The sequence below is a fragment of the Dermochelys coriacea genome, chromosome 22, assembly GCF_009764565.3.
Source record: "Dermochelys coriacea isolate rDerCor1 chromosome 22, rDerCor1.pri.v4, whole genome shotgun sequence".
NCBI classification, from domain to species: domain Eukaryota; kingdom Metazoa; phylum Chordata; order Testudines; family Dermochelyidae; genus Dermochelys; species Dermochelys coriacea.
The window spans coordinates 12,169,471-12,241,559 of NC_050089.1; the positions used below are offsets into that span (position 1 = coordinate 12,169,471).

The window sequence follows — 72,089 nt, forward strand, 5'->3', positions numbered from 1 at the left end:
TGGTAGGATAACAAGGGGCACAGCCAGTACGCTTGGGGACAATGGAACTCGAGTTCCATTCAAATTGGGAGCCAAAAATTCATATAAAAGCCACTTCCAAACTTGCTAAACCTCTTGGATTGGCAAACACAGGATGGAAATCACAGGAGATGAGGCTTTCTCCTAAGATCTTCAATCAGATCTACAGTACTAGAAGAGCAGCCTTCCTTGGGATACTTTTCTGCTTTACGTACCAGCTGGGGCCCAGAAGAGCAGAGGCTGCCATGAAGAATACTTGTGGGCATAGGAAGTACATGCACATTTTAGAATCTACCTTAAAAGTTTGGAGCAAAGGTTCTGGTCAGCTCTTGATTTATCCAGACTGATTCACCTGTCCCTTAATTAATAAATTTTAGAATCTACCTTAAAAGTTTGGAGCAAAGGATCTGGTCAGCTCTTGATTTATCCAGACTGATTCTCCTGTCCCTTAATTAATACCTTTGAAGACAAAACATGGAAGTGTTTCGATATTACAGAGACAAGCAATAATATAATAACCTAGATTAGATGGATGATAATCACAGGTATGATCCTGAGATGTACTGGGACCTCTGCAACCTCTATGGAAATCAATGGGAGCTGTGGGTGCTCTGCACCTTTGAGAATCAGGCCACTTACTGCAGTGCTTCAATAGGAATGTAGGCATCTAACTTTAGGTGCCTAAGTTTGAACCTGTTGGACTATGTGATGTGCCCACGGTCACATGGGAAGTCAGTAGCAGAGGAGGAAGAGAAACCAGGGGTCCTGACTCCCACTTTCAGGCTCTTTCCACGGAATCATGTTGTATAAAACTCTAAAAGGAATCAAACAACTCAGGGCTTGACAGGTGAGGGAGTGAGGAGCTGATTTCCCCACATTTGCTTTTTATTCACAGTACACCCACATTATGTTGCCTTAGAACCTCATTCTGAGAGCTACTGAGCAATCGCAACATCCACTGACTTCAAGTGAGAGCTGGGGAAATTGGGTACCCCTTCCGGAGATGCCCCTCTAATAGTTTAGGATCTGTTAAGTTCACGTTCACAGTACAAACTCCGAAGGAGGGTTTCCTCTCTGAAGCCAGCAGGGCACAGGAGGAGGCATGTAAACAGATTCCTCAGCAGCTTTGAACCCCTTTTAGTCTGGGGGGATTTTATTCATTTAAAAGCTCTATTCCCCCGAGTTATTAACTTAGAGAAGGTACCACTGGAGACACACACAGGGACCCATAGAGATTGCCACATGGCCAATTCATTCCAATACCAGCTGTATTCTGACCTTCAAGGGCTAAGTGACTTCAATAGATTGATAGGTTAAAAAAGAAATGATGGGGGTGGGGGAGAAATCAAACCTAAGGGCACAATGAATTCATAACATCAACAATATATAATTTTTATTTCTTCAGTCTCTCATCTCAGACAGCACTGCACCGCCGTAGGAATCTAAGGTTAGGTCTCTGCAAGTGTGTGTGTCTCTCTTTTTTTTCACCTAATCACTGCTGAGAAAACTGCAGGGCTTTTCAGATTTTTGTATAAAACAACTAAACCCGTTGGCCACTCTGCTGTGTGAGAAAGGGAGAGCCTGCGCTTCTAAGCTCAGGTAAAACCAGGGCTAAGCTGCCTGTGAACACCCATTGCTCCCTCCAGGGGGATGGGGATGAATTTACTTCCGCTTGCAACCCTTCATGAGCTTAGGAGGCGGCAGGTTTCAGTCCGGTGGTGAGTTCAGACAGAGGTTTAGGGCTCGCTCTCAAGGGTGAAGGTTTGGGTTTGATGGTGCTGGAGTCTCAACCAGCGTTGGAATGGTGATGGTGATGGTGTCTCATCCAGTGTTGGAATCACAATACTTAGCTCTGACAGCACTAAGGGAAATCCTTACCATGTTCCAAGTAGCTCCAGGCACAAAGCAGGACCTCATTATGGGACCCACCGAGGGATTACCCCAAACTGGGTAGGGAATGGCCTAAAAGGGTGGCTCTTTGGTGGGCAGCGTTGCCTAGGAGATAGGGCATTGGGTTGGGAGTCAGAAGTAGGGCCTCTTCCCGGCTCTGCCACGGACCTGCTGGGTAACCTTGGGCAAGTCACTTCTCCTCCTTGTGCCTCTGTTTCACTTCTCAGCCCTTGTCAATCAGTTTAGATTGTAAACTCTCTGGGCTGTCTCTTGCTAAGTGCATGAATAGCACCTCACAAATGGGGCCCTCCTCTTAACTGGGAGCTCTCAGTGTGGCTGTAATACAAATAATATATAACGCTATAGGTCAACTTCATGCTCCGTGCAACCCCACTGACCTTGGGTCTAAATACCATTCTTGTACATCTTGGAGCAAGTTATTTGCCCTCTCCCGTGCCTCACCTGTGAAACAGGGATTATAATGTCCACATGAATTGCACTGTTTCCCCCCTGAGATCTAGTCCCCTTGTCTACTTCACAGGGGCATTGTGAGGCTTAAATCATGCTTTTTTTTTTTTGAGGGCTTCTCAGAGGGACAACTGGAGAACTTCAGAGCAACATCCAGGTCTGGTGGTCCGGGCAGGCAGCCACCACTTCCATGTTCAAATGGAGTGTGTGGTCCTTTTATGGGCACCCAAGCTGGGCCATGCTTTCCTAACACTGGTCCAGCCAGGGTGCATGAAAAAGGAGAAACAGAATTTTTAAATTCTGTCCAGGTCTATTTTGCAGTTTACCTCTCAGGACAGGACATAATCTCTACTTCCCAGGATGTCTCAGTGGTTTTCTATAGCCTGATGCCTGAGGAATTTTGCACTGAGGCTTTCAGGCAGGAGGCATGAGCTGAATAAGCTACAAAATCAGAGGCTGATACCCATTTCAATTTTCCAGTAACATACAAGTGAATCTGCTTCATTTAACCATCCCCAGATTCTCCAAGGACTCTGCCTCTCAGCTCTACTTCTTCTGGAGAGGGTCCCTGTACATGCCAACAGACTTTAAATAGGAAAAAGCATGCACAGACATACACACACCCTCGGTTACTTTGCTCCTGCTTCAGTGCAGGGGGTTGGATTTGATGACTTCTTGAGGTCCATTCTAGCCTACTTTTCTAGGATACACCCAAGCAGCCCCTGTCCCTTCCAACACTGCAATCAGCGGGCGCATTTGCAGCCCATGTAGACATATCTGAGCAAGCTTTGCACAGGCAGTCAGCTGCGTGGACTAGCCCTGCCCACCCAGGAACCTGGGCACATAATCGAGCAGTCACCCAGACTCATGCTGCCACAGCTTCACGGCTATCGTTACTCAAGGTAGCTAGATGAAAGCTAGCTCCAGTAGGTCTATGGGTGCTACAATCCCACTTCTAATTGCAGTGTAGATATAGCCGGGCGCTGCACTCTCACACATACCTATTCTGTTAAAGGTAAGCTATACACACACACACACACCCCATTCATGCCAACAGCAATCATGCTGATCACATGCCGATCAAATGCAGCCTGGGAAGTGAGGTGTGATTGTGGTGGAGGCAAAGAAAGCCTCCCTCTGCTGCACTCTCCTAAGCTCCTGACTGGAGGGAAGGTGTCTCTGGAGAGAGCATCCCCATTGCTCTCAACTGTGGCAGGTAGTAAGAAGGTAGCTCATAGCAAGCGGAACGGGGTTCTCTTTAGCAGGCAGGCCCCAAGTCATTTACAGTGTCATGTTCCAGTGCCTTCTGCTCCACTGGTCTGAAAGCAAGTGCACTGAATTGGCTTTTGGGCAGGAACTGAAAGGAAGGGTGGAGGGAGGTGTGGCAGACGCGGTCAGAAGGAGAGTTCCAGGCACCAAGGAGTGCCCAGGCAGACGTGGGAGATGGATACAAAGGAAGCCTCCAGATGAGCAGTGTGGGCTGAGTGAAGTGGTCTTGGTGGGGAAGTAAAGGAGACTAGGAGGGAGCTAAGCTATGGAGAACATGGAAGGGGAAATGAGGAACCTGAGTCTGATAGGGGCTAGATGGCCTCCTCCTAGCATGGACAAAGATGCGGTCTCCATGCCAACCCTTTGAAACCTATCAGCAGCCTTTGATGCGATTGACCTCAAGGATGCTTGACTCATCTGCAGTTCATTGCCCAGGTGCACAGAACGATGACTTTTTAGTGATGCCATTCTCCTCCCCAGAGGACAGTGTCCGGCAATTCAGTCTGCAGAGCTCCCCAGAGCAGGTCTCTTGCCTCCTGTCTCTCTTATGGGACACCGATGGCTGGGAGGCAGCAAGACAATCTGAGCCATGATGTCCCTTGCACCCATCATCTGATCCCCTATTGCCACATGGGGAGAAAAGAAGTCACCCTCATGGCCCCCTGCAGCATTCAGTCCAGCGAAGGAGCATGTGAATGGGGAAGGTCTGATGAAGTGATGGCGGCCGTATTATGCCGGTCACCGCTGCCAAGAAAAATAAACATGGATTCTTTCCCTCCTAGCTTTTTAAGTGTCAAGTCTGTCGGCTTGAGGGAAAAGGTTGTGAAGCAAAGGCTGTTTTTTTCCTTCCCGCTTCATCCATTTGAAATGTCAAGCAAATTGAGGCTAGCTCCGAGGAGCTAAGGAACCAGGACTCTCGCAGCTCTGACTTGCATCATTTCAGGGATCTGAGCTCCTTGTTTTGTAAATAAATCGAGGGCAGTTGGAATAATATACCTGTCAAATAACAGTGAGCTTCCAATTTCCCTTGTCAGCATCAGCTCACGTGCACAGCTTGCCTTCTGTGAGACGCTACCGCAAGAAATCAATTCTTCAAACATGTGCCCAAGTACAAAAACACGCTCAGTAGATTTGGTGAGTTTTACCCATTGACCACAGATGCCGGAGGGACATCACCTCGCGTCTTTGCTTTGCATGTCGTTTTCAGGCCAAGTCCTCCTGATCCAGCCTTCATTTGCTTTCCAGGATTTATTAAAGGTGGCGCAAGGTAGCGTTTTTCTGGGTCTTCATCATGAGATGCAAGGGGTCTGCTTGGCAGAAGTGCTAGCATTCACAATGCTACTGAGGCCAATGGGAGTTTTGCTGTGACTGTATGAAGTGCTATAAAATGTGAAGTACTCTGGAGGGGGAAAAAAAAAAAAAGGCCCACGCTACTCAATTTGGGTACCCAAAACCATGTCACACTTTTGACAGTGTTGATCCTTGTGTGTCAGTTCCCCAGCTGTAAAATGGTAAAGAGAGCAGTGCCTAACCTCCCAGGAGTGTTATAAAGATAAATCCTTCAATGGTTGTAAAGCACGATGGCCCAAAGGTATTTAGGCACCTCACTCCCACTGAAATCAGTAGGCGTTAGCCATCTAAACATCTTTGAGGAGCTGGACCTAAGATACTATAAGCACCATAGAAAAGCCGAGGAGATAAATTAATTAATTCTGTATTTGGTGCCGGGCTTGGATGTTGTGCAGTACATAATGTATGGGGACACACACTAAATGATGAGGATAAAACAAATATTGACTAGCTATCCATTTAGTTACCAACACCCATCCCGTGCACTGAATGAGGAAGAAATTGTATGTGATCACAATGACTACCACAATGCACACATAGAAGGGGGAAGTGAATTAAAACTGCACAGGCAACCTTAATCCTGGCATTTCCTAAGTGCTTGACTCTGTACCCTTAACATTCTTTAAATGTCATTTTTTGGATGTAATGTTTTATATAGCTTACATTTCCATCTTTGGATCTCCAATCACACTGCAAACCATCATGAATTCTACCCTGCAGAGGCTCTGGGACGTACAGAAGTATTGTTATGTCCCTTTTACAGATGTGAAAAGTGAGGCATAGAAAAGTGAAGTGGTTTCCCTTGGATGTCTGCGATATAGCTGGGAATAGAACACAGGCCTTTTAATTCGCAGTCGTTCGGTTAGTGAGTTAGACCAGTCTTAGTTGTACCAGCTGAGGAAGTGCCTCCTTGATGTTAGCCACAAGACAAAACTCTCCCTTCTGTAAACCAGCCTTCTCTCATTGCACACCCACATGCCAAAAAAATCATAAAAAATTAAAAATAATGACATAATAGCAGTCTAGTGTTTGACACTAATGCACCACGGTACAAAGGCGGAATAGCTGCTGTGTTCCAGGTTACTGAAAGATGCTATTTGATACGCAAAGGGCCTCAATCTGATCTCACATAAACTGATGGAAATCGATCAACTGAGATAAATGGCATAAAGCTACACAAAATCAGATGCTGAGGGCATGTCTACACGGGGGGGGGCGGGAATTAGGGTTAGCTATTTTAGAGCAAGCTAAAAATAGAGAGAGTGGCTGCAGTGGAGCAAGTGGCAGAAGGGCTAGCCACCCTGAGTACGAACCCATCTGAGACACTAGGCATGAATTATCCTGTCCCTGGTGCTGTGGCAGCTGTGCTCTATTTTTAGCATGCTAGGCCAGTCAGAGCCAACATGGGTATGTCTCCTCAAGCGGCGCATCAGCCCCCCTGCTCAAAGTGTACAGAATGAGCAGCTTTAATGCATGCAACATTCCTGGTTATCTACTCAACAGAGTTACATCAAGCAGGAATTTGGTCTGGTTCTGCCACTGATTTACTGGGCCAGACCCTCAGCTGGGGCAAGTCAGCATAGCTCCATTGAAGTCACGATGGCTTATGCTATCCAAGGAACTGGACCACTGTGTGTCAACTTGTGCAAGTTGTTTTACCTGTATGCAACTCAATTTACCTTCTCCACAACTTGTGTTTATTACCTTATTTACAGGGCATTATGAGTCTTACCAAGCCATCACTGAGTGCTTTTGAAACATCCTCACTACTACACATCTTCAGCTGGGTTTAATCCCATGAACTTCAGCACTAAAGCACAGACAGATACCATTTCGACTAATGGACTAACTCCATTAAATTTCAGCAGTAGTAGGCTGTAGTCCTTTATGTAGTTGAGCCAGTGGAGCGGAATGTGAAGTGTGGTTTACAAACAAAACGTATCAAGACCTTGGTGTGAAAGTGGCTAGAGGCGCTTAAAGCATTACTGCAAAGAGAATGGCATCCCAGACTGCTGTGTCTAATGAGAACATTTGCAGCCTGACCAAATGTTTCCGTTTTGTGTCAGGAAACAAAAATAAGTGCTGACAAATAAAAACACAAAGCGGGGAGGGCAACCAACTCTTCAATATTTCTCTGAGCATGGTGTTTGCTTTCTAATATTGACACATGCAAATCCCTGCTGTGCCCCGAGCTGGGAACGCATCCCAGAATGTGTGGAATGAGCCAATACTTCCAAAGCCATGTATTTGCCTGTCACTGTTCACTGGAAAGAACAACATGCAGTAGCAGTTGGAATGCTCAACAGAATCTCCCTGCCTGGGCCAATTTGCATTGTGCCTTCTCCTCAGCCCAACTGGCTAATAGCTACTGGTCTAGGAATAAGCCCTGGATAGTCTTTGGGTTCCCTCCAAACTCTGTGGGCTCGATTGTGTCCTATATTTCAGAGCCACTCGGTGCACAAGGGGTGACATAAGGGAGTCAGCCATGGCTCCCTGCATCTTTGATCTGCCCCGTGCTGGTCCCAACTTCAATCACGGTGCGAGTTCGGGCAGTGTTGGCACTGCCCTATCTTACACCAGCAGTGGGTGCTCCCTAAGTGACCAGACGCCAGAGAATCAGAAAGCAGAGCTCTCTGACCTGCCTCTGCCAGGCCCCCTCCTGCCTCCAACTAGCCATCTACACTGGGGGGAGCAGGCCCTCGCTCCTCTGGCTTTATACCAACTGGGAGATTTTTCCACTGGCCAGTTAAGCCAGAATCTGGCTCCTTTGCACTCAGCTGGTTCGTACATGAGAATCTGGCCCTGCATCAGAAAGCTTCGGCTCTCCTGGTCTATCCGTTCCAGGAAATGGATTCCCTTTTGACCTGTGCTTTGCGTGCTGACAACAGGCCGCACCACACAGCAGGGTGGCTAAGGCAGCCTCACATCATGTGAATATAACTCCCCACCTTGGGCACTGGTACATGGTGTGCAATGTCAGTTACTCACAATGAGAGAGTTCCTCTCCCATCAAATCTCTTCTCAGGCTGGGTGGCAGGGGTTGGAACCACTGGCAGAGACCAGAAGGGCCAGGTGTGGCAAGGTGGGATGCGGAAGCAGAATGCCTGCATGTCTGGAGAGAGTAAATCTTTCTCACCATCTCTAAGTGGAGCTGCTCTCCACAGGCTTGGAAATTTTTTCTGCCATACATGCAAATGTGAGACTATATAGGCCCAAGAAAAGACCTGAATTAGTGTCTAGTTAGGGACTAGTAATCAGATTCTCTTTGGTATCCCAGTGCTGTAACAGGTTTCTGAAACAGTTCTGAGATGCCCTCTCATTCCATTTCAGAGTACAGAGCAGCCCAGATGCTCTTTAACAAGCAGCTTTTTGAACTCTCTCACCCAGGAGTGATTCTGCAAAAGGTCTGGCTCTTGAATGAGACCAGGGCTGGGTCACAAGAGAGCCTGGAGGAATAGACTCCATGGAGTTTGGGTGGAAACCATGCAAAACCCACCCCACAGCTATCAGCTTTGCAGTAGTGTGTAGAAAAATTATTGGATTTGTGAGGCTTGTAAAATATTTGAAGATTTCATCTGGTGGACCTTTTTTCAAATTTCAACAAAACCAATGGCAAAACTTTAAAAAATGGATAGATTTCCCCCCCCATATTTTGACTAGTTCTTCCTATGATGCAAAATACTACTTTATACTAATTCTTATTGTTCATAATACCCCACATTCTATTTATTTATACCTCCAGGTTCTTACATGGGCCCATCACCACAGAATCTGAGCACCTCCCAAGAATTGGATCTTGTCTCCATGGGGAAATTGGCCACAATAGCTATAAACTATTCCAGATTAGTTCCCCAAATGGGCATTGTTCTGGAATAAAAGACTGGAATATTTAGTGCACTTGCAAAGTGGAGTAATCATTCTGGAATGAAATCATTTTTATTCCAGAAGAGAGTATCCATATGAGGAGCTCTTCTGGAATAGTTAATCACTATTCTGGTTAATTTCCCCATGTGTACTATATCTTCTTACTTTTAAAACAAACGTTTTATTTGTGGATAATCTAAGCACTATACATCTGTACAGACACACTTTTTTTAACCTGTGCATTATATAATTTTTTAACATTAGCTTGAATAAAAATTTTAAGTCCTAAGAATGACAACGATTTCTGTTCCTTCCCTGCAGAGAGGAAGCAGATTTAGGTATCTGGACAGAATACACGTGCCACAGTTCCATTGCAGAAATGTAAATATTTTTAAAACAATAAAACAGACTTATGAAACAGTTAGTATTTGCACATCAGTAAATATATAGCTACAGGCCAGTTCTGCTCCTTCTTACATGGGTATAAATCTAGATCAACACACTGATGCCAATGGAATTATTCCTGATTTACACAAAGGTATCAAATGGCAGAATCTGTCTTTGAGCAATATATTTGCACACAGCTCAGAGTGGTGTCTGAACTGTGAGCATGGCACCAGGGATAGCTGAGTCCAGAAATGGGCCTGAATGATTTTTATCATGAGCTGCATGTACCTGGAATGTATTGATCTATCTTTGCAGCTCCTTAACCTATTTGCTCTGCTTATTTGCATACATAGATATAAACTGAACTCACCAAAAACTGCTCAAGCCGAGGCAGAAGAAAATTAAAAACTCGAGCAAAGGAGAGAGAAAGAGAAAATTGCAGCTATTCAGTGTTTCAAGCCCAATGGTAGCTGACACATCTCAAAGCAAGGAGGCTTGCAAACATCGAGTACAAGGGGTGAAAAGTGAAAACATGACAGGAAAGTCATGCTACTGTATGAGATACAGATGCATGAGTGGCTAATATTTTTTTTAAACACATTCCACTCAGCTAATATAGAATCCCACAGAAGCAGCAGCCAGGGAACATAGTGCTCAGATATTACAGTAATAGGGGAGCTATTTAAGTAAATAGATAGATTAGATTAGATAGATAGTGTGTTTTAAGGGCCTGATCCAAAAACTTCCTTAAAATCTCTGGAAAGATGTAAGTGGCCTTTGGATCTGGCCCTGAGTGACAAGGGAGAATTAGCCACCCTAATGCTGCTATTGCCTGCATTAATGTACAGGGAGATATACTGACTACACAGAATAAGCAGCCTCACTCCCTCCCGTTTCTGCTTCAGTTGAAAAGCATTTTGTGCTTGTTCCAATTTAAACAGGAGACACGTTTCGTCTCAAAAGCTAGAGATGGAAAAGGCCAGTGAGATCAGCTGGTCCATTGCCCTGTTAATGCAAGCAATAAAGGATGGGTGTCTATGTGGGTCGCGAGATTAAGAATGGGCTAAATAAGTCTCTCTCATCTCTAGGTTGTAAATTCTAATCTTGCTGTGATCAGTGCTTTACCATGTTAACCGGAGACCTATTTGAAATGAGTTGGCTGATCCAGTCCTAGGGGATAAAGGTCCACATGTGGATTGGTATTAACTATGCCCCGAGCAGCCGAAGCAGAAAGGGCAAGAACTGAATGAGCCATAAGGAATAAGCAATGCTCTCTAACCCTAAGGGTGAATGCTCCAAGCCAGGTTTGAGCACACGATGGCAGGAAAGCTTGCCATACAATATTCATTCTCTGGATACAGACAGCCCCTCAGTGTCCAGCGTTGCTGAGGGGCTGCCATAGCCTCTGTTTAAAATAACTGTGCTGGCAAAATACCAAGAGCAATAATAAGACAGGAGTGAGTCCGTCTTTACCTTGGAGCTGTAAGAGTCCCATGAAACTGGAGTGTTACAGGTACAGGGCACGAGCTGTGAGCTTCCCCATGTTACGAGTGAAGAGGGGAAAGAGGACAGGGATCTGGGACTTCCCATGGAAGGAGCAGTCTGCTCTGGCGTGAAAATGAAAATGCTATTCAAAGCCCTGCATGTTGTTGATGTCTTCCCCCTGGAGATGGGTGAGGCTTGGAGCAGTACGTTAAAGCTCTATTACTTATTGAGATCTCTTGGACCTGTAAAGCTGGGCTTTAAACCTGGTTTCTGGTGTGTCTTGCTTTCCATCCAAACCTTCCCTGGCCTGTAGGAAATGTGCAGCAGGGAGCAATCCCGCACTGGCCCTTGGGAGACAGGCTGGATGGTCCAGCTCTTACTTCTAGAATTCTGCAAAGCCAGGCCAAGCATAACCCATGGGCGGCATTCCCCATGGCACCCTGGCCTTCCCACTCACCTGTGGAACCCAGAGTGCAGAGAGCATCGTCGGCTTGGGAAAAAATAATACATGGTCTGAATGTTTCTGAACCCAGGAAAAGTTTCTCAGGGTTCAGGTGAGAGTCGAGTCTTACTGGACCCTGACAGGTTCCTTTGCCCCTCCCATGCCCTCCCCGTCGGGGTGGAAGTTACAAAGCCCCTCACAGCTGCCATCGATCCCTCTCCATCTGCAGATGAAGGCAGAGAAGAGGAGCAGAGGTCAGATATGCCTCAAAACCCGCTCAGCCCAGAGATTCCGCTGGGCTTTTAGGCTACAAGTGTTCAGAAGGATTTTCTCAGCAAGAGCTCTCTCTTTTTGAGAAGTGAGGAGTCAGCAGCTCTTTCGAAGCAGCATTTTCGTCCAGCTGAGCCCGCGAATGAGCCACCATTGGGACTCCAAATCCGTTCCTCGCCTTCGTCCCCCAAGAAAGGCATGCTCTGAAGCCCCCTGAATGCTGCTGCTGCAAAGGACAGAGTGCCAGGGAGTTAGAGCTGCAGAAATGTTATCTCCAAGAGAAATTAGCAGGCAGGGAAGGTGGGGAGCCAAAGGGGGGGAAAAGAACACCTGCTTTCTAGCAAGATGCCTGCTCCTAAACTCCCTGCATTCCCCCGAGTGACAAGTTTATCATGCTGGGCCTGGAAAGGCACTGGAGTGTAGATATGGAGACTGTGTGTGCTGTCTCTGGGGAGGGTCAAAGGAGGCTGTATGGGCCAGGCCTTTTGACAGTCAATCTGACAATGCTGCTCTGTGTTCCCCTCTCAGTCCCTCAGCACTGCCTGCATTGCCAGGCTCACTGGGGTCTGTGAATTCGCTGCAGGCAGCTGAGACACATGGAAGTTGGGCGGGGAAAGGGGGATAAAGAGAGAGACCCACCATCATGCCATCCTGTTGGTCGATCACAAAAACAGGGCCCAAACCAGAACCTTTTCTCCACCCTCTTCCCCCCTTCCCTGATCTTCAAGTTCAGTGCCGATGAAATGGAACCTGGATCACAAACACTGCAGGGGTGTTCTTTGCAAGACTGCCTTGGCCCACCCTGTATATGGGACAGAGCCATTTTATCCAAACCCTACCCCCCACCCCCAGATGTTGGAGGCCCAGATAAATCAACTTGGAGCCAAACCACCCCAGGGTGTCAGCCCAAAACCCAGCTTTCCACCTCTAGTAAAGGAGGGCTCTTTCCTTCAGCAACTTTAGGGGCACCTTCAAAGTCAATGCAAGTTCTGCCAGTGACCTCACTTAGAATAAGACTGGCACTTTAGACTCCAGCAGTGAGAGAAGCCGGGGACACCAATGCTGCCCAATGTGACCCCATTCTACTACTCACCTTGTCATTATGCCCTGATCTGTCATCCCCAGGGGCACTTGGGGCTCCCTGCAGTGTCATTGCTATTGCTAAGGGAGTCTGTCCTGCCCCTCCAGTCCCAGCTGTGTCAGGCAAGTGCTTAATGCGGGTTATAAATCGAGATGCACCTAAGCTGCCAAATGTTGCCTCATGATTTGGATCCAGATCCCAGATCCCACTGATGTCTGGGGTCAGGGTCCTCGCATTGCCAGTCTCTAGTTCTAAGAAGACGTGAGCCTGATCTGAAACTCCAGATCCAAACAGCCCTGAACTGTGGGAAAGTTTGGACCCAGCTGAAAGAAATAATAGGGAGAATGATACTTAGTACTTACATTTATTTTACAGCCAGATCCCCAGCTGGTGGGAATCAGAACCAGCTTCAACAGAGCCAATCCTCAGCTGGGATCTCTCCCTATATTTTCAACGCTCTAGGTTAACCCACGATTTCTCACCACTCCCCATGGAGGCTGGCATTGTTCTTTTCATTTGGGGAAACTGAGGCATAGAAAAGTCAGTCTAGGGAAACTCAGCATGATTCAGTGGCAGAGATGGGAATAGAATTCAGAACTTAATTGCTTAATTTTGTTTGCCTTTGATCTGCTGAATGCTCTGTTGTCACCCAAAGTACTTTCCTGGCACATTTTTGCTGGAAAGAGGACAGCTGTAGAAAGACCCCACTCCTCCCTCACCAGCAGGGTGTTCCTGGAGCCGGAGTGCTCAGCAAGCACAAAAGATATGCATGGAGGATTGTCAAACACAGAGATGAGCAGCAGAATGAGCAATCTGCTTTGTACTGGACATGTAACATTACAGAACCTGTCAGCTCTCATTTCACTTGATGACTTAGGTAAATATCTCTGTTTCTCTGTCTTTTTTCTATTTTTCTTTCTTCTGTTGTTTTTCCCAGAAATGGTTGACATGAAAAATGAGAAACAAGAACTAGGCATTGTGATTTAGAGACACACATATGCAATTAGCTATATCAGGCTGGCAGTCTATTACAGTCTATTCCTGTATATTGATTCTGCTTTTAAACAGAAGGGGAATACCTGGACTGGTTTCCAGGGGCTGATAAAGGGATAAAGAACCTTTGCAGTTAAATTCGGAGATGCTAGTTAAAGTTGCTACCATTGGATCTGACTGGAACATTGCAACAAAGTTTTTCCACTAGGAAACAAATGGCCTTTGTTCTAAAACAATTTTTGGGGGGTGGGAGGATGGGAGGGGGTAAGGAAGTTGGACTTTTTCCAAATTTCTCATTTATCCCTACATTTATGATCAAAAACAGGCCCAAAATAATGAACAAGATTGCTAACAAACATTTTTTTCCATTTGCCCAAACCAGGATGTGTTGGCAAATGATAACTTCTTGATTACTGTGGGGAGGAGAAGCCCACCATTTTCAGTTAAAAAAACCCCAATTCCTATAATCGGTTTCAATGAAATTTTGATTAAAAATGTCATGAAAAATGTTTTAATAAATGGAAAATGGGCCTGTTTGGAAGCCTGTGAAGTAGAAACAGCTTCCCAATTTTGAAAATGTTCATGGGTTTTCCCCCGTTTTTAGGGGCCTGTGCATGAAGGCAAGCACAGATCCCCAAGCACTTTGCCTGTTAGCGACACCCAGTCTATATCTATCATGAGAGGACTTGTGGCACCTTAGAGACTAACACCTTTATTTGAGCATAAGCTTTCGTGTGCTACAGCTCACTTCATCAGATGCATTGCTCTGGACACACTGAGCTCCAGTTGCTATTCCTGGAGGTGGAGGGTGTTAAGCATCTCTCAGGAGCTCAGCACTAACCAAGACCTGGCCTATACAACCTTGTAGCTTGGTGAAGGACATCTGAATAAAGTGAGCTGCTGCTCATAAAATCTTATGCTTAAATAAATGTGTTAGTCTCTAAGGTGCCACAAGTCCTCCTGTTCTTTTTGTGGATACAAACTAACACGGCTGCTACTCTGAAACCTATCATGAGAGTACAATCCTGATCTCAGTGAAGTCAATGGGAGTTTAGCAATTGACTTTGATGGAGCCAGGATTTCATCCTGGTGTTTCTTGTGCCAACATCTGATCCTTGGTGCCTTACGCAGGAGTACTGCCCAGGGCATGTTGTGTAATGCTTGGGGTATGGGACTGCAAACCAGGAAGGCTGGGGTCTAGGCTCCTCTCAGTCACTGACCTGCAATACAATTTGAATCAAGCCAGCTCTCCTCTCTGAGGCTCAGTTTCTCACTTTGTAAAATGGGGATAATGAATGCTACAGACAGCTGGAATTTTTGCAGTGAACCTGCCATTCAATCAAAATGAAACATTTTCATTTCAGTTAAAATTTTCCATTCTTTTTCAAAAACAAAAAACTCAGAAACCCCAAACCAAAACTCCTTTTTAGTCAAAGTGTCAGTCAAACTGAAAACCAAATTTTTAAATAGGAAACCAAAAATGTTTGATTTTGATGCAATTTTTTCATCAGAAACAAAAGTCTCATGGAAAATTTTCAAACTCCACCCCCCAATTTTATGAAAAAAGTTCCCACAATAAAAATAATCGTCATTTTCCAAACACCTGGATTAAGTCTCACTTGTAATGGTGCTCAGGGTGGATTGTGAGGCTGTAAGCGTTTTACAGTCAGATCCTCAGCTGGTATAAACCAGCATAGCCCACTGAAACCATGGAGTGTGCTTAACATGACTGCAAAGGAATGGCATTGCTTTACACCAGTGGAGGAGTTGGCCTTTAACCTGTCAGAGACACTAAAAAGCAATAAAAGATGACATGTTCCCAACTAAATAATAATTGCAAAGTCATATCTGGGTAAACCTGTCCTGCTCACACCCCTAAGTGGATTCATTACCATCACCACTATTATTGTGCATTGCAAATGATTCAGAACAGGTAACAAAGCGTTCTTGTAACTTCCCCTGTTATATGATGTAGGTTGTTTGCACTGTGTGGAGAGGCGGCAGGGTGATTGACTATATACAGTAGCACAAACTAAAGGACAGGTGCTGAAAGAAAAGACTTTTAAATGAAAAAAGAAGCACCAAGTGAATTTCCATTGCATGGATGCAGCTGGCAGACTTTTTTCACCCTCTTTACCTCTCCCCCACCTATCAGTGCCAGTAAAAAGAACACTTGAAAGCTTCTTTAGCAAAGATTGGGAACAATGAGCCTTGAATCCTGGCAACAAGCAATGGTGGGGAAGGAGAGGTAACTCAGAAAAAGCACACTGTGTCAAAATATGCTTTCAGCCTGCCACTTTTCATCATTGCTGCCCGCATAAAAGTGATGTGTACTGAAGCTGTTTAAAATAAAAAAAAACCTGCTTGTAAATATCTTTTTAACAGTCTTGCTTCAATCAATAAAATCCAGACTTGTTCAGGGAGGTTTGAGCAATGAGGCACCACTGAATTTTTCTCCATAGTGGTTGCTTCACCTAGCATTGAAGTGCAGCCACCTCTGGTTGGAACATGGAAGCTGCTGAACAGCACATGGAAACATGACACAACAGTTTAGAATGAGGTGTGAAGAATTCAGTACCCACTAGGAAGGGCAGAGATTTTCAGCTAGACAAAAGGCAATTAACCAGCCTAGCATTTGGCCAGGAAAACAGGGTTATTGTGTCTACTCCTACAAAAAACACAGTGGGATCTTTAATGAGTGCAAATGGTTCCATGTGGGAAATGCAGAACACCCCATAACCATAACATCCGGCTGGGAGGGTTGCTCGGCGATGACTCCAAGTGAACAGTGCCACCTATTGAATAACCAACACCACTGGCACCAGGCTGCTGCTTCAGATTGGTGCCAAAGAGAGAGAGAGAGCCCAGAGGCACCAGGAGTGGGAAGCCAGGGAGGAGGTGCTGAGGGGGAGCTCAGGTACTGGCAAAGGCCACAGAACAGTGAGAGCAGGGAGAGTGGGCATGATTGTAGGTGGATTGGGGAAGCTGGTTGTGCCACTGTGTTTGGCAGGGTCATTCTTAAGTACATTTGGTGCCCTAAATTGCTGGATTTGAAACCTGATCCTTTTTGTCCCATGAAACGCACTCATTAATAGAGTGGGAAACAGATTTCCCATCCTGGGAAAAATGTTGCAATTTCAAAAAAATTCCCTTCCCAAATCTGGATGAAAAGTCAAAATCTTGGGGGAAAAAATGGTTCCGTTCAATCAAAATGTTTTGTTTCAACATTTTCTTCACACTGTTTTGATTTTCATTTTTGCTATAATTAGCTTACATTTCAGTTCACTTTGAACTGAAAAAAAAAACAGAATTTTTCATTTAGACAATGTTGATACATCCTGTTTTGACAATTTTTAAATGAGAAATTCATTGAAATACATTCTTTCCTGCAAACAATTTTGGTTTCATCAAATCACCATCTTCTCTCCCCCCCGCCCCCGCAAAAAATGTTTTGTCAGAAAATTCCTGACCAGCTCTACCTTTTAACCCTCATGACCCATCTTCTGAGATATTCCTTCCTCTAGAGCAGTGTTTCTCAAACTAGGGCCGCCGCTTGTTCAGGGAAAGCCCCTGGCGCGCTGGACCAGTTTGTTTACCTGCCACGTCCGCATGTTCGGCCGATCGCAGCTCCCACTGGCCGCGGTTTGCTGCTCCAGGCCAATGGGGGCTGCAGGAAGGGCGGCCAGCACATCCCTTGGCCCGCGCCACTTCCAGCAGCCCCCATTGGCCTGGAGTTGCGAACCACAGCCAGTGGGAGCCGTGATTGGCCGAACCTGTAGACGTGGCAGGTAAACAAATCGGTCTGGCCCGCCAGGGGCTTTCCCTGAACAAGCAGCGCACCGGCTTTGAGAACCACTGCTCTAGAACATGCTGGTAGTTTCTACTCAGTCATTTGCAGTGGGAATCCTTAGCACCCAAAATTGGCTCCTGCAAAGGATTCTGGGGCACATCAAATTTCCACCAGGTCCCACTGCACTTGACTGAACAAAACACAAGTTAGACGTCTTCATATCGGTAGTACCTGATGAAATACATCCTAATATACTTAAGGAACTGGCTGAAGAGATCTCTGAGCCATTCATGATTATTTCTGAGAACTCATGGAGGACGGGAGAGATCCCAGAGGACTGGACAAGGGCAAATATAGTATCTATCTGTAAAAAAGGGGAATAAGGACAGACCAGGGAATTATAGACCAGTTAATTTAACTTCGATACCATAAAGATAATGGAGCAAATAATGAAACAATCAATTTGTAAACACCCAGAAGATAATAAGGTGACAAGTAACAAACAACATGAATTTGTCAAGAACAAAACAGGTCAAACCAACCTAATGTCCTTCTCTGACAGGGTAACAAGCTTGTGGATAGAGGGAAAACAGTAGATGTGACATACCTCATACATAGTAAGGCTTTCGATCTGTCTCACATGACCTTCTCATAAACAAACTAGGAAAATAACCCTGATATTCTATGATTCTAAGATTTAGTTGGGAAAGCTGGCATAAAAGGAGTGTAAATACAAGTTGAGTTATATTGAGGGTAATGAGGACTATGAAACTTTAGGGGGGGAGGGATAGCTCAGTGGTTTGAGCATTGGCCTGTTAAACACAGGGTTGGGAGTTCAATCCTTGACATGGCCATTTAGGGATCTGCGGCAAAAATAAGGGACAGTACTTGATCCTGCTGTGAAGGTGGCCCCTCAGGTCTCTCTTTGGGGGGAGGGATGGCTCAGTGGTTTGAGCATTGGCCTGCTAAACCCAGGATTATGAGTTCAATCCTTGAGGGGGCCATTTGGGATCTGGGGCAAAAATTGGGGATTGGTCCTGGTTTGAGCAGGAGGTTGGACTAGATGACCTCCTGAGGTCCCTTCCAACCCCAGTATTCTATTCTATAAAATATAACTTAGATGAACCTGCTATATGATGGGTGCACACTGGAAAACCGTATTCAGAGAGCAACTATCAGTCAAGCTGGAAAGGCATATGGAGTGGTGTCCTGCAGGAATCTGTCCTGCGTGTGGTTCTATTCAATATCTTCATAAATTATTTGAATAACGGCATAGAGAGTATACTTACAAAGTTTGTGGATGATTCCAAGGTGGAAGGGTAGCAGTGCTTTTGAGGGCAGGATCAGAATTCAAAATGGTCTTGACAAACTGGAGAAATGCTCTGAAATAATAGAACAAAATTCAATAAAGGACAAATGCAAAGTACTCCACTTAGGAAGGACTAATCAGTTACACAAATAAAAAATGGAAAATGACTGCCTAGGAAGGAGAACTACAGAAAAAGATCTGGGGGTTATAGTGGACTACAAACTATATATGAACCAACAATGTAAACCTGTTTCAATAAAAGTGAACATCATTCTGGGATATATTAGCAGGAGCATTGTAAGAAAATATGAGAAGTAAGTCTTCTGCTCTACTCTGCAGTGATGAGGCCTCAACGAGAGTATTGCATCCAGTTCTGGGTGCCACATTTCAGGAAAGATGTGGACAAACTGAAGAAAGTCCAGAAGAGAGCAACAAAAGAATTCAAGTTCTAGAACAGATTACCTCCAAGGAAAGATTGAAAAAAAAAAAAGGGTTTGTTTGGAGAAGAGAAGACTGAGGGGGGGGAAGTGAAAATAGTATTCAAATACATAAAAGGTTGTCATAAAGAGGAGGGTTATAAATTGTTCTCCTTATCCACTGAGGTCAGAACAAGTAATGGGCTTAAATTGCAGCAAGGGAGATTTAGGTTAAATATTAGGAAGAACTTCCTAACTGTCAGGGTAATTAAGCACTGGAACAAATGACCCAAGGAAGTTGTGGCATTTCCTTCACTGAAGGTTTTTAAGAACAGGTCAGACAGACACCTGTGAGGGATTGTCTAAATAATACTTAGTCCTGCCTCAGTGCAGGGGCCTGGACTAGATGATCTATCGAGGTCCCTTCTAACCCTATCTTTCTGTGATTCTGTGAAAAGTGTCAGAGCCCTCTAGAAGGTGAGCAGTAATTGCACAACCTGAAATGGACCCTTTGGGACTAGCCTATTGGTGACCCACAGTGGTCTCTGTGGCACTCCAGCAAGCACCTCCTCAGATGTGGCCTTCAGGGAGTCTCCTACTTCACCATCTCCTGGCCATTGAATACAAGTGCCTGAGACAGGTGAGATATGCCACTGGAAATAGACCACAGGATGGCTATGGCATGCTCCCTATGGCTGAATGACCTGGAGGTTGGCTATTTCTTTGATTCCCCACCTAAACTCTTTCCTCCTAGCAATGCACCCACTAACTCCAATATCCACTACCTCGTTCTGCTCCCACATCTGCCTACTGCAGGGTTCTTAGACCTTCCTATGAAGCATTTGGTGCTGGCCACTCTCAAAGACAGGACACTGGACAAAATGGACCTGGGGTCTGATCCAGTCTAGCAATGTCTAGGAGTCTAAGTTCCCTCCAAGCTGCGTGCAGCAGTCTATTAAGTGCCACGCAGGCACTCCAGGCCGGGAGAGGCGCCTCGCCCTGCCAGCCCCAACCCAGCTCCAGCCTGGCCCTGCCGTGGGCAGGGGAGAGAGAGGTGCCTATCCCATGACCCCAGATGCGGAGCTGCCATGGTGGGGAGAGGCGACTCTCCCCCGCAGCCCAGGTGCTGCTGTGGAGAGAGAGAGAGAGAGAAAGAGAAGCTCTTCCCACTGTAGCCCTCATTCCTGGCCCCATCCCAGAGCCCGCACCCCCAGCCGGAGACCTCACCCCCCACACCCAACCCTCTACCCCAGCCTGGCCCCTGAGCCCCTCATCCTCGGCTCCACCCTAAAGCCCACACCCCCAGCTGGAGTTCTCACCCCCACCTGCACTCCAACCCTCTGCCCCAGCCCTGAGCCCCTCCCACACTCTGAACCCCTCGGCCCCACCCCACCACATGAATTTTGGTATGTGCACCAATATGGAGGTGATGTGTGTGCACCAATATGGAGGTGATGCGTCACACATCACCTCCATATTGGTGCACATAACAAAATTCATTCCACACATGCGTGGGAAAAATGAGAGGGAACACTGCTAAGGATATGTCTACACTACAGTTAGACATCCGTGGCAGGTCTGTGCCAGCTGACTCAGGCTCGCAGAGCTCAGATTGCAGGGCTGTTTAAGTGCGGTGTAGATGTTCCCAGCCCTCTAACACAAGTAGCACGGTCATCCATTTAACCCTCTCTCAGAGTAGCTCACAGACGCGTCAAGAACAGTGAGAAATCTGCAGGAAACAAGAGCACAGCGGGAAAGTGCTGTCTCAGCTTCTTCGGGGCGGAGCAGGAGACAGGGTGGAAATGAATTACCGTGCAACTGCCATTGCCTTGCCCGATATCACTGCTCTTTAGAGCTCACTTATCTTGCTGACAGATCTGCAGCACTTTCCCGAGCTTTCCACGGAAAGGCAGGCTGGGGGCGCTTAGGGGTGCAGAGAAAACCTGTCTGGAGTGCTGTGGAGATGGAGTGGGTTTAAACATGAATAGCTCAGGTCCTAGGCTAAGGCAAGCGTGTGTGTACACAAGGTGAAAGGTTTCAGAGTAGCAGCCGTGTTAGTCTGTATTCGCAAAAAGAAAAGGAGTACTTGTGGCACCTTGTCTCTAAGGTGCCACAAGTACTCCTTTTCTTTTCACAAGGTGAAATTCACCCCTGCACAGAGGGCCAGCACACAGCCATTGGAGTGCCACAAACTAGGTCTCACAGCAGATCTCAGTGGGGCATGGATCTGATGTAGGATCTCTGCACTGGAGTAGGTGTGCGCATGGTGAGGGGTGATAAGGGAGAAGCAGGTTCCTTGGGAACAACCAAGTCGTTTCTATGGCTGAAAAATTCTTCTGTTGCAGACAAAGGCATTATCTAGTTGGTAACTGACAGGGATACCAAGCCATTGGTGTAGCAGCTGAGTGAATAATTCCTTTATGGACTATATTATTAATAATAGGATGGCTAGCTCTTAGATGGCACCTGTCATCGGGAGATCTCAGAGGTGGGTCAATATCATTAGCCACTTGTTTACTGATTGTGGAAATTGAGGCACATGCAGGAGAATGTTATTTGCCTAAGGACAAAATTGATGGGAAAAGCAGATCATCCTCATTCACAGAATCAGCTACACGATAAAGTTCGTCCTGATGCATTTCAAATACATAGAATAGAATCATAGAACCATAGGGTTGTAAGAGACTTCAGGAAATCATCTAGTCCGATCCCTTGCTCAAAGCAGGGCCAACACCAACTAAATCATGCCAGCCAGGGCTTTGTCAAGCTCTGCCTTAAAAACCTCTAACATTCAGATTTTCAAAGGGCATCTATGAGAGAGCTGGGATTTGACCCTAGGTCTCCTGACTGCCTGTTTAGTGCCCTACCTGCTAGATCACACTACAGTGCATATTAAAGTATTCTCTTCTGTTTTATTCCTAATTCATTATTATTATTTATATTCCAGTAGCATCCAGAGAAACTCCAATCCAAGATGGGGGCCCCATTGTACAACCTCCCCAAGATGAGAGTGATTAGACATATAGGTCCCATGGCAGGCTTGTATTTCCCAACTGAATGAATGTGAAGCTTAGGACTCATCAATGCATCTGAGATAAGAAAGACAAAGGTGACTAACCCAGATTTCTACCTCTCCCAATCCTGGGGCTGGCCAGGGGCCAAACCAGGCTGTGGTGTAATACAGAGCAACCTCAGGGCTGTTTTAACTTGCACCACCTGCAACATTCTACTAGCTGGAAAAACATACGCTCTGGCCCCTCCCCTATTCTGCCCCATCATACTCCTCCCTGCCTTGAAATGCCCCTTATGTGGGGAGGGGAAAGGGGGCATAGCTTGGCAATTCCCTTGTGTCAGGGGACTCCCCAGCTGCCCCTTTCAGGTAGCTGTAAGTCTTATCATGTGCTAAGAATTTGCCCTTTAGAATCAGGTTTCTGGTTCAGACAGTAGCATTCATAATTTGGATTTGGCTGCCTATGGATATGCTACAATACCGGATTAGAACTCACTGTTTCCAAGAATATTCCTCCAATGTTTAAGGGAAAATGTTAACTCGAGTGCAAGTGTCTCATTACGCTACTGGATGGCTGCACACCAGAACAAGCTTGAATAGGATCAGAGCTGACAAATTCAGATCCAGACCTGACTCTCAAAGACCCTTGAGTTTAGGGCTGTTCTTCAGATCTGAGGTTTTGTTTCATGCCCGTCTCTTGAACAAACTAATCAAGGGAATGAAAAGAAGAGCAGCAAGCACTGGCCAAGGATGATATTGTCAGTGAACGTGGGAAGAGAGGAGGCTTCAGGTCTATCAGAGGGGGAAAAAACCAGACAGATGAACCATACAGTTAATGTATTAAATTGGCCTAAAATGTTTATATTAAATCAATTTATATTGAATGTCCATAAGAAAGAAATCATAAACTCTTTTCTGTGTAATGAACTCACATGGACCTCAGCCACTCCTCTGAACAAATGGGAAAGAAAAACAACTAGACTACACAAAAAAGAACCTTATTAATCCAGACCCTATCCATACACAAAAATACTCACTCTGATCTAGAACCCCCGCACTATCCAATCTAGAAATAAACTAACCTCTAAGGAATCTAATCTATGATCTACTAAAACAACCCACTCTCTTCGATAGAATATGATGCCAGTTTAGAATGTATTGACTGTCTTAGCTATAAACTACTAAGCCACGCAAGTCTAGCACCTAATCAATTACTTAGTGCAAAACATACTCTTTCAGATAGAGCATGGGCCTAAGGTGCTCTGCCCTTATCCTGTTGGATTACTTGCCAAGTCATTTCACCTCTCTGCACCTCAGTTTCCAATCTGTAAAATAGGCATAATGATGCTGACCTCCTTGGTGAGGTATTTTAAGATCTACTGATGAAAAGTGCTTTATAAAAGCTAGATATTATTAATTATAGACTCTATCAACTATAATCTTAAAGATAACTGCCCAACCTAGAACCTATTATACAGACCAGAAACCACTATGCTGCAGAGTCTAGAATCAGTGAATGACTAGACCTAACACACACAGTATCCATTCTAAAACCAGTCATCTGATCTAGAAAGCAGAAGGCTAATCAAGAGTGTGCTTTGCTACCCACTGCAGAATGCACTAATCTATTGATCTAGAATACAAAGAACCAGATCTAACACACAGTCAAAGAACTTGTCCTAGAACATGGCAAACTAGCCTCAGGGAGGATATGTTTAGAGTATATTATCAAAGGTAAAAATTCCAAATCGGTGTAAATTACCAAGGTGCCTAAGTCCCATTTTCAAATGTGATTTAGCAGCCTAAGTCATTTAGGCACTGTTTGAAATTTGACCACAGCTCTAGAATTCTGTACATAGTATAAAACATGCCAGGCCCCTATGCATTGACAGTACTAAACCACAAGCAAAACTGAGACAGCAAAAAAGTTTTGGGTCCCCTACCATCTTTTCGTGAAACTGCTTAATGTGCAAACCCTCTACCTACTGCAAGTGGATCTCTGCAATGCAGTCTCGTTTGACTTAAGCCCCACCTTCTCCTCACACTTGGATAACGGTTTAGGAAAACCATGAGAGAGATACTGATGGGAGCAGCACAGGTTCTACTGAGGGCAAGAGTAGTCAATATAAATTGCCTCTAGGCAGCCAACAGAACGAGCCAGAATTGAACCCAAGTAACCTATGTTTGGATGCTGAGCACCTCCAGGCTGCAGAATGCTGACTCAATTCCAATTACAAGTGAGGGGATAGAGGTTCACTCTGTCAGCATTTTTACAGGTGCAATTAGTTTCCCGAACCATCTGACAGAGGGTTGAGCCAGCCTGCCGCTCTCACTGATAGAAAAGGAGTGCCTTGTGCATAAGAAGAAGACCAGGCATCATGCCACGCCACTGCCACTGTCCCATCCAGGGGACTTGACCCAACATCACGCTAGCTCCTTGGAAAAGCACAATAGTGAGTGAAATTCAGAGGGATGATCTTTGCCTTGTTCTTTTGCCTAGCATCTGGGTTCCTGCAGCAGACACCTACCACAAAAGGCTTATTGCAGGCGTTTCTGCACACATGGGAATAGGAGCTTCCAAAAGGGGATTGCACAGAGGGATTGACTGCATGCCATTGCCTAGGAAAGCACAGAGAGAAAGGGTCTGTGGGCGTGCATGCTTGTGCACATGCCTGTGGGGGGGCAGGAGGGATGTTTTTATAGGTGTGCATGCATGTGTTAGATATGGATGCACGTTCAGTGTGTGTTTGAACGGGTGAAGATTGCCAGAGACCTAGCTCTGAGTGTGTATGTTTGTGCGTGTTTGGCATGTGTGTCTGTGGAGGGAGTGTAAGGGTTGTGAACATACACAAGTGTGTGTGTGCGTGCTGTTGCCGATGTGCGCGTGCATTCCGTGGCCCCCTGAAGTCATTCTTCCTAGCTACACACAGCAACCAGGGAAACTCCCCCAACTGAAGGCTCCACGGCAACCCTCAGAACCACGCCTGTGCATCCCATGCTACTCTCCTCACTCAGCAAAGAGGTATGCGTCGGAACAGATGGGTAGTCTCTGAACGGCAAGCCCAGGAGCCATGCTGCCAGGCCAGGGCAGGCTGGCCCAGGAGGCTGGAGGCAATTAGGTCTGCAGTGCTGTTTAGAAATGTGTTGTGTTCCACCCCTGGCATCTGCTTCTGACTACTGCATATGGGGCTGTGGGCCTGCTCATGCCCCTTTGCCAGCTGAGCACAGAGCAGACCTCTGGGGCAATGGAGCCACAGAGCATGTGAACTAGGCCTTCAGCCTAGTGTGCAATCTATCCCATCCAGCAGCTGCACTGGGGGGAAAAGAGACTCCCTCCTGCATCTTTCCTTCCCTATGTCAGAGCAGGATGTCGCTTTCTATGGGCCTGAACCGAAGCCCGCTGAAGTCAATAGGAGACTTTGGATCAGGCTCCAGATGCAGTGCAGCCTCGCATCCCAGTGGCATGAGTGCTAAGGGAACCCTGGCCCCAGGCCGCTGTCATGCCACGGGTTTCCCCCCTGTGAGCCAGTGGAGCCCCTTTGTGCCTTGCAGCGTAGTGCTGAGGGGCCTTGCAGCACACTGGTGCCCTTGGCAAGCAGGCTGTGGAAGTGACTCAGATGCAGGAGCTCTGACACTGAAGCATTTTAGTAAATTGTCAGCAAAACACCACATGCAAATAAAAAAAAAAAATACAGCCAGCGTTTAGGGACTAATAAGGCTGTCAGCTTCCCTGAGACGTCTGTTGGATTTGGCTGCTTTTGCTTCCCAGGAAGTTACTAAGAGGAGTGTTTAAAGCAAGGGTGGGTGCACCAGATTGAAATTAAATGACAACCCTTTCTTTTCCTCCTGCACTGCCCATCCCAACTACTGTGGCTCCTCAGTCTTCACTCCTTTCCACAGATGAATCCTTGTGAAGTTCTGAAATGGGCGTCGCTTCCACTCCCGTGGCCGGATGCACCATGGCTTTGCTCCGCTGGTGGTGGCTGTGGTGATTCTACTCATTTGCAACTGGGAGGTGCTGAAATAACATGGGAGCGTTTGCTCTATGGAGATTTCCCAGCCGGTCTGGCAGACAGAGAAGTTCCAGTAATTTCACCATGCTTTCATCATGATTATTGAGCTCTGTGCCGTACAAATGCCTAGCGCTCAATCATCTTTTCACGGCACACCCAGAACTCCACTGACGCCCACGAGCAGACAAAGGAATGCAGAATCAAGCGCACAAAGAGTAGAGATGCTCCCAAACCAAATCCCTGTGTCCAAATATCCCCACAAAGCATAGGACGGTTCAAACTTCTGAGCCGTCTCCAGCTAACGTGCGTCTTCCCATTGAAGTTTGGGCAAGTTCTGATCAGATCTGAAAGGTTTGGAAGAGCCAGGGTGCTGGGAGAAAAAAGACATTATGGATGAGCATCTAGACCTTTGGAGGTTCATGGAATAGGACCCCAAAATGATAACTGATGCAGGATCTCCCCCATCTGTAGCTAGAAGTGAAAATGGACACAGTTGTAAAACATACCCTGAGAGTCAGACAAATAACCAGATGGTTGTTACTTGTGGGGGCAGCTCAGATACTACATGGGCCCCAGCACTGTAAGAATCTAAGTAGATAGAGGGGATGGCAGAGCACCACCAGGATTCAGAACAGTTCCATGCAGACTCACACAAACTCCTCCTGCAGGGCCCAAAGGAACAGGAACTAACAAACTGCATCAGCTCTGAGGGAGACATGGGGTGCATATTGTGGCTGATTTACTGGAGGTGATCTTCAGAGAGCCAGGCCACTGCTCTAATGCAGGGCAGAAGAATACCATATGCTAACACCAATAAGAATGCACAGAGAAATTCTCCATTCTGCATGACTTTACTGGGCAGAGAGAGACATTAACATGGCCAACCATCATCATATGATTAAGCCGCTCCAGCCTAAAGAAGAGGGGTGGGAGAAGCAGGACTTAGAGCATTTAATAGCAGGGAATCTTTTAGTTCCATTCAGCCTCCTATAAGTTAATAGCCAGCAGTGTGTGTACATATCACTATTAGGAGCATATTTCAGGCAAGGAACAGATGTCTTCCTCTGAAGCTTTTGCCATTGGCTCCTGGAGGAAGCAATACCTAGAACTTGACAGACAGTTGCAGCAGACTGGTATGAATGATATCATAAAGAAGCCAAGTTAACAGGCACTTAGGCACCCATATCTCCTTGAATGTTAGTGGGAGTTGTGTGCCTGCCTCCCTTACCTGGAAAATCCCAGCTTCAGTTTGTTCCAATGGGTCTCTTTCTATGTTCTCGCATCCCCTTTTTCTGCCCCTACCTGGTATAGACTGGAGCAAGCCACTGCCACTGCACCATGCATGGGAAAGGAGATTTAGAATACACACTTCAACAGAACTTAGTCGCCGCTTCACCCGTGGATGCATTGATTGATTTATTAATGGCAATAAACTTGTTGAGGCTGAGATGCTGGTCAGTTCCTCTTTCCCAGCCTGGCACATGGCTGTTTCTGGTTTCGCTGTTCCTGTCTCCCTCCCCACACACACACACACACACACACACACACACACACACCACTCCTCAGGTCTGAAGCCATTAAGGGTATGTCTACATTGCATTGTAAACCTGCATCTGTGGACTCAAGCGTATCCAAAATCCAAGCCCACACCTGAGCACCCACACTACATTGGAAACCTGGCTTTACAATTGCTGGACCCAGGTCTCACAGCCATGCTGATGCATCCACACTGAACTAAACAGACCTTCTGACAGGTCTACAGCTTGAGCTGTGTTCACACTACAAATGGCAGAGCTTGGACCAGAGTCATAGCAGGAGTTGGGCTCTGATCCATCCCTAGCAGGTCCGAGGAACTGGATCGTGAGTGCCTGCTGATGAGTTTGTGCATGGATGGAAGGGGTGGGATCGGGCTCAAACCTGAGTCAGAGCCCAGGCTTAGTGTGCACTGAGAACATATCCAAAGAGTTAACTTGTGAAAGGGGAAAAAAAGTTGAGAGAGACAGAGAGAGAGAGGCAACGCACAGGAGAGCAAGGTTTTCACCATGAGTCCCATCTTTATTTTTAGAGCCGTAATCAAGGGAACGTTCTGTCTACCGATCGGATCAGACTATCTGGGAACATACTGCGGTGGGGGCAGAGCTGCTTTAAAAAAAAAAAAAAGCAGAAGAGCAGAAACAGCAATCAGATTGGGGTGGGGGAAAGGCAAACGTGTGGCTCCTTCACAAAACAGCTCGGAATCTGGATTGCACCAAGCGTTATCAACCACCGTTGTGCTTTTTGTGTGCATGCATGGAGAAATGGCGGGAATTAGTGGGGGAAGAAAGGATTCATTTAGAAATACATTTCATTTACATTTTTATATCAAAACATCAAAGTTCTGATTGATCATAAGGGCCCTGCTTAGTACCAAGAGCAGAATGATTAAAGCTCACATAAGCAATGAATGGGAGCCAGAAGAAGGAAATTAATTCTCCAAATGTGGGTGGAGGTCTATTTATCCCTCTTATCCTCAAATAAATAAAGTAAACTTTTCTGCAGCCTGTATTTACATTGGAGACCTTGCATGCCGGTACCAAGGGCATCTCCAGGAGCATAACCAAGGGATAAGAACGTGTTTCCAGCAATGAGCTTAGAATCATAGAATATCATGGTTGGAAGGGACTTCAGGAAGTCATCTAGTCCAACCCCCTGCTCAAAGCAGGACCAATCCCCAACTAAATCATCCCAGCCAGGGCTTTGTCAAGCCTGATCTTAAAAACCTCAAAGGAAGGAGATTCCACCACCTCCCTAGGTAACGCATTCCAGTGTTTCACCACTCTCCTAGTGAAAAAGTTTTTCCTAATATCCAACCTAAACCTAATATCTCCCACTACAACTTGAGATCATTACTCCTCGTTCTGTCATCTGCTACCACTGAGAACAGTCTAGATCGATCCTCTTTGGAACCCCCTTTCAGTAGTTGAAAGCAGCTATCAAATCCCCCCTCATTCTTCTCTTCCGGAGACTAAACAATCCCAGTTCCCTTAGCCTCTCCTCATAAGTCATGTGTTCCAGTCCCCTAATCATTTTTGTTGCCCTCCGCTGGACGTTTTCCAATTTTTCCACATCCTTCTTGTAGTGTGGGGCCCAAAACTGGACATGTTACTCCAGATGAGGCCTCACCAATGTTGAATAGAGGGGAATGAACACGTCCCTCAACCTGCTGGCAATGCCCCTACTTATACAGCCCAAAATGTCATTGGCCTTCTTGGCAACAAGGGCATATTGTTGACTCATATCCAGCTTCTCATCCACTGTAACCCCTAGGTCCTTTTCGCAGAGCTGCTGCCGAGCCATTCAGTCTCTAGTCTGTAGCGGTGCATGGGATTCTTCCGTCCTAAATGCAGGACTCTGCACTTGTCCTTGTTGAACCTCATCAGATTTCTTCTGGCCCAATCCTCTAATTTGTCTAGGTCCCTCTGTATCCTATCCCTACCCTCCAGCGTATCTACCTCTCCTCCCAGTTTAGTGTCATCCACACCATCCTCCAGATCATTAATGAAGATATTGAACAAAACCAGCCCCAGGACTGACCCTTGGGGCACTCAGCTTGATACTGGCTGCCAACTCCGCTTGATACTGGCTGCCAACCAATTGGATTGATACCGGCTGCTTAACCAACATCTCTGCAAGCACAAGTGTGCATGAACCTGTCTAGAAAGACAACCATCCAGTACCTACTTGTAAACACATAGCTGATAGTAAGAAGACATAGACACCTGTACAGAGCCAGATCTTCAGCTTGTGTAAGTCGGCATTGTGCCATTGAAGCTACACAGATTTACACCAGCAGAGGATCTGACTCATAATTATCCATTATTATCCACTCATAATTATCCATACTAGGCGAGCTTCTCAGCCCTGATAAGAGAAACTGTAAAGTCTGCCTAGAGAGGAAGTAAGCCACTGGCTTTGGGTCAGTTCCCAGCTCTGTTGCAGACCTGCTGCATGACTGTGGGCATGCCTCTGTACCTTAGCGGCCCATCTGTACAATGGGGGAATAACAGTTCCTTTTTCTCACCTTTCCCCTGTCTTGGCTACTTAGACTGAATGCTCCTTGAGACAGGGACTGTCTCTTACAATGTGTTGGTACAGCACCTCAGCTCAATGGGGGTCTGGGTGTTACTCTAATGCAATTAATAACAGCATCATACTGGACCAGAGCCTCAGCCCTGTTATGTGCAATCACATTGCCAGCATACACATAACCCCACAAAACATGCAGGCATATATATATGACATTATACACATGTGTAATCTGAGGTAGGAATCACACTCACACACACACACTGTTTTCTTGATAGGAAATTTGGCTTCTTCAGTGACAGGAGAGGAAGATATTTTAAAACACTTTCTGTAATCTTACCAGGAAAATGGATCAAAAGTTGGATAACTGTTCTCCTAAGATTCAGGAGCTAGAAATTTCAGTAGACTGGCTTGGAACAAATCCAAACAATATAATTAAGGATCAAGCTCAAGTTAAGATGGATTTACATAGCTCTAAAATATTGTCAAGTACCAGACAGTGCAACACTGGTTGGAGGATCTGGAAAGCAACTCCAGGTATCAGTATTATCCAGAGGCTCTAACCAAGAGGAAGTTTTGGTTGAACTAGGGGCTCTACAGAGTGAGAGACAGTCCCCTGGCCTGCTTTCAAAGCTTCCTCCTCAAATTTTAACTGAGGAATCACCGCTTGGAGAGATGAAGAATTTAGGAAATCACAAACATTTTTTATCCTTCTGATTCTGTTCTCCCTAGTGACTTCAGTGCTGGCTCAGGTGGCTTGGCCATCTGCTCTGTATGCAGGTGTCCATACCAGCCCGCCAGCTTTATGTGTCTGATCCAACAAAAGCCGGATGGAGAAGACCTCATGGGTGGCTCTGCACACGCTGGAGGGATGTCATGGTTTCCAACCTCGCCCACCTCAGCTCCTTAATATAGAACAGGCTGCAACATTGGCAGGCGACTGGACTCTCTGGAAATGGGTGACCCAAAGCATGCACTATATGCTCCACAAGTAGGAGACTTAATGAACGAATGAGTGATTTCTAATATAAATAAAAAATCTCAGTTTAGAATTTATGAGACCTTAACTTATATTTCTTCTGATTGGTATACATTTGCAATGGAAGGAGCCTCCTGTATTTTTTCAGAGATGCTGTGACTGGATTTTTGATTGGCCAAATACAGTGAAATATGCCTGCTTTGTTCTCTTGGTAGTTTTTTCCCTCCACTTTTTAATGTGATGTTTATGGCTTTATTGTGTAATACTATTTCTGTAGCCTGTGAGGTTTTTTTAAATAATATGTTTGCAAAAATAAAACCATCAGTCTCAGACAGAAATCCACACAAATAGAAATCCATCCATCAACATCATGGGCCTTATTCTGTTCTGATTTACACTGGTGTAAAGCAGGAGTAACCCCACTGAAATAAATGAGCCTGGTTTGAATTGACACAGCTCTGTTGATATCAGTGGAGCTATGCTGATCTACAGAATCCAAGCATCTGTCCCAGTGGAGTTATATTGGCATAAACCTTGTGGAAGAGGAGGATCAGACAAACAACTCCCAGCAGCACCACAGCCAGAATGTCAAGAGACAGGAGTGGGATGGACTGGGATTGTAATCTCACACCAGGTTTTACTAGAGATGGGTGAAATTTTTTCAAAACATTTTTTGTGTCAAAAAATTGCATTTGGGGGTGGAGAGCAAAACTGTTCATTGAATGTGCGGCAAACGATTTCAGCTGAAAGGTAAAATTTTTGAGAGTCAAAATGTTTCGTTTCAACTTTTCATTTAGAAACATTTAGTTCCAAAAAGTCATTTCCATTTCAAATTTGGCCAATTTTTTTTAAAAAAAGCCACAAGAAAGAATAAAAACCACTCAAAACTGCCAAAATGAAGAAAAAACTGGAAAAAAAATAAATCAATCATTCATTTTGAGTCAGCTCGAAACATTTTGGTTGATTCACTTTTTTTAGTTTTGCAATTTGATGAAAAATGTTGAAAAAAGTTGTTTTGGTTTGAATTGAACCAGAATTTTGGGTGAGTTTTTTGTCTCTTCCCCCAAACTGAATTTGCTCTGTTCTAGTTTTTACACCAGTGTAACTTAATTGTTCATTTAAACTGGAATTAGTTAAGTCAGAATCAAACCCATGTTTAGCAACACAGGGGCATAACTGCATTCATTTAAATAAATGGTTTACGCAATATACACATTCTAAGGACATGTTTCTGCTTTGACTTTAGCCTCTGTTGTCTTCAGGGGAGTCACTCCTGATTTACACTTATGAGACTTCAGCTGTGAGTCCAGAGAGAAGGATAACTACAGACATATTTTAATACACCGGCTTTAGATAGTGTAACCTAGTGTTTGGAACAGGAGTCTGGCCTGGTGGTTGGAACAGAATCAGAGAGGGCAGACCTGGAGGTGTGATCAGGAGACCAGCCAATGGTCAAAGCTAGGGGTCAGGAACCAGAATAGAACCAAAGGGGAGGAAACAGAGTTGTAGTCAGGAGATAAGCCAGTGGCTAGAGCCAGGAGTTCTGAGGAAGGTAGGGACTAGGGCTGGAGTGGGACCAGGCATGAGCTGGAACAAGGGCTGGGAAGGAAGCAGGTCTGGAGCAGCTGTGGGCATCAAATGCATTGCACAACCTTCACGCCGCTGTTGCTATTAGATGGAAATGGTGATCGGCTGGCTCTTGTGTCCAATGAGGGAGCATCATCTATACTTGGGCTTGTCTACACTAAACACTGCAGCCAAGACACTTCAGTGAAGGCGCTACTTATGCTGATGGGAGAGCTTCTCCCGTTGGCGTCGATAGTCCACCTCTCTGGGTGGTGGCACCTAGGCCAAGGGGAGAATTCTCCTGTTGACCTAGCGCTATCTGCACTGGGGGTTAGAAAGGTTTAACTGTGTCATTCAGAGGTGTGGATTTTTAACACCCCTGAGCGATGTAGTTATACCAACCTAATTTCCTAGTGTAGACCAGGCAAATGAGGGTTTACTGGGCCCAGCTGAGCTCACTGGGTTGCTAGGCGACCGTGCCCAGTGCCAGCTGAGTTCCTGACACATATGGCAGGAACCTTGAATCATGGTACAGTGGATAAACTTCCCATACCATTGAGGGGCCTGATCCCAATCCAAGCTACGCTGGTGTAACACGGGAATAATTCCATTGAATCAATGCAGTTACAGTGGTGCAAGACAGAGAAAGAGAAGAATGGGGCCCAGTGTTTCCTAAACCACTCAAGCACAGGTGATGCTGATCTGCAAATGTACATCTCTGAATGCTCCCACAGCTGCTAAATGCAGACGTGTAGCCCAAACATAATGAGTATAATCAAAAAATATGTACTTCATCAAGAACTGCAGATGGACTCTTTTGCTGTAATGCCTTCTTAATGGGATGTATTTGGACAACCAAAGAAACCTATGTGTTGCTGATGAAAACAACACCACAGGGCCTTAGCCAATGATTAAAACTAATGGATCACTGCTTAATAATACTACTTAGCACTTGTGCAGACTTTGCAGCTTCAAAGAGCTGTACAAACACTAACCAATTAATGCGCACCAAATCCCAGAGAGGTCTGGCCTGATTCTTCTCCTACCTATGCCAGTCTCACTTGGATCTAAACAACAATTCCCCACCACACCACATATCGGCATTTACACCTGTGTGGAGTAAACGTTTGCACAGACGTCAATGAATCCACAAGATGTAAGACACGGAGAGTCCCAAGCTCTCTGAGAGGTCAGTGGACTTAGTCCTGATTTACACCAACATGGCTAAGATAATCAAACCTATTCTTATGATCATTTTAGCTTTACAGGTGGGGAAACTGAGGCATAGAAAGATGACATGACTGGCCCAAGGCCACAACAGATTAAGTGACAGAGCCTGGATTAGAATTCAGGAGTCTGTGAGCCAGATCCTCAGCTGGTGTGAAACACCGCAGCTCCATTAAATTGGCCTGTTGCTTTCAGTAGAGACACAACAACCAGCTGGTGACATGGCCCAGGTCCCATGTCGGGCTGCCATGCTTCTATGTAAATATTTAGCAAAGCTTCCTCCAGTGTGGTAGCTGAACTTGTGGTTTTCTTCTGCACGTGAATAATAGAGCTAAATCATCTCTCTCTCTCCCCAAACACCCTCTCCCAGCTCCGTCCTCCTTCCACAAGGGCCATTTGGCTAATGTGATGTTTGCACGTTTGAATTCCGAGTCCACAAATGGAGAGTTCTCCCTCCGGGGACTGTGGCTGGGCAGATGGAGAACTCTCATAGCTCAAAAGCTACAATTCACTCTTCTCCAAGAACAGCACTTGTGAGCAGCAATGAGAAGTGTTAAAAAAAATAAAAGAATAATAATAATAAAAAAAAAGAATAAAACCCCTCTGGTGTCTGAAAGCCCAGGCAGTGGCAAGGAGCCCAGAAGAAGGTGATCACCATAGCTCAACGCAAATTGTATACACAGTACTTAATCCAATGCACCCCAAGTTTTATATCTAACTACAGTCCCCCCAGGGCAGACTTCTGAAGCATTCGAAGGAGCTGTATGAGATGACACATCAATGGAATGCACACCCCTTCCCATCATGCTGGCATAGCTGAGATGGAGCTGTCTGCAGTCCTGAATTAGATAGCCAGGCAGCCCTGCTGTCAGCAAAACTAAATTCAGGTTGGGGCTTCATTGCTGAAATAAAATGGAAGAACCAGGGCTTGCTGTGAGGACAAAGAAACAACAGGTACTATTTATTTAGCCAGGCAAGATGATTTCAGGTCTCTCTGGCTGATCTCTACTGAGATTAGATATGGGAGGCAGTATGGTCTAGTGGCTAGGGTGCTGGCTTTAGTGTCAGCAGATTCAGGATCTATTTCTGGCTCTGACACTGACCTGTTGTGTAACCTTGGCCAAGTCATTTCACATCTCCGTTTCTTCTCACGTCATTTGTCTATTTAACATGCAAGCTCTCTGAGGTGGGGACGGTCTCACTCTGTGTATGTACAGCACCCAGCCCTACTAATAATAGCGGCCCTGGCTTCTCTCTCCCCTCACAGCTTGCACAGGACACTATGGGGCCTTTGATTCATCCCTAGTAGAGGTAGGAGATGGACAAGTAGGGCTTTAAGAATCAAAGTCTAATTCTGATCCTGAACTGGCAGTGCAGCAATCCGGTGTAACAGGTTCCCTCCGGCCAGCACCACAATGCAGACTAACCCATGGACACGTCACCAACATGAGTAACTGAGGTGAGGGGCACATCAGAGAGGAGGGTTCCCAAATGGCCTGACCCTCAATCCACCTGGCAATCCATGAACAATTGGGCCCCCAAGAGTAACACTAAGAAGCAAACACTCTGGAGAGACCAGGTTCACCCTGTTCCCTGGCTGCTCCTCATGACCAACCAGCATTACTTCCATTATCACCTTGGATACCAGACTGGACGGGCCTCTCCCAGCATGGCTTTCCCTCTCTGCAAGTGGTAATGTGGCAGTTCTACCTGAGGCCACGTTGACACTTACCCACAGCCCTTTGCTGACAGCAAGTCAGCCCCAAGGGAGGGGGGGGGGAAACCTGGTTTCCTTTCTCCGTCGTTGGCCCTCCTACCAATGTCACATGAATGGGATCAACGAGAACATGCTGCTACAGTTCCGTAAGTCTTTATTACAGGTACCGTGGCTCTGCTAAGCAGCAGAATAAAATGTCAATAAGTAGAATGCTTGCTGTAAGGGCTCCTTAGCTTTAGGACCGGTCCACCAGATGCATTTCCTTGTCAGTTCAGTCTACATCACTCAGCCAAAGAGCACTGGGAAGGACTGGGGGCTAGATCCTCAAAGGTATTGAAATCAATGGGAGGTAGGAGCCCAAATTCTTCTGAGGATCTGAGCCTGGGGTATACTGTATCCCGGAGGAGGATGGATGGAAATAAGAACGTTGTCCCCACAGGCTGGACTCATCTGAGGAGAGAAATGAGCACAGCCCTGGTGAAGCACTGATGTCCTCCAAAGCTCGCTCTCCCCTAATGTTCCCATTGCAAAAATATATATATATATATATATATATATATATATATATATATATATATATATATATATATATATAAATAAATAAAGGCAGGCCTGATTTGGAGAGTGCTAATCCCAAGGGCAGAGTTCAGGCCTGAAGACTGGCGCACAGATAAATCAATTCATTTGGGGTTGCAAAGCCCAGTTTGCACCTTGTTGCTCCCACTTTAACACATCTCCCTATTCACCAGAACCCACTGCCCAGCGTCCCATTTCAGATGCACATTTGCAGCACCTTTAATCTTAGCCCACAGCACCGAAACTGCTAAAGTCCTCCATTATTTATCATGCACCCACAGCATAAGCAGGAACACCTCTGCAAAGCTCCTCAGCTCAGACAGGCTTGATTTGTGCTGCAACGCCATTTGAGCGCAGCCCTCCTGTTTGCTCCTGGCATGCCGATTTGCTAAGCCTGTCCACTAGCCCAGGTTTCAAATCCCTGTTAGAAGCAACTTGGGTTCTCAGTCAAGCTGTGCCTGCAGCTCTCTGCTGACAGAAGCCAGGCCTACAGCCTTCCCTTGGGGATTTTGATAAAGATGTCTTTGAGTTGTCAGTCATTAAGCCATCATGCTGTTTACAGGAGATCTGACATGGCCAGACGTGTCCTATACTGGCACCGCTTCCTCTCTGGTTTTGATCCACTCCAGGGCAATCAGGCAGACAGGCAGAGGAAATTCCAAATTAGCTCCAGAGGATGGGGACATTTCAATACTCCCAGGGCCAAACTCACCCCTGATGTAAACTGGCACAGCTCCATTGCAGCATTATGTCCTTCTTACACCTGGGACGAATTTGGTCCAGTGGCTTTAAAATGCTAAGTTGGCCCCAGATATCTTCTATAAATGCTTTCCTCCCTTTTTGTTATGATTACTACTCCAGTTTGTCTGGAAGCGCAGTCTCGGAGGAGGAAGCAGGGTGGGTGGATGGAGTGCTTAATGGATGAGAGTTTTTTTATTTTAAAGTCAGGAGGCATTTGTAATATTTACCAGCTTTCAGATGCCGACAGCAAAACCAAAAATGCAAAATTGTTGATTGTGTGGGATTTTTGTTTTTGCTGCCTGAGGTCCCCAGGCAGACCCTCCCTACACTGTAATTGCACCTGGCTAGTCACCTGGGGACTGCTGCTTTCGTTTTACTTGTGGCCTGAGATCAGAGGGGAACCACTTGTGAAGGAACAGGAATAGGGCAGAATCCTGTGGTTATCTATGCAAGGTCCCAAACAGCAGGATGTCTGCACAGGAATGGACAGCAGCAAAAAATTGGGACAGAAAGGCTAGTGTGTCACAGGACAGATCTCCCCCGGGGAGGAGATGGGGCAGAGCAGGGATATTGACTAGACAGTGATCCCAAAAGCCTGTGTTTAGGAGGAGCAGGCCATGTCCCCCTGCTCCTCCCTTGGGCCCACGTCAGTAGCTGCAGTGGCTAATTCCATATCGGGCTCAATGTATTATTCCTAAAGCCCTTTGAAAGGGACTTTGCTCCTTCCCTGAACTCTGGCCTGTTCCATGGCTCTGGGGGAACACCTAATGATGCCGAAGAGTACAAGAGGAACCAGAATGTCCCCGAAGCAATGCCTCTGGGTGGGGGGGAGAGGGGGGAGGCCACCCAAAAGGCCTTCCTTGGGGCTTATCGAGATGTGGAAGAAAACAAGCCTGTAAAATCCATTCCTGATGCACAAGAGGGTCCTCATTTCAGAGCCTAAATGCTATAAAGGGGGTGGGGTCCGTTGTCTGTGGGCCGTATGTATGCATTTCCCTTTGGATGGGGATTATACAGCATCAATGGTGCATTGAACTCCTACGGGGATATTAATCTCACTCACAGTAGTGTATGCTCCTGGCAGACAGAGGGAAGGCAGTCAGCTCCCCACATCCTTTGGGGAAAGAGAAGAGGTCAGGAGAGTTCAAAGAAAGGGGAGAGATGGGGAAATGTTGCAGGCTTGCATATCGATGGAAGATTCCCAGGCTGCAGAGCTGAGAATCTCCAGGAAATACTAAGGGCACCACTGCAACACGGGAACACACCTGGGTGAAGAAACCAGACGAGAGGCAAAGCATCACCTCAAAGCACAAAAGTCTTTGGCACTAGGGGAAACTTTCCCTTTTCCCAGCTTGAACCCTGACTTCTGCAGAGGGGGCAGCCAGGGCCGCAGATTCCTCACCTACCTCCCACTAGGCCCCAGCCTCTTGTTTCCCTTCCACATCCTTCAGGGAGGCAGGAATTAACCCCCACGCCAACCGCTGCGCTCAGATATAAATCACCAAAACCTCAATTAGGAGAAGGGGCCATTCAGAGGGGCCCTACAGGAATCACAACACCCTGCCCACAATGGACCGAGTCCCCATTGTTAAATATACAACATTTTACCATCCTGCTGCCCCAGCCTGAGTCCCCAAACAGGCACCTCCTGGGCCTTGTGCTGGTGTTTGGGCCCACTCCTTCCGGCAGCAATATGTGCTCTCTGCCCAAGTCCTCAGTTTTCTCCCAGCACCACCTCAGTGCCAGCCAGTTGGTCGAGAGCCCACCAGGTGACTTGCAACCAATGCCCTGTCTGCAGCCGGGCAGGGCTGTGCCCCTGCTCTCGAATGGTATTCTTCAGCTAGAGAAAGAGATGGGCCTGATTCTGCTCTCCCCTGCACCAGTATAAATCAGGAGTAACTCCACAGAAGTCAATCAGCTTACACCAGGGACAAATCAAGGACAGCTGGAGAAGACTCAGGGCAAATTAATCTCCCGGCTTGTCTGTTGGGAAGCAGTGCGGTTGGTCAATTCAAGGCTGAGACCTTGCCTACACACCACCATGAAAGGCAGGCTGCCTCCATGCTTGTCACTGCAGTGTGTAGCTCCATGCAGCACTGAAAGGCTCCGGCAGTGGGGAAAGGCTCTGGCGGTGGGGAGCTGCCAGAGCCTTTCCTCACTGAATTCCCGTGGCTGGAGCCTTTCTCCACTGCCTCCCCTCTGCTAGAGCCTTTAACTGCAGCGGGAAGAGGCTCCAGCAGCAGGGAGGCAGCGGGACACTACACTAAAAATAGCAGTGTAGACATGCAAGGCCTGGCTCGGGGAGGTAGAGAGCTGTGCAGGGTACATACCTTGGGGCTTCAGGCATGTGGGGCACTTCACTCTACTCCCCTAAGTCGTGCCTCGCCATTTAAACTGCTGTTTATACCTGTGCTAGGTGGGCATGCAGCATCTGTACTCTACAAGCCGCCATAAGAGTAGATATACCTTGAGTGACCACTATGTGCTCTCTCTTTCCCCATGTTGGGGAATTCTATTGGTTCTTGCTAGCTAGATCTGTTGTTTTTCTTTCTGTCTCTGCTTGTTACTGAAAGGGTCTGCTTTGCTTTCTTGTGTGTGAAAAATATGACAAGAATATTTTGCATTTTCATGGCATCTTTTATCCAAGCATCACAAACATAAATACACAACCCAGAGGTCCTGGCTCCCACGCCCGAGCCACAAGATCATGCTGATGGTCTCTCAAGGTGGGACTGAACTCAGCAGTCCTGAATGCTGTTCTCACCACTGCTTCTTCCCAGTGACAGGAACAGAAGCCAGGCATCCAACCTATTACACTGCTGTTTTAACCCCAAGACTGCACTACTTGGCAGCTATGCACACAGAATTCAGGAGTCCTGGCTCCCAGACCTCAGCTCTAACCATGACACAGCACCCTCTCCCTGGGGACCTTTTTTTTCCCCTGCAGTCCCATGCATCATAACTTTCCAACATGACATGGCAAAACATTGACTATAGGCCTGGAAAGTATGTGAGACCCTGCACGGCAGAATCATCCCGAAGCAGAGTGGGGAGTGCGGCAGAAGGGGGAAGCATGAAGTGGTGAAGGGTTCATTTCTCTAATCATAAATTCAGCCTCTCATAAATTCAGTTCCGTGATGCAGTGTCTGTGATGTCAGTAAATCACAATCATACAGAGGCATGGTGGCGGCTGTGTGCAAGAGGAATGCAAATGAGGCTGGGAAGTCAGGGCCATCACTCATAACAAGCTGCTGCTGAGCACAGCCTCCTGGCTGGCAGACACAGTTTTGCACTGGGCTAAGCAGTGGCATTTCTAGGACTCCCAATTCAGAGTTGACACGGGAGGGGTCAGGTCTGTGCATCATGGAGTTCTGTCCTGCAAGGGGCTAAGCATCCTCTACTCCCATTGAGCTTGCTGAGAGCACAGGGAACTCAGCGCCCTGCAGGCGAGGGCGGCAGGCATGCAGCCCAGCCAGGCTGACTCAGCCGCGTGTCCATTTGGGTTCCATACAGTTTGCCTTGTGATTTCCCTTTAGCCTTTAGAGCAAGGCTTTGTGCACTCTGTCCTTCCCCATAACTGCTGATGTTTCCTTTGTGTCCTTGACCCAAGTGTCTCCCTGGCAGGCAATGTTCATGTGCTCCTCTCCTTTGCCACCCACCACCCCCAAACTGGATGCATATCAGTGTCTGGCGGGCTTATCTGAGCGATCCTTAAAGTCAGTGGCAGATGAGGCCACCCTTCAGAGAGTTACGCTGGGTCTGCAGCTCTGGGATCCTTTGGGTTGGGAGCAATCGTGGACATTTTGGGGATAATTTGCCAGGGGTGGGGGCAGGGACCAGTGCAATGTGGGCCTGACCCTAGCACAGCCAGGCAGGTGCTGAGCATCCTCCAGCTCGCAGTGACTTTGGCAGGCACCAAGAGCTCTCCGCACTTTGCGGGTGGTGCAGGATTGGGCTCTCTCTCCCCTCTGTGATGATGGACGCTCATTTAAAGCATCCAATCCACCTTATAGCCACATGGTCTTGCTGCTTTTACCCTACATAGCCACCTAGCTACCGTGCCCCTGCAAAGTGGCCCCAGCTGTATCCATGGGGCTTTTCCACAGTGGGGCAAGAGCCAGCCCTTCTACCCTTCCTACAATGCCACCCGCATGCGCGTGAAGCTCAACGTGACGCTGGCCCTAGACTCCCTTCTGCAGAGACTCAGGCTCCATGCAGCAGAGAGGTGGCTCTGGCCAACCTGGCTACCAACCTGACGGTGGCATGCAAATGAGTCCTAGGGTAACTGTGATTAGCATGGGCAGCCAAGCCTGCCCTGTAGGCAGAGCCACGCTCTGGGTCTTCCTGGCTCCAGTCCCATCTCCCTCCAGCCCGCTGCACTTGGGAGTCAGCCCTGCTTTCATTTCTATGTTGTTTTTCCTCCTCCTCTTCTTCCTGGGGATGGCGCTGGGAGCCCCATCAGCTGCCATGCCGAGCACGCCGACCGCGTCTGCCCCGCTGGAAAGTCAGGCTAATGCAATGTGACATCTCACTCCAAGCGTGTGACACGCTGAGGACCAAGACCAGCTGAGGCTGCTCCCTGCTTCTCATTCTGGAAACTTTTCTCACCAGACACCGAAGTCTCTGCAAGGAGCCTTTCGATTGTGGTGGTGCCACTTTCATAGTGCCACTGGAAGGCGGGTGGGGGCTTGCAGTTTGCAGGCCTCTCCAGGGGTGAAAGTAAGTTGAATGACTTCCTGGTACGCTGGGGCCAGCTCTGGCCCCCGGAAGGGGCGGAGTTGAGGGGGTCAGAGCCAGCCCCAGCCCACCCTGAAATGTAAGTGCCCCCCCTCCACCTGGGTAGCAGCAGCAGCCTGGGGCTCCGGGGGCTATTTAAGGGCCCGGGGCTCCCCTCTTCTACCGCCCCGGCCCTTTAAATAGCCCCTGGAGCCCTGGGATAGCGGGGGCTCCAGCTGCCTCTGCAGCCCGGTCCTTTAAGTAGCCGCTGGAGCCTCGCCGCTTCCCCAGGTAGAAGCAGGGGAGCCATGGGCCCTTTAAATAGCCCCCTGGAGCCCTGGAGCCGCTACCCCAGGGCTGCAGCAGCGGGGCTCTGGAGGCAATTTAAAGAGCCTGGGGTTCCAGCCACCGCTGGGAGCCCCAAGCCCTTTAAATTGCCCCTTGGGGAAGCCAGGCTGCCCCAGTACATAGCACTGGCTCTTGCCAGTACGCCGTACGGGGGCATACCGGTTTACTTTCACCTCTGGGCCTGTCCCTCCTCCTTTCACCCCAAAGCAGGCCCCCTGTGCTGCCAGCAGTGGGTCACGTCACAGGTTGCCTCCTGCTCTAATCCCACTGAGCCATGAGCTGCAAAGTTCGCAAGGGATCCCAAATGGCCACTTGCTCTGTTGGTGGCTAAGGCAGATCCTGGCAGCTGCACGGGACCTCAGACAGGCACAGCTAAAATCACTCCCACATCAAAAAGGTTCAGCAACAATGAATGAATGTGAAAGCTGCCATGAGGCTGTGAGCCAGTGGAATCCTGCTGTTGATCCCCCGAGTGGGGCTGATCTGTCCTCTGCTTTGTACAGAAGTTGCTGACAGATGGGGAGCCATTTCTAACCAGCACCTGCCCAGATGCCAAGCTCTAGGTGCGTGATCCTAAAGTGCCCCTCCCTATAGACGCTAGGTTCTCCCACCAAAAATCCACCTTCCCTGCACCTCCAGTGACGGGCACGGACAAAGAACCTCTATGGAATAGAACACAGAACATCTCCCAGCCACCATATGCTTCTGATTGACAGCTCCAGGGAAAGCGCTTGACTAATTAGGTCCCCTGGACATATTAGACACACCCCGCCCCAAAGCCAGCACTGATGGCTCGGTAAACGGACGCCCTCCTTCATACTGATTTATATTAGTGCCGGATCCAGCCTCATCAGCATGGCTTGACCTACTTTCTATCCTGCGTAGGTCAATAACAACGCAGCAGATAGAGCTAATGAGAGGCTCAAGATGCACAGCTAATCTGGACTGTTCCAATCCCAGTGGAACCCCGGAACCCCGACCCCTGTGGGGAGCAAACAGATAAACTCTCTGTGAAGAGCCAAAGGAAATCATTAAAAGGACACTTCATTTCCTAGGAATTTCGTGTATTGCTAGGGAAAGTCACCAGATTTCTTCCTTTGCCCTCTGTCTGATCCCTCCCTCCCCCAGAATAAGTAAGAATTGGTCCCTTCTCCACTGTACCCCCTGGAGCCAAGCAATCAAAATGGTAGGAAGTCAAATGAAAAAAAAATGCATGCCTGGCTCCAATATGCCTAAATGAATCCTGAGAAAGCCCCACGCTGCCTGAGTCACAGGCTGAAATGGGGCAAGGAGGCCCTCTTTCAATTGCCTGCATATTCAGGGGAACGGTGCCCACATTACAGACAAGATAAGTGGCATTTAAAGGAACAGCATGTAAACAGACAAACCCTCAGATGACAGAGAGAGCTTAGAATGAGCAAACCTTCATAACCAGACATAGTACATAAATGCACTTCATACATGCAGGCACACATACATATCACACGTTACACTAACACATCCATGCATAAATATATTATAAATGCACAAATACACATATGCACAACACACATTATACACCTGCACATATATAACACAAATTCAATCACATCCACACATGAACACCTGGGAGAAAAACACAGGAATGCATGTGACATCCCCCTCACACATATATAATATACAGGGGCATATTTATGTCATGCAAATATGCACACATATTCATGCACGTTCATGTCTCGTGTACAGATCACATCTCCATACAGGTGACACAAACACATCGTCACACACATCCATAAACATATTGCAGGCAGACAGCTACACTTTGTACATGTGTATAGACACAGTAGGAAAATAAGAACGGTTGTACTGGGTCAGACCAAAGGTCCATCTAGCCCAGTATCCTGTCTTCCGACAGCGGCCAATGCCGGGTGCCCCAGAGGGAACGAACAGAACAGGGAATCATCAAGTGATCCATCCCCTGTCGCCCATTCCCAGCTTCTGGCAAACAAAGGCTAGGGACACCATCCCTGCCCATCCTGGCTAATAGTACACAGGGCAAAAATCACATCATGCACATGTGTGCGCGCACACACACACACACGTTTGTCGCTCCCACACACGAGCCACCTACACGATCATCACACCAGTGCCCAGTCATGCACATGCCTACTCAAGTAGGCCTCCACATTACAAACACATTCATAGGAATACTGCAGTCACCTCACTCGCTGCCATTAGTGATGTGTGCACACACATAGCGCACACACAGATAGCAACACAAATGCACTGAAATCAAATCACACCTGGGCATGCACACATTACACATCTAGAGAGACCCCAACCCTGGCAGGCACGCACAGATATCATGTGAATGTACACTCACCATTACATATCTACCCATTGGGCTAGAAGCATGTAGCTACCACTCAATGGCTGCCACTTAGCAAAATGCTTCTCTGTCGCCTATGCTGGGAAGAATGGGACCCGCCTTGCCAAGGCTTCAAGCTTTCCTGATACACCGCTTTGCTTCAGAAAGCAGCCATGAGATTCAGCAGCAATTACTGCTGTGCTAACAAAGGACTGCACCTTTCCAGAATGCTATAGAGCCCAGCTATGGAGGGGCTGCTCAAAAAATCTGTTCCCTCATCTCTCTGGGCTTTGTTGCCAGGATAGGTTCTGTTGGGTGGTGTGTGGTTGCTGGTGAGTATTTGCTTCAGGTTGGGGGGCTGTCTGTAAACAAGGACTGGCCTGTCTCCCAAGATCTGTGAGAGGGATGGGTCGTCCTTCAGGATAGGTTGTAGATCCTTGATGATGCGTTGGAGAGGTTTTAGTTGGGGGCTGAAGGTGATGTCTAGTGGCGTTCTGTTATTTTCTTTGTTGGGCCTGTCCTGTAGTAGGTGACTTCTGGGTACTCTTCTGGCTCTGTCAATAGAAAAGGAGTACTGTGGCACTTTAGAGACCAACAAATTTATTAGAGCATAAGCTTTCGTGAGCTACAGCTCACTTCATCGGATGCATTTGGTGGAAAAAACAGAGGAGAGATTTATATACACACACACACAGAGAACATGAAACAATGGGTTTATCATACACACTGTAAGGAGAGTGGTCACTTAAGATAAGCCATCACCCACAGCAGGGGGGGGAAAGGAGGAAAACCTTTCATGGTGACAAGCAAGGTAGGCTAATTCCAGCAGTTAACAAGAATATCAGAGGAACAGTGGGGAGTGGGGTGGGGGGGAGAAATACCATGGGGAAATAGTTTTACTTTGTGTAATGACTCATCCATTCCCAGTCTCTATTCAAGCCTAAGTTAATTGTATCCAGTTTGCAAATTAATTCCAATTCAGCAGTCTCTCGTTGGAGTCTGTTTCTGAAGCTTTTTTGTTGAAGGATAGCCACTCTTAGGTCTGTGATCGAGTGACCAGAGAGATTGAAGTGTTCTCCAACTGGTTTTTGAATGTTATAATTCTTGATGTCTGATTTGTGTCCATTCATTCTTTTACATAGAGACTGTCCAGTTTGGCCAATGTACATGGCAGAGGGGCATTGCTGGCACATGATGGCATAGATCACATTGGTAGATGCGCAGGTGAACGAGCCTCTGATAGTGTGGCTGATGTGATTAGGCCCTATGATGGTATCCCCTGAATAGATTCACATTCCACACAAAGATGGACTACAAGCCATCAGGAACAGTATCCCCGATACTGTCACAGCTAACCTGGTGGCGAACTTTGTGACTTTGTCCTCACCCATAACTATTTCACATTTGGTGACAATGTATACCTTCAAATCAGCGGCACTGCGATGGGTACCCGCATGGCCCCACAGTATGCCAACATTTTTATGGCTGACTTAGAACAACGCTTCCTCAGCTCTCGTCCCCTAATGCCCCTACTCTACTTGCGCTACATTGATGACATCTTCATCATCTGGACCCATGGAAAAGAAGCTCTTGAGGAATTCCACCATGATTTCAACAATTTCCATCCCACCATCAACCTCAGCCTGGACCAGTCCACACAAGAGATCCACTTCCTGGACACTACGGTGCTAATAAGCGATGGTCACATAACCACCACCTTATATCGGAAACCTACTGACCGCTATTCCTACCTACATGCCTCTAGCTTTCATCCAGATCATACCACTCGATCCATCGTCTACAGCCAAGCTCTACGATATAACCGCATTTGCTCCAACCCCTCAGACAGAGACAAACACCTACAAGATCTCTATCATGCATTCCTACAACTACAATACCCACCTGCTGAAGTGAAGAAACAGATTGACAGAGCCAGAAGAGTACCCAGAAGTCACCTACTACAGGACAGGCCCAACAAAGAAAATAACAGAACACCACTAGCCATCACTTCAGCCCCCAACTAAAACCTCTCCAACGCATCATCAAGGATCTACAACCTATCCTGAAGGACGACCCATTACTCTCACAGATCTTGGGAGACAGGCCAGTCCTTGCTTACAGACAGCCCCCCAATCTGAAGCAAATAAATACTCACCAGCAACCACACACCACACAACAGAACCACTAACCCAGGAACCTATCCTTGCAACAAAGCCCGTTGCCAACTCTGTCCACATATCTATTCAGGGGATACCATCATAGGGCCTAATCGCATCAGCCACACTATCAGAGGCTCGTTCACCTGCGCATCTACCAATGTGATCTATGCCATCATGTGCCAGCAATGCCCCTCTGCCATGTACATTGGCCAAACTGGACAGTCTCTACGTAAAAGAATGAATGGACACAAATCAGACGTCAAGAATTATAACATTCAAAAACCAGTTGGAGAACACTTCAATCTCTCTGGTCACTCGATTACAGACCTAAGAGTGGCTATCCTTCAACAAAAAAGCTTCAGAAACAGACTCCAACGAGAGACTGCTGAATTGGAATTAATTTGCAAACTGGATACAATTAACTTAGGCTTGAATAGAGACTGGGAATGGATGAGTCATTACACAAAGTAAAACTATTTCCCCATGGTATTTCTCCCTCCCACCCCCACCCCCCACTGTTCCTCTGATATTCTTGTTAACTGCTGGAATTAGCCTACCTTGCTTGTAACCATGAAAGGTTTTCCTCCTTTCCCCCCCCCCCACTGCTGGTGATGGCTTATCTTAAGTGATCACTCTCCTTACAGTGTGTATGATAAACTCATTGTTTCATGTTCTCTGTGTGTGTATATAAATCTCTCCTCTGTTTTTTCCACCAAATGCATCCGATGAAGTGAGCTGTAGCTCACGAAAGCTTATGCTCTCATAAATTTGTTAGTCTCTAAGGTGCCACAAGTACTCCTTTTCTTTTTACGAATACAGACTAACACGGCTGCTACTCTGAAACCTGGCTCTGTCAATCTGTTTCTTCACTTCAGCAGGTGGGTATTGTAGTTGTAAGAACACATGATAGAGATCTTGTAGGTGTTTGTCTCTGTCTGAGGGGTTGGAGCAAATGCAGTTATATCGTAGAGCTTGGCTGTAGACAATAGATCATGTGGTGTGATCTGGGTGAAAGCTGGAGGCATGTAGATAGGCATAGCGGTCAGTAGGTTTCCGGTATAGAGTGGAGTTTATGTGGCCATCGCGTATTAGCACCGTAGTGTCCAGGAAGTGGATCTCATGTGTGGACTGGTCCAGGCTGAGGTTGATGGTGGGATGGAAATTGTTGAAATCATGGTGGAATTCCTCAAGGGCTTCTTTTCCATGGGTCCAGATAATGAAGATGTCATCAATGTAGCGCAAGTAGAGTAGGGGCATTAGGGGATGAGAGCTGAGGAAGCGTTGTTCTAAGTCACAGTGTGTATGGTAACACCCATTGTTTCATGTTCTCTGTTTATATAAATCTCCCCACTGTATTTTCCACTGAATGCATCCGATGAAGTGAGCTGTAGCTCACGAAAGCTTATGCTCAAACAAATGTGTACTCTCTAAGGTGCCACGAGTACTCCTTTTCTTTTTGGGAATACAGACTAACACGGCTGCTACACTGAAACCTGTCCTAAAGGAGGATATTGTACAAGATTGCTTGCAGATTATCTCTGGGCAGGGTGGCTGGCAAGTGAGCCCCACGGGAGGCAGCGGGGGCCAGAGTTGAGATGAACAGCATTTATTTCCCTATGAAAATTAATGGGTCTCTTCACTCAGCAACGGACATGTGCAAATTCACATTGCAGTACTGGAAAGGGACAGGATTTTACACCCTTTCAAGGAATCCTTCCCCAAAACAGCTGCAGCCGAACCTTGCTGTTCCATCCGCAGCAGCTGCTGCTAGTGCCGCTCCATGCTCTGATGCTTTAATTCTAGGGCATTTTGGGAGCTGCCTCGTAAGGGGCAAGACACGGGTGCAAGGTCACACGTACCCAAGGCTGCATGCAAACAAGAGGTGGCAGCACTGAGATCCTGGAAGAATAAAAAGCTGGCACTTTTTATTAATAAGATTTTTATTTTATTTTATATATATATATATATAATTTATTAATTTTTATTTTTATTAATAAAAAGCTAGTGATGAGAATAACAGCCAGTCACTCATGGCTGCTGGATGAAGCTGTGACTTTAGACCCTGCCTGGAATTGCTCTAGGAAAGGACATCAGTCCCTTCAGACCCTGCGCAGCTGAAAGTTGAACAAGAGGAGCGGCAGGAATCTCTGCAGGGGGGGAGAAAGAGACAGGCCAAGGAGGAAGAGGGGTAGAGACAGCAAGAAGTGCTGGCACAGCCCCAGGAAGGGCTGCAGGGCACCAAATGGGCAGAGACATGTTCTGTATTTGTCACATCATAGAGGAGGTGGCAGAGGGATGGCAAAACATCCCTGGGATGAGAAAAAGAAGGGCACCAACATGCCCTGAACCACAGGCCACAGCTGCCTACACAAAGCAAGGACACAGCCTGTGCACACACAGCCAGAGCATAGCAGGCTCCATTCACCACCATGGGCATCTGACCTGGGGGAAGATGTATAGTCCATGGAGCCTTCCAATTCCACCTGCAGCAGGAATATCATTGAACAGCTCTGCAGGGCAGTGAGCAGTGCCTGTAGCTCACAGTAACAGCTCATGTGTCCACATCTCTCCTAGGAGATGATTGTACACTGGCAATAACGGCTGAATGTCTCCTGTCAAAAGTTAGTCCTGAGCAATTAGCCACAGGAGCCTGGTTAATGAGTACATAGCATTGTGCTGAGATTCCACAGTGATGCGCATAAGCAGTGAGAAAGAGCAGGAGATTACAGTGTTACAGAGAGTGTGTGTGTGTGTGCGCGCGCGCTACTCCTATCTCTATCTGTGGGTGTGTGTATACACAACTCCCATGTCTATCCATGTGTGTATATACTCTTCTCCCATAGCTATTTATGTATGTGTATATATACAAATATACACGCTAGTCCCATTTCTGTCTCCCTGGGAGAGCACTCTTCTTCAGGTTAACCCTGGGCTGCCCCTCTTGAAAGGGGAAGCCCTGCAGCTGCACTACTCCAAGCCTGGGTCCCTGGCTTCTGCACCTCTGTTTCTCACCAGCGCTCCTGCAGCAGGTCTAAAGGGCCCCTGTTGGGGACTACCCCTCTTGGGAGCAATGCAACCAGCAGATGTTTGCAACGACACAGGACAAACTTTTCAAAACCAGGCCTCATTTATAAGCCAGCTGGAATACAGTATTTAGGGTCATTAGGTTAGACAGGTAGCACAAAGCCTATGTGCATGTGTATGCTTGCAGCACAACCTACCCAGCTTGCCCCAAATGCCCAGGATTAAATCTCCTGCCCTGGTACAGCAGGATCTTATTGCGTTTCCTCACACCTCTGTTCTTTGTCTCCAGTTCCAGCCACTAGTCCTTCTCCCCGGGGCCGACAGTCGTTAAAGGGTTAGTTGCTGGTCAATGGTCTCCACTGTATTTCAGGGTAGCTCCGTTCACCTGTGGGCAGTTCCCGATAGACCATTCGTAACCCACCCACCCTATTCCCAACATGGCACCACATCACTGCCTTGGTTATCCTCTGCCCCAGAAAAGAAGTTAACCCCTTCACACACAGTGGGTAACAATACAAAAGCGAGTGGAGAAACTGAGGCAGGCATACTTCTCATAAAAATACAACAGAAATTTCTCATGCTTTCCACACTACTCCCATATCTACCACAGTATGTATGTACATTACTTCCATGTCTATCCATGTGTGTATAAACACTACTCCTGTGTCTATCAATGCATACATATGTTTGTATAGATATATACCCTTCCCATATCTACCAGTGAATGAGCATGAGTGTGTGTGTGTGTAACACTACCTCTTGCCTATCAATGCATGACAGGCATCAATGTTTGTGTTTGTGTCATGCATGTTTGTGTCTTTGCTACAGGTGAGTTTGCATGGCTGCTGTGATGCTGCCAGGCCAGGTACCAGCTCATGCCATGGTCCCCATGTCTGAACTGGACATTGACAGATACATGGCTGGAATCTGCCTGGCTCACTTGTGGGTTAATATTGAAAAAATAGGTATTATAAGAAACTGTTTAGTGTTCAGGCTCAATTGAATGCTTGTGAGTTGCTGCCTGCATTAATCTCACTTGTAATACCCATATTCCATACTGAAATGTAATATTTGAGCAGTTGTACATGAAAGAGGAGACCAGATAGACTCTGGTTGGATTGTACAACTGGAAACTCCCCACATCTGGATCGAGAAACCATCAACAAAAGGACCAAAGACCGTTATTGTTGTTCTGCTCTCTGCCCTGTGAAGATGAGTCATGGAAGCAAACTCCTCCCATCAGCTGCGTTTGCACATGGCAGGTGGGGGATAAAAAGTCCACACCAAAGGAACTATCCACTAGGTATCTCTATATTGCTTTCCCCTCTCGTGGGGTTGTAGCAGAGCAAAGACCTTCCTAGGTATAAGCAAGAGATTACCCAGCTGCTTAGCCTGGGTTAGCCCTAAAAGACAAATAGAGCTTGCTGATTACAGAAGCCTATATTACCTTTTGAAACCTATGACTGTAACTCATTCATGTGTCTCTGTTTGCTTTCTTTAACCTTGTAAATAACTCCCCAATTTTCTTTTCCTATTTAATAAATCTTATAATAAATTTACTATAAGATTGTCTTTGGTGTGAGACCTGAAGGGCAATTGACCTGGGGTAAGTGAAAGTGACTGATCTGTTGGGATGGGGAGTAACCTGAATATTACCGTGATTCTTGGTGTAAGGAATGATCTATCACAGAGATATGCTCACTTGAGTGGCAAGACAGACGGGGGTACACAAGGGGACTGTCTACAACTCCATGCTTAGGCAGTTATAGTGCCTGAGGAGTTTGCACTTGCTGCAGTTGGTTGGTGAAATCTAAGTTTAGAACTCACAGTTACTTTGGGGTTTTGTGCCCTGGTTTTTAACCAGTCTGCCCTTGGTTGGCACTCACACTCTTGTGGCACGATTGGGAGCATCATGGCTGTATATGGCAAGTGTGTGGCTGGGATTAATGTGTGTCGATTTCTCAGTCCACAGTTTAGTGCTGGATTGTAGGAATGTTTCAGCTGAGATGGCCAAATAGTGGCCATTCCATTAAAAGTTTCAGCTGGGTTGGAGAGAGAGGATCTGTGCCTTCATGTTCCTGAAGATAAACAATAGGGAACAAGCACTCTAATGCTTCAGAAGCTGATCAGATTAAAGGACAAGGAGGGTGGGAGAGAAGCCCATTCCCTGTGCAGTAGGCCGTGAGGGTTGCATGTGTAATAATTAGATAACGAGGGAATCAGTGCAGATCCACAGGGCATTAGAGCTGAGGTTGGAGATCCCGGTCACAGCCATTCCCACTGCCACTTATTATTCACTATTAAGACATGTCCATGAGTTGTGGCAGTCAGTCATTTCCCCACCTCCAAGAGACCAGGCAGGAGATGTCCTATCCAGACTACTCCCTTCACTGCTGTCTTGTTTCTGGAGGCGCTTCATCTCCCCTGAGAGGTCACTGACTCTATTGGTGGGAGCTCAGGAGAAATCCTGCTGCAACTGCAGATATCAGAGCTCACAGCAGCATTGACTGCCTCAAAGATAAGGGAAGGACAGGGGGACTGGCAACCTAGACAGACATGGACTGTGTGATGTGGGTGGATTTTTCCTCTTTGTATCTACCTGGAAGGACTGAGGGAGATTTAAAGTCCAGCAAACTCTCCTGATCTCTTGTGGAGAGAAAGGATGGTCCTGTTGTTAAGGACCCAGGAGATCTCAATTAAGTTCCCCTGATAGCCAATTTACTCACCGGTTACATCAGCCCTGAATTTGGTGTGGAGAGTTGCTTATGCTAAGGCTGAATTTGGCTTCACCAACCCGGACCTCCTCACCTCCTCTAACCAATAGACTGTGCCACCTTTGGGGCAGACCGCTGTGAAACAGAGCAGAAGCTCAGTGGTGGGGGAGCAGTCCCAGGTGGAGTGAGCCAATTGTCCTGCATTGGCTGATGCCAATGGCTGGGCCGCGTTCTGTGCTGGAGCACGGATGGGCTCAAAAAGGGTATTTCCCCAAGGGAAGCTGGGTCTCTCCTGGAATGCTGCCAGGGCTCCAGAGAAGAATCAATATTTTTGGAGCAGGCTTCCCCCCACAACACACACAGACACACACCCTGCAGTGTATCGCTGAGTCTCCTGTGCTGGAGCATCAGTGTAATGTGATGTGACACCTTCCCCCACACTCTGTTATAAATATCACGCGTCACCGTAACTGTGTCTGACGCTCCCTCCGAGGCATTTACTCACGTTTCCTGTGGAGATCTGGGCACGTGCCACCACTGCTGGTAAGCTCCTACTCCGGTGGAGTGGGGCAGCTGGTAGTGCCCCCTGAATGGAGACAGGTTAGCCACAAAGAGGTGTAGGCGTTCCCATTCAGTCTTGTTCTCCAAGAAACAACATTGCTGGGTCACAGAGAGTTTCCTTTCTTCCTTCCTGCATGTCACTTCAGCACCGATGAAGAGTCCAGGATCAATACTCCCTGGCAACAAAAGTCCTCTATTTAGTCAGAGAACAGGGACCATTCCTCATCCCATCTCTCCACTAAACCTGCCTCACTACTTAATCTGGAGGGACCCATTTTTGCAACATGTGCTTGTAGTTAGATTAATCTGCCACCAGGTGTCTCTAGGTGTCATATAGAGTGATTGACAGGGTGTGGCCCTTGGTAAACAATAGACACAAAGCTGGAACATGGGCTGGGAGGAAACCTGAGTTTGTAGTTGTGCTTACCTTTAATAAATGCCTTTTGGTTAAGGACTGTAATTCCATATAGTGTGGCAGCCTCCAAGCACAACAGGGGAATTAAATCCGCATAGTCCACTTACAGGCCTTATGTGCTGAGATTGTCATCAAGAGGTCCAATTAATGCCCAGTGGAGTGGTGATTTTAGGTGTAGTCACAGGGAAACTCGTCCCCTAAATCTGTTTCTCAGAGGAAGATACCTGATTGTGAATTCTTTCAGACTCTAGCATTCTATTCTGGATGGAGACTAGAGGTTTATAGCCCAGGAGATTTCTATTTCCCTCTCATTTTTAATTATTATTTTATGGTATCACAATGTGATAGGTGCTTTCCAGAGAAATAGGAAGGCTGTTCAATCTGATTTGGGTTATTTATTGGGGCTGGTCAAAATTTTTCTGTCAAAACTTTTTTTTTTTTAAATGGGAAGTTGGGTTTTTGACTCAGCAAAAATGTTTGTGGGAAATTGTCTGCTTTCCTGGAGAAATTCGGATGGTTTGTCAGCATACGGAAAACCCAAAAAGCAAAATATTTTGGCCAAAACTTCTCATTTTTTTATGAAAAGATAAAATTTTCAGCAGAAAAAAAATTCAGATCAGCTCTATTATTTATTTCTAGAGCTCTTAGAAAAATAATGGAATGTTCCTTTCAAGGGAAATGTTGATGTTTTAATATTATTTTCCATTATGAATTGGCCCAAAAAGGCAAAGTATCAAAAAAAAGAATTCTTGAAATAAAAAATGTCAAGAAGCTTTGACTTGGAAACATCAAAATGGAAAATTTCAGCATTTCCAATCAAATTGGAATGATTTGATACGTTAAAAGGAAATTTTCCCCTTCACATGTCTAACCAAAACATTGTTTGATTCAATTATTAATAGGAAATGAGATTTTTCATTTCCATTCTCCCCACTGGAAAAATCTAAGAATTTCATCAAGTTAATGTTTTCCTTCTGGAAACTTTCAGTTAAACCACATATTCCAATTGGAAATTTTTTTAAACTTCAGCTCTGTTTATTTCTGCTTGTGAATTATGAGGAAGCTGAATGGCATCTATCCATGTATGGTTTTTATTTAGCTCCCATTACTGTGGTATTTGAGCATCTCATAATCTTCAGTGTGTTTCTTCTCTCAATACCCATAGAAGCGAGGATAGACACCTCTGTTAGGACCAGTCAAGCCCCATATGTTAACTTTTTCCACACAACACACACCCCTTCACCGGCCAGTCTCAGCTCTGGTCTGGAAGGCCACTGGCTTCCACACTGAGGAAGGAATTTGGTTTGAAACCTTCATCCAGCCCCGTGATTCCCCACCACAGAGCAAGGGATGAAAATTCAGATTCTGAGGGGTCAGAAGTGCTTTTTGCAGCTCGGACCCATAAGAGCTGAGGATGCTAAACTCAGTTTACCTCACACTTTCGCCACCCACCTGTCATAGCTGAACTCATCCCCCAGAGCCTTGGGACTGAACTAGCCTTCTGGAGCTGCAGTTCCCAGGACGGTGCAGTCCCATCTCTCGTGGCCTCCTCTCAACTCCATCTCTCTGTGCAATTCTTTGAGCAGCTGCAGACTGCTTTCCATTCCCCGCCACCAGGTTCCCTTTCTCCTTGACCCTGCAGAGGCTCCGCTGCTGCTAGGAGCTGCACTCCCTGGTCTCAGCAGGAGAGATGAATCTGGCCTCACAGTGCTCATGACGCTTCCCAGCATAAATCACAGTGACAGGAGCCCTCAGTGGTTCCTTTGCCATTTATCATAAGCCTAACCCCTGCTGCTCAAATGCACTTAATTCCCTGGAGGGGATGGCAGCTCCATAGGGTGAGAGTCCCCTAAGGAAGAGGGGGCAGCAGCGTTCCCACAGACATGCTCCCCTCCTTGCTAGACTTCTCCATTCAGCCTGTGGGAGGATAACCTGGCAGAGGAGCAGCAGATGCTCTGGCTGCAGTGGGGCCGAGGGGTTCAGTGCCACACTGCAGAGCTGTGGGGGTTGAGTGGGGATAGAACCTCACTGATCCACCTTTGCCGACTCATCCTGGAGCCGGGGGGCGGAGGTCAGGTTGGTGAGTCAAGTTCACTCTCCCAAGTCCTATGGCTCAGCTCTTCCCCCATAACGAGAGCTGCAGCTTTATGATTTCACCTCTTGGTAAATATTTACCGCTGATGTAATGCAATTGCTGTTAGAGCAGGTCAAAATGCCAGTTATTGTTCATGAGACAAGGTGGGTAAGGTAATCTCTTTTATTGGACCGACTTCTGTTGGTGAGAGAGAGAGACACAGAGCTCTTCAGCTCAATAGCTTGTCTCTCTCACCAACCAAAGTTGGTCCAATAAAAGATATTATCTCACCCACCTTATCTCTCTAATATCCTAGGACCAACATGGTTACAACACCGCATGCAAATTATTTTTCAGGGAAATTTTGAGGGGGAAAAGTTGTTTTTTAAATTTTCCAACATCTTTTTTTTTTAAACAAAAAAACCCCAACCCTCCCAAATTTTATTCCTAAAATACCCATTTTTTAACCCAAATGTCAAACAAACAAACAAAAATTTAACCCGAACCTGATTATTTTAAAACCAAAAAGTGAAAAAAAAAAATCCTGTTTCTTCTTTTGGGGGGAAAGTTGAACCAAAGTAAAATTTTTCTGTAAAAATTTTCACTTTGTTCAAAAAGCCATTTTTAATCAGAAGAGTTTATGATTTAAAAAGTTTCAACCAGTGTGATATTTGCACAGCACTTCTCATCCCAAAGGAGGGTATAAACTATAAAAAGAATAGTCTTCTCCCAACAATGAAAGGCAGCCACCTGTGGGGTGGAACACGGCAGCTGTTATACAGCCACACAGCAATGCTGCAAAACAGTTTAGGACAGGAAGTGAAGGGGAAAGTACAATGTGGTAATTCATTCTAGTGCTTAGAGTAAAAAGCTGATTTGCCCCAGATTTAGGACTTGATCCTGCTCTTGTTTAAGGCAATGGAAAGATTCCTAGTGGTTTGAATGGTGCAGGATCAGCTCTTTAATGGAAGCAGACAATAGGGAACAAGCTTTCTCTAAATATACTTCTTGCTTCCATGGTCCTTCCACAAATAGCAGAGCCTTGCTGCATTGGAATGGTGAGTGGAGATCACACTTAAACCACTGCTAACACCTACACTCTGTTTATTTCCCTTCCACTGTGTCACTTCTGGGGTCAAAGTCACATGAAGGAGAAGAGCCCTTGTGGACCAGAATAGTGACAAATGCACTCGGAGTGAATCAAAACTCTCAGATCCATGCCCCACTTTATCCAAACCCCCGAAGTTTGAGCGGGAGGAAGGCAGGAAATGTATTCCAGATAAATGGCTCTCACCCAGTGAGCAACATGCTACTAGTTTTCCACTTCTGTGCTTCTCCCAATTGGAAACTAGCAATCGGGCGGAATTTATGGAGCAAATCACAATAATGCATTTAGCCTCACAGCAGGCCTGAGAGGTAGGCAAGGATTGCAATAAAGTTGTGACAAACAGGAGTGTGTGCAAGAGACTGGACTTTCTTTCCTACCATCTGTCACCTAACATGGGGCAGCGTTAAAGGGGGAGGGAGAAGTCAAAAGCATCCAAGGGAATGAGGAGCATGAACCCCATTGAAAGGAGCACGAACTTTCCACCAGAAACCACATTGATTTGAAAACATAATTTTCTGTCAAAAATCATTTCAGCAGAAACTTTTTGGCCTACCCCAGAAATGACCTGTGATGGGACATGCCTACCATGCTCCTTCCACCATCACAGATGGCTTTGAGGATCTTCTCACTTGAGAACACCAGCATGTACCCCATTTAGGGTGACTAGATGTCCTGATTTTATAGGGACAGTCCTGATTTCTGGGTCTTTTTCTTATATTGGGTCTTATTACCCCCCATCCCCGTCCCGATTTATCACATTTGCTGTCTGGTCACCTTAACCCCATTTATAGCGTCTCGCTTCTCCACCAATACATGTGAGTGCTTCCACACCTTGGTGCTGTTTTCCAGATTTCTGGCCTATCCTCTCCCTGTCAGGCTCGCCTCGTCTTTTCTCTCACTCCCCCACTTCCTCCTTGAGTGTGTCCTTTCTGGGTTCTTTTTAAACCACTTGCCCCTTAATGGGCCAATTAGCTCAATAACTCCCTAGCCGCAGTCTGGCCTAGTAATCAGGCACACCCCGGACCAATTAGGCCTTCTCAGGCGAATCTCACTGGAGCTAATAATGACCAGAGACCTGGCTCACACGCTATCTCTCAGCACTTTGTCAAGTGATCCGTTAGCATTTCTCTAGCACCTTTTTCCCCCTCTGCCCCCCAATCCAGAACAGCTCATGAACACTCACTGATGCACTCACCCCCCTCTTCCTACTTCTGGAAGGTCACCCAGGGTCAGCTGGTCCCTAGGTCAGTATCATTACCCACATTGCACTGCTGGCAGAAACAGAGGTGCAGCAATTTACGCAAGTGCAGACAGCTATAGCAGGGGCAGATGCTTACTATTTCTTAGGACAGCACCTAGAGGCCTCAGCTGAGGCTAGAGACGCATTCGGCTAGGTGATGTACACACGGTCCCTACTCTAGAGAGCTCGCAGTCTACTTCGACGAGCTAAAGGATTGTTATCCTCCTTTTAAAGGTGGGGAGCTGCAATCCAGAGAGATTAAGGGACTTGCCCAGGATCACACACAGAGTCCATGGCAGAGCTGAGAATTGACCCTAGATCTCCTGAGTCGCAGGGCAGTGCCCTTCCTCTCTAGAGGGAAGAACCCCTGCTCTCACTTCTGTAACCATACTGCACAGGGAACTCAGGATAACGATCCCCATCCTGCTGACAGCTCCGATGGTACCCTCGTGATCCAGAATCAGACACGCTCTCCAGACGAGGGGGCTCTATGTGAAGCCCTCCCACTCTCCATCTCCCACCATCTTTTCTCTGCTCCCTCTGACTCACAAAAGAATTCAAATCATCCCCACCACAGCCAAAAGCTTCTAACTATGCCAAAGCTGTACACAGTGGGTCATCATCCCTGGATGTCAAATGGGTTGGACCCGTGTGCTGGTGCCAGAATTATCTAGGGACATAAGTTCACATGTGGCCAGCCTGACACATCAACCCTCTCATACCTACCAGCTGCCTGGCAGACTGGGAGCACATCAGTCCCAGTGAAGCTTGGCAGTCCTTTGAGGAAAGCATCTCACTCTGTCAAAATGCGCACTTTTAAGTGGCACTTGAAAAGGATGAGCTGAATATCCAGCCAGGGGAGAATCTGCTCCACTCAGTCTGAGGGAGACCAAGGACCAGGGTCAAAAAAACCCCACAGATGCAAGTTGGGGTCAGCATAGCCAGGGTGTCGATGGGAAAGCCAGACATGGCGGGGAAAGGGAGGAGTGCTCCAGTGACAGTGAAGTGCTGGTAGAAAGAAAAGGAGGACTTGTGGTACCTTAGCATTTATTTGAGCATAAGCTTTCATGAGCTACAAAAATCAAAAACATCACTTCAATGGATGCATGCAGTGGAAAATACAGTGGGGAGATTTTATATACACAGATAACATGAAACAATGGGTGTTACCATACACACTGTAACGAGAGTGCTCAGCTAAGGTGAGATATTACCAGCAGGAGAGAAAAGAAAGCTTTTGCAGGGATAATTAAGATGGGACATTTCCAGCAGTTGACAAGAACATCTGAGGAACGGGGGGGGGAGGTGAAATAAACATGGGGAAATAGGTTTACTTTGTGTAATGACACATCCACTCCCAGTCTTTATTCAAGCCTAATTTAATAGTGTCCAGTTTGCAAATTAATTCCAATTCAGCAGTCTCTCATTGGAGTCTGTTTTTGAAGTTTTTTTGTTGAAGAATTGCGACTTTTACGTCTGTAATCGAGTGACCAGAGAGATTGAAGTGTTCTCCAACTGGTTTTTGAATGTTATAATTCTTGACATCTGATTTGTGTCCATTTATTCTTTTACATAGAGACTGTCCGGTTTGGCCAATGTACATGGCAGAGGGGCATTGCTGGCACATGATGGCATATATCACATTGGTAAATGTGCAGGTGAACAAGCCTCTGATAATGCGACTGATGTGATTAGGCCCTATTATGGTGTCCCCTGAATAGATATGTGGACACAGTTGGCAACGGGCTTTGTTGCAAGGATAGGTTCCTGGGTTAGTGGTTTTTGTGTGGTTGCTGCTGAGTATTTGCTTCAGGTTGGGGGGCTGTCTGTAAGCACATGGGAAACCCCTTGTTAATATTATGGCACCCTACAGAAAAAAAATTTTCTCTATAGGAATCAATCCTTCCCTGCGAGGGACAGGCGACTGTCATTTATTACTTAGCACAACATATGTGTGGGATACACTAGAGAGAGGCTGTAGGTGGGTTTGCCCACCCCATAGCAGCTATTGCTGGTCAAGCATGGCACAGCAGGGCACTCCCTACCTCAGTTTCCTGAGGTGGCTCTCAACTTTCCCCTCACCAGTCTGTAATTGGAGATATGGCCGAGATATTCAGCCAAGTCACAAACAAACCCAACCCCATCTGGAACAGCAAAAAAACTAACAAAGTCCAAACAAACTAAAAAGATCCTTCTGGGGCTTCTCTTCAGCCCATTCTCTGGACCCTGTTCCCAACTCCTTCCTGGACTACCTTTGAGAGTCTCTTTTCTCCATTTTGGACTAGAGTGCTGGTTCCCCAGCAGACCCTTGCTCAGAACCCTCTCCATGAATAGCTCCCAGTAGTTCTAACACAGAGTGACCTCATGCTCAGTCCTTTTATAAGATCCAGGTGCTCATGAATCTATCACCTGATCTTCTTAGCCCTTCCCCCTCAGGCTGGGAAGCAGCTAATTAATTATGTCACAGGTGCGACTGGCCCCATCACCTCCCCCTTAAAGGGGCTGTCACCCTGTGACAGAGGGACACAAGTGAAGATGAATTCCCTGCTACTGGGGACCTCAGCAGAAGAAGGGGGCAAACACAGGGGTAGGACAAAGGTGAAGGTGAAGAGCCGACCTTCGATAGGTATAAATCAGCACAGCTCTTTTGACCATCTGATTTACACCAGCTGAGGATCGGGGCCAAGACAGTCATGAGGTTGCTTGGGTGACGTGAGAATTGACTTTAGAGAGCACCCTGGGGATGGGGCAGGCTGCACTGAATGGCAGGAGTGTTCATTAGCGATGACACACACACACATACATGTTCCTCACACCCACTTTTCACCAGTGTAAGAGACCCACACAAGGTGTGGGACTGAGAGGAATCAGGCTTGAGGAGAAAGGTCCCAGAGGCCTGCAGCCCCACCTTTAATCCTGCTCCATCCTTGTGCCATAAAACCACAGTGCTCCTTCTGCCAGAGAGCCCTGCAAAGAAGGGGAGATTTAGCACTGGGTCTGACACTGAACCAGCTCCCCTTCTCTCCCTTCCAGTGTGTCTTTATAGCAGCCCCTCCCGGCTCCATGGCTGGGAGTGGAGAAGCAAGAGGGGCATCTGAGCCTGAATTAACATTCAGAACACACAATCTCTAGACAGCATGTTAAGCTCAACGTACACAGAGAGAAATTTCAAAATGCCACAGAGCTCAGAAGATATTGTGTTGCTATCCAGCGACCCAGACATGAGCGCAAAGACATCTTATACCAGGAGGTGTGAGCCAGCAGACTTCAATTAGCCCGAGAACCCGAGTCAGGGTAGATATGGCAAACACCCCATCCCTTAATATGGCTGGCTACTCGAGCATCATAAATGATGCATGCACCGGATCAGCGTTAAAGAGGCGGCAAGCTGCTGACTGCTGAGATGATCATTTCTCCCCCCCCCCCACCTGCACCATGTCTGGATACCTGGCCACGGAACAAAGGATACCCAGCCAAAGTCTCTATGGATGAGTTTTTACTGGGACTAGAATCTGAGAGCAGCTGAGAATAATAGCAGCGGGGGGGTGGAGAAGCAAGAGACACACATAGGTACTTGGTGGCTGAGATCCTGGGATGTAATGAACATAAAGCCCTTGGGGACGCTCAGAACTCCCCTTTGAAAAGCTCCCTTGGATGGCATGTCAAGGAGTTCAGATCTCCCTTCAAAAGGCTCTTTCTGCCCTGGTCTCCCTTGCTTGCTTTGTAATGGGCAGCTGTTTCTAATGATCTGTGAATGTTAAATGCGCCTTAATTCAATCCAAGCACTTGTTCTCAGATGGTAAATCCTTCATCTGTTCTGCTTTCAACTGGGTCTCAAGAGCCATTGATACCTGCTCCCCAGAGAGGCCAGGTCGGGATTTGTAGGGACGTTTGCGGGTGCAAGGTTAGAGGTGCTGGCATCCTGGCATTGAGCAGTTCTATTGTATTTTATAAAGGTTCTTACTCCTTGCGCATCACCATTGTATCTTAGCAGCTTCCAGTTATGCCTTAAGCAACGTGACTAACACTGGTCGCATGTGGTTGGTTCTTTCTCTCATCCTCTCTCTGGTGGTTGGGCTCATGTAATATTCTGCCTCTTGCCACATCAGAATGGACCAATGATCTGTTCAATCCAGAGCCCAGCTCTGACCACAATGGACCAGATGAACAGTCCTTTTAATCATCCTAGCTCCTGCCACATTGTAACTGACCAATGGCGCACCTAGTCCTGTATCTCAGCTCATGCCAGATCTCCACACAGCTGTGGTTTGTCTAGTCCTATATCCCAGGTCCTCCTGTCCCACCAGAACAGACCTCGGGTCCAAGATCTAACCCCATCACCCTAGTCATAGAATCATAGAATCATAGAATATCAGGGTTGGAAGGGACCCCAGAAGGTCATCTAGTCCAACCCCCTGCTCAAAGCAGGACCAAGTCCCAGTTAAATCATCCCAGCCAGGGCTTTGTCAAGCCTGACCTTAAAAACCTCTAAGGAAGGAGATTCTACCACCTCCCTAGGTAACGCATTCCAGTGTTTCACCACCCTCTTAGTGAAAAAGTTTTTCCTAATATCCAATCTAAACCTCCCCCATTGTAACTTGAGACCATTACTCCTCGTTCTGTCATCTGCTACCATTGAGAACAGTCTAGAGCCATCCTCTTTGAAACCCCCTTTCAGGTAGTTGAAAGCAGCTATCAAATCCCCCCTCATTCTTCTCTTCTGCAGACTAAACAATCCCAGCTCCCTCAGCCTCTCCTCATAAGTCATGTGCTCTAGACCCCTAATCATTTTTGTTGCCCTTCGTTGTACTCTTTCCAATTTATCCACATCCTTCCTGTAGTGTGGGGCCCAAAACTGGACACAGTACTCCAGATGAGGCCTCACCAGTGTCGAATAGAGGGGAACGATCACGTCCCTCGATCTGCTCGCTATGCCCCTACTTATACAACCCAAAATGCCATTGGCCTTCTTGGCAACAAGGGCACACTGCTGACTCATATCCAGCTTCTCGTCCACTGTCACCCCTAGGTCCTTTTCCGCAGAACTGCTGCCGAGCCATTCGGTCCCTAGTCTGTAGCGGTGCATTGGATTCTTCCATCCTAAGTGCAGGACCCTGCATTTATCCTTATTGAACCTCATTAGATTTCTTTTGGCCCAATCCTCCAATTTGTCTAGGTCCTTCTGTATCCTATCCCTCCCCTCCAGCGTATCTACCACTCCTCCCAGTTTAGTATCATCCGCAAATTTGCTGAGAGTGCAATCCACACCATCCTCCAGATCATTTATGAAGATATTGAACAAAACGGGCCCCAGGACCGACCCCTGGGGCACTCCACTTGACACCGGCTGCCAACTAGACATGGAGCCATTGATCACTACCCGTTGAGCCCGACAATCTAGCCAGCTTTCTGCCCACCTTATAGTGCATTCATCCAGCCCATACTTCCTTAACTTGCTGACAAGAATGCTGTGGGAGACCGTGTCAAAAGCTTTGCTAAAGTCAAGAAACAATACATCCACTGCTTTCCCTTCATCCACAGAACCAGTAATCTCATCATAAAAGGCGATTAGATTAGTCAGGCATGACCTTCCCTTGGTGAATCCATGCTGACTGTTCCTGATCACTTTCCTCTCCTCTAAGTGCTTCAGGATTGATTCTTTGAGGACCTGCTCCATGATTTTTCCAGGGACTGAGGTGAGGCTGACCGGCCTGTAGTTCCCAGGATCCTCCTTCTTCCCTTTTTTAAAGATGGGCACTACATTAGCCTTTTTCCAGTCATTCGGGACTTCCCCCGTTCGCCACGAGTTTTCAAAGATAATGACCAAGGGCTCTGCAATCACAGCCGCCAATTCCTTCAGCACTCTCGGATGCAATTCGTCCGGCCCCATGGACTTGTGCACGTCCAGCTTTTCTAAATAGTCCCTAACCACCTCTATCTCTACAGAGGGCTGGCCATCTCTTCCCCATTTTGTGTTGCCCAGCACAGCAGTCTGGGAGCTGACCTTGTTAGTGAAAACAGAGGCAAAAAAAGCATTGAGTACATTAGCTTTTTCCACATCCTCTGTCACTAGCATGCCTCCCTCATTCAGTAAGGGGCCCACACTTTCCTTGGCTTTCTTCTTGTTGCCAACATACCTGAAGAAACCCTTCTTGTTACTCTTGACATCTCTTGCTAGCTGCAGCTCCAGGTGCGATTTGGCCCTCCTGATATCTTTCCTACATGCCCGAGCAATATTTTATACTCTTCCCTGGTCATATGTCCAACCTTCCACTTCTTGTAAGCTTCTTTTTTATGTTTAAGATCCGCTAGGATTTCACCATTAAGCCAAGCTGGTCGCCTGCCATATTTACTATTCTTTCGACTCATCGGGATGGTTTGTCCCTGTAACCTCAACAGGGATTCCTTGAAATACAGCCAGCTCTCCTGGACTCCCTTCCCTTTCATGTTAGTCCCCCAGGGGATCCTGGCCATCTGTTCCCTGAGGGAGTCAAAGTCTGCTTTCCTGAAGTCCAGGGTCCGTATCCTGCTGCTTACCTTTCTTCCCTGCGTCAGGATCCTGAACTCAACCACCTCATGGTCACTGCCTCCCAGATTCCCATCCACTTTTGCTTCCCCCACTAATTCTACCCGGTTTGTGAGCAGCAGGTCAAGAAAAGCGCTCCCCCTAGTTGGCTCCCCTAGCACTTGCACCAGGAAATTGTCCCCTACGCTTTCCAAAAACTTCCTGGATTGTCTATGCACCGCTGTATTGCTCTCCCAGCAGATATCAGGAAAATTAAAGTCACCCATGAGAATCAGGGCATGCGATCTAGTAGCTTCCGTGAGTTGCCGGAAGAAAGCCTCATCCACCTCATCCCCCTGGTCCGGTGGTCTATAGCAGACTCCCACCATGACATCACTCTTGTTGCACACACTTCTAAACTTAATCCAGAGACACTCAGGTTTTTCCACAGTTTCGTACCGGAGCTCTGAGCAGTCATACTGCTCCCTTACATACAGTGCTACTCCCCCACCTTTTCTGCCCTGCCTGTCCTTCCTGAACAGTTTATAACCATCCATGACTGTACTCCAGTCATGTGAGTTATCCCACCAAGTCTCTGTTATTCCAATCACGTCATAATTCCTTGACATCACCAGGACCTCCAGTTCTCCCTGCTTGTTTCCAAGGCTTTGTGCATTTGTATATAAGCACTTGAGATAACCTGTTGATCGCCCCTCATTCCCAGTATGAGGCAGGAGCCCTCCCCTCACAGACCTTCCTGCCTGTGCTTCCTCCCGGTATCCCGCTTTCCCACTTACCTCAGGGCTTTGGTCTCCTTCCCCCGGTGAACCTAGTTTAAAGCCCTCCTCACTAGGTTAGCCAGCCTGCTGGCAAAGATGTTCTTCCCTCTCTTCGTAAGATGGAGCCCGTCTCTGCCCAGCACTCCTCCTTCATGGAACACCATCCCATGGTCAAAGAATCCAAAGCCTTCTCTCCGACACCACCTGCGTAGCCATTCGTTGACCTCCACGATTCGACGGTCCCTACCCAGGCCTTTTCCTTCCACGGGGAGGATGGACGAGAACACCACTTGCGCCTCCAACTCCTTTATCCTTCTTCCCAGAGCCACGTAGTCCGCAGTGATCCGCTCAAGGTCATTCTTGGCAGTATCATTGGTGCCCACGTGGAGAAGCAGGAAGGGGTAGCGATCCGAGGGCTTGATGAGTCTCGGCAGTCTCTCCGTCACATCACGAATCTTAGCCCCTGGCAAGCAGCAGACTTCTCGGTTTTCCCGGTCAGGGCGGCAGATAGATGACTCAGTCCCCCGGAGGAGAGAGTCCCCGACCACCACCACCCGCCTTCTCCTCTTGGGAGTGGTGGTCGTGGAACCCCCAACCTCAGGACATCGCATCTCATGCCTCCCAACCAGCGGAGTCTCCTTCCGCTTTCTCCCCCCAGACATATCATCTGGTCCACTCTCCGCATTGGTACCTGTGGAGAGAACATGAAAGCGGTTAGTTACCTGTGTCTGTGTTACTGGAACCCGGACATTCCGCTTACCTCTTCTGGAGGTCACATGTTGCCAAGCTTCTTCACTGGCCTCTTGGCTCCTCTGTGCAACCTGCTCTACATCTTTAGAGCTTTGTGCCCCTAGAAGGCTATCCTGAGTTTGGTCCAGAAAATCCTCAGTCTCTCGTATACAACGCAGGGTCGTTACCTGTTGCTCCAGACCTTCAATCTTCTCTTCCAATATGGAGACCAGCTTGCACTTTGTACAGACAAAGTCGCTTCTGTCCTGTGGAAGAAAGACAAACATGGCACATCCAGTGCAGGTCACAACAGCTGAATCCCCCCCTTCCATATCACCTACCTACTACGGAGCTTCCTCAGAGACGTTGGCAAAATGTAAGCCTCACTGGGCTCACTCCAGGCGAACTCCCAGGCAAACTCCTGCTGTGAGCTGCTCTGCTGTCCCCGCTGCTCAGCTGGTTCGCGAGGCTCTGGCTATTTTTAAACAGCCAGGCTTCCCTGACGCAAACACACAGACACCCTAATGCCCGCCCCCTGCAGGCTAGCAGCCAATCAGACACTCACTCAGTCTTACTATGCCAGAATAGACTGATGGTCGGTCTTTCAGATCCCATCTCCATCCGCTGCCTATTCCATATTTTTGAAAAGGAAGCACAAAATTCACTGAGCGCACAGAACCATAGAAATGTCTTGCTGAAAGGGACCTTTAGAGATCATCAAGTCCAACCCTCTTTGCTGAGGCAGGGCCAAGTAAACCTAGATCAGCCTTCACAGGTATTTATCCAACCTCCTCTAAAAATCCTCCAATGACAGAGATTCCACAACCTCCCTTGGAAGCCTATTTCAGAGCTTAACTACCCTTATATCTAAGCAAAATCTCCCTTGCTGCCGATTAAGCCCATTATTTCTTGTCCTACCTTCAGTGGATCTGGAGAACAATTGATCCCCCTCCTATTATCCACGTCCAGTGGTACAATATAAAACCGCAAAGGAAGCTGCAGTGTTATTTCTCGACTCCCTCACATTCTCATTTTACAAACCCACACAATCATAGCCTCCTATACACTCACATCTTTACCCGTCACACACTCACAACCCCATGTTACCCAACCGCCTGGTCCCAGAAAGCACCATCACTGAAAAAAGACACACGTGTATCCCATGGAGTTGGACTGAGACAACCACTTGGCTTCCACCTCTTCGATTGCTGCTGTTTGGGAAGCTTCTGTGTAGAGTCCAAGAACTAGAATCTCTGAGAAAACCCTAAACCTGGCATCCCCTCCCACCATCAAATATCACTAGATTTTTTATTTTTTACCAGACAGGCTGAATGGGGGAGAAGGGAGATTTTCTGTTTAAATTCATAGGAAACTCTCTATCTCTGCCAATGATACTTAAAGATTTACTGAGGTATCAGCTCTTCCCCGTAGACCTGGGATACAGTCTTGCCTTGATCAACCGGGTGACTCACCATCTGGACTGAGGGTGATATACGACAAATGTGAGCTATTTCTGCACATGTAAGAAAAAGTAGCCATCATTGTTGGGAGGGGTGGGGGAAAACAAGCCACCTCCGGGAAATGCCCAGCCTGGGCTGCTCCTCACAGCTCCGCTGAGCCTTCTGCACCTGGGTGAAGAGCTCTGCTACCCGAACGCAAACTGCTGCTTGCAGGGCATGGGAGCAGGAAGAGACCTAGATCTAGAACAAATGATGCAATACCAGGCTTGGAATAGAATGGTTTGAACTGCAGTCTCCGTGCGGCACAGTGAGGCTAATCCTGCATTGCTCATTCTCCATGGGGCTTGCCACACACACAGCTGAAGGAGTGGGGTCAGGGAAACCTAGCCAAGACAAGGGCAGCGCCTGTATGACCCGCAGCCATATGGAGCCAGCAGCCACTAGCTCCTGTGCAGCTGGGAATTGGGGGACATGCCCCCCCTACCCCCCAAGGGAGAAGCACATCTTTAATAGCCAGTGGCTTTGGAGGGTCACTGGTGGAGGCACACGGCAGGAAGCTGATAGCTGAATGATTCTAGAAGGCCTAATTCATATGACTTCACTGGATGAATATGGCCCAGGAGATGCATCCTCTCAGGCAGGATGTCAGTGATAGGGTGCAGTGTAGAGAGAAGTCATGTTCCCTGGGGCAGTGGTCTGCCCAGGGTGCAACACATGGCCCTGGCAGCACCTCTCGCAGCTGGGGAGCAAGCCCAGGACCCCTCAGGGCTTTGTGCGTTGCAAGGGGAATCATTCTCCGCTGATATGCGGTGTGTTTGTGTTCTCTCTGCTAAGGCGGCAGCTCCCCATAATTAACATTTCTGTCCCTAACCTCTCACCTACACATTTCATTCCTGTTCCTCTAACTGCCTTCAGCACAATGATAATTAACGATGGAGAATCCTGCGTCCCGCGTTTTCCTGCTGTCAAACTCTCCAGCATCATCTCTCTGTCTTCTACTCCTACCCCCAACCCCACCCTTGCCTATCGAGTCTCTTCCTTCATTAGTTTCCTCTTGCTCTCTCTTTCTCTCAGCTGCTTGGGCTTCTCTCATTCTGTCTCTCCTTATCCCTGGTATAGTTCCCTCCCTCCCTCCCTCTCTCCCTCCCTCATACATTTCATTTTGACTTTGCTTCCTCCAAGACAAAGTTAAGTGCTGGGATTAATCTTGGCACATAGATTTGCATCTAGGCTCGAAGAGGATGTGTGGAAAGGAAGCGCTGCAATTAATGGTGATTGAAAGTCCAGTCGCTCCTTAAATGGATTCCTGGATAGTGAAATATGAAGGTAGGTGGCTTCAGGAAGAAAAATATTATCTCCCATCCCCCGTCCACTCCCCCAGCTGATCATTCTTCCTCTAGGAACAGGACTGGGACTCAGGAGTTTGGGGTTCTATCCCCCATCTCCTTCTCTGTGACTCAGTTTCCTCTCCTACCATTTGTCTGTCATGTCTGTTTAGACTGTAAACTCTTTAAGGCAGGGACTGGCTAGTACTATGTGTCTGTTCTCAGTTCAGGCACTCCAGTAATACAGACACTAATGAAATGATGATGAAGAATAGCGATCAACCAAGCAGGTGTTTGAGCTGCAGAGATTCCAGGAGATGGGTAGCCTGCAGGAGGACCACCCCCTATCTGCATCCTGCAACTGGGACTCCTGGCAGCAGCAAGGAAAGATATGATCGGAGCGGAGAGGACCCACCCTGGATTACACTGGCCACAGAAGAAGTGGGAAGGCAGACCCAGAAGGGGCTCAGGGAGTGAATGCTGATCCAGGGCCCCAGCCAATAGATTGTGTGTTGATGTCAGTACATATTAACTCTACTGGCTTCAGCAGACTCACTGGGTACAGCTACACTGTAAAAAATAAACCACCCCACAGCAGCAAGTCTCAAAGCACAGGTCAACGGGCTCAGGTTTGTGCTGGGGGCTAAAAATAGCATTGCAGACATTCTCACTCGGGCTGGAGCCTGGGCTCTGAGGTCTCCCCCTCCCCAGGGGGTTTCAGAGCAGGAATGTCTACACTGCTGTGTTTAGCCCTGTGATGGTGCAAGCCCCCAGTCAGTTGATTGGGCTCTGAGACATGCTGTGTAGACATACCCTCCGTGGCTTGGCTGTCCTGTAACCCAGATCAGAATCTAGCCCATGGGTGGGACCTGTAAGAGCCCTCCCCACTGTCCTGTCTCCCATTGAAGTCATTAGGCCTTCCAGCCCCTTCGAAAATCCCACCTCACATAACCCAAGGCAGAATTCTACCATGGATTGGACCAAGCAATCCAGCCCTCAGGGCAGAATGCTGTCAGATGAGGTGATATATCATCACACCAGGACTCTGCTCTCAGACACTTCCAAATCCCTCCGGGTGAGACTTTACGGCCTGCTCTGACCAAAAGCCAGGATCCCGTACAGTGGAACTCCGCCTTGTCACGTGTCCCAAACTGCACCGGTTCTGGGTCAGGAAACCATTTCCAGGAAGCTGTTGCAAAAACCTCAAGAGGTTTGGATAGATGAGAGATGCAACTGCTCTTTGCTGCAAAGCCAACGTTGCTTGGACATTCTCTAATCCTACATCGTCCCCTCCACGAGGCCTCCAGCCCTCGTCTCAGTCTCTTGACTATTGCTCTTTGCAAAATGTCCTTTCACCCAAGCCCCTTTCTCCTGCTTTCTGTGTTTGTCAGCTGCATTCACCAACAGTGTCTGGCCCACGATGTGAGACGCTCAGCTCAGCGAGCCCTGCGGAATCGCTGCTCCATATTCCCCTGACAACTGGCTGATGAGAGGAGAACTCATTAAAGAGCCCCACTGAGCACGCTGTGCTGGCCGAAACAATCTGCAGGAAGACGCATCGTGCCGTATCTCAAGGGGCAAGAGGCTCAGCTGCTCCGGAGCAGTGATTGGTGAACCCTTGTTAATGAAGCAGATTTCGGTGACTGGGGCAAATGGAGAGAAAGAGCAGAGGCTTCATCAAATCATGCAGTGTGGGCCTGTGGGGCCAGGACTTCAGCTGGTGTAAACTGGAATGGTGTCACCGCTGTACACCAGGGGAAGATGCGGCCGGCTCCCCTACCTACTGCTCCTTTGTTGACCACCCCTAATCTCCTCCTGTAATGAACGCTGCAGCCGCAGGCAGGCAGTGACTCAGAACAAGGGCCTGTAATGTAACTAGTCACTGCCCTAAGATTCTGAGGCCTCCATGGGAATGCCAGAGCCATAGTGCAGCACACAGAGGGAGCTGCCCAAGGATTGCCCCCTTACTTCATTTACTGGATAACCCAACATCCCGCGGCTCCAGTGCTCCCCTTCCCCATGCCAAGCTGGAGCAGGGCCCTCCAGGCTGACCTGTGACCAGATCCTCAGCTGGCATCAATCCACGTAGCGAATCTCTGCAGGTGAGTAGCTTAACAAGGTGCTCATGGGGAGGTGGGTGCATATAATCAGGGGGCCAGAAGCAGATTACTATGGAGGACAGAATGGTGTGAAAAAGTTGCTGGTTAACCCAACCAAAGATCCGTTTGAGCCTGATTATCAGACAACAATCTCCATCTGTTGCAGGAGGAATTTTCCAATGAGTTCTAAAACTTGGGACAGGAAATTCATCCCCCCAGCCATCCCTCTGCCTGCTGTATTGGGTGCCAGCCAGATTTCCTCTAGCGCTGGATCCACACCTGGCCTTTTCCATTGTGGCTATTTGTATTATCACATCATCTACAAGTCCCGGTCAGGTTTCAAGCCCCATTGCGCTAGGCGCTGTGCAAAAACAGAACACAAAGACGGTCCCTCCCCCAGACTGAGCTCACAATCTAGTCTTATAGAGTTTACAGTCTTCCCTACAGATCCCCTGGGACATCTGGACCACTGGGTGGGAACCTGCATTTTAGCACATCCTTTAGCTTCTGTGCTGAGCTGCAGGGAAGGGTGGGATAGGCGGGAGAGAGAACAGAAAAAAAAAACGCCTAGGGATGTTCCCAGCTGCTCTACAACCTCCCTTCAGTAATTACAGCCCCTCCACCCACCCCATTCATCACCATGACATCCATTTAGCTATTGCCTGGGACATGTGCCCCTCCTCACATGGCCCTTCGTCACTCTGAATCGATTTCCAATAGTGACCGAACTGGCCCCAGCCATTAAGGAGTTCATTTCCATCACTTAGATGCAGATGGATTCTCCTAGAAGTGGCAGGGTCACTGAAGTTTCATTAACAGATCCTGTAAAAGTATCTAAATGTTTTTTTCAACATGACAAGCCAGCTGAGTGAGTCCATCGTGCCTTCTCTTGTATGTTTTTCGGTGTGCCAGAGACACACAGAAGAAGAGGAAAGCCCTTACGGTTTGCCCCTGCCATTATGTGATTCATAGAGCCGCACCTGTAAAGGAGGGTGGAGTTCCCACAGTGTTCTAGAGCAAAAACCCTCTGACTACTACTCTGGCCCCCATCATCAGAGTATCTGAGCACCTAATGGATGTTAGCCTCGCAGCACCCCTGTTAAGCAGGGAAATATTATCCCCCTTTTACAGATGTAAACTGAGGCACGGAGTCTGTGGCAGAGCCAGGAATTGAACCAGCTCTAATCCTGTGCACCCTCCATTATAACATTACCCAGCTCTTTCCATCAGTTGATCTCAAAGCACTTTACCATCATTTTACCTGTTTTACAGGTGGGGAAACTGAGGCATGGAGAAATGATGTGACTTGCCCACAATCATCCAGCAGGCCAGTGGCAAAGTTAGGAATAGAACCTAGGTTTCCTTAGTCTTACTCCTGAGTCTGCTAGGCCACGCTGTCTCCTACTAGACCAACCTTCCTATCTTACAGGCATTGAATAAACTCCAAACTTACCCACTTCCCGAGGTTTAGTAACTTAAATAATACCACTGCCATAACATCAACTGCAGCCGTGGGTTTCTTCCCAAGCTTGGCAGTACACTACTTTCAAGTTACAGGTG

General features: G+C 47.3%; 3 long non-coding RNA genes across 4 annotated transcripts in view; 1 reads left to right on the forward strand and 2 right to left on the reverse strand.

Annotated features, from left to right (window-relative positions):
* LOC122457211 overlaps positions 1-194 on the forward strand; it is a 3,168-nt gene extending 2,974 nt beyond the window's left edge. For both annotated transcript variants that reach the window (XR_006276646.1, XR_006276648.1), the window contains exon 3: positions 1-194. This exon is cut by the window's left edge and continues 4 nt beyond it. This is a non-coding gene — a long non-coding RNA (uncharacterized LOC122457211).
* A 10,641-nt stretch (positions 195-10,835) lies between these two features.
* On the reverse strand, positions 10,836-18,689 carry LOC119846726. The gene is made up of 3 exons (XR_005289960.2): positions 18,597-18,689; positions 14,738-14,845; positions 10,836-11,669 (listed from the first exon to the last, which is right to left on the reverse strand). It is a non-coding gene; the product is annotated as an uncharacterized LOC119846726 (long non-coding RNA).
* Positions 18,690-35,675: 16,986 nt separating this feature from the next.
* On the reverse strand, positions 35,676-53,033 carry LOC122457212. Its single transcript, XR_006276649.1, has 3 exons — positions 52,740-53,033; positions 49,791-49,905; positions 35,676-36,059 (listed from the first exon to the last, which is right to left on the reverse strand). It is a non-coding gene; the product is annotated as an uncharacterized LOC122457212 (long non-coding RNA).
* Between the last annotated feature and the right edge of the window lie 19,056 nt (positions 53,034-72,089).